We start from the raw sequence: 70,040 nt of genomic DNA on the forward strand, positions 1-70,040 counted from the left end.
GGAGAGAGTTCAGTCGCCTTCATCCTAGGAAAGTCGCTGGCCCTGACGGACTGAGCCCCAGAGTGCTGAAAGGATGTGCCTCTCGGCTGTGTGGGATCTTCACACATCTCTTCAACCTGAGCCTGAGCCAGATGGTTGTCCCTGACCGATGGAAAACCTCATGCCTGGTCCCAGTGCCCAAGAAGAAGAATCCCAGCACACACAGCGACTACATACCAGTGGCCCTGACATCACACGTCATGAGGTCGCTGGAGAGGCTCATCCTGAGGCAACTTCGTACTGTTGTCGGACCTTCGCTGGACCCCTTGCAGTTTGCATACCAACTCCTGTTTACACTCTACACCTCAGACTTCAGGTTCTCCTCGCAGTCCTGCCACCTGCAGAAATTCTCAGATGACACCGCCATCGTGGGCTGCATCAACAGAGGCCAGGAGGAGGAGTACAGGAGGGTGGTGGACAGGTTTGTGGAGTGGTGTGGACTGAACCACCTGCAGCTCAATGTGTCTAAGACAAAGGAGCTGATGGTGGATTTCAGGAAACAAAGGACCCACTAGAATCCGGTCACCATCATGGGTACAGAAGTGGACATTGTGGACACCTACAAATACCTGGGTGTCCACTTGGACAATAAACTGGACTAGACCTTGAGCACCGATGCCATCTTCAAGAAGGGTCAGATATGCCTGTTCTTCCTCAGGAGGCTCAGATCTTTCAACGTCTGCAGGACCATGCTGCAGATGTTTTACCACTCGGTGGTGTCCAGCGCCATCTTCTACGCTGTTGTGTGCTGGGGCAGCAGGCTTAAGACAGCTGACACCAACAGACTCAACAAGCTCATCAGGAGAGCTGGATCTGTCCTGGGAGTGGAGCTGGAGTCTGTTGTGCAGGTGTCAGAGAAGCTCCTCAGCATCATGGACAACGTCCATCAACCCCTGCATGCCACACTGACATCCTGTCAGAGCTCTTTCAGTCGTAGATTGATACCACCAAGGAGCTCCACTGAACACCACAGTAGGTCTTTCCTACCTGAGGCTATCAGACTTTTTAATTCCTCTTCCTTCAGCCGAAGGGAATCTTCAAATCTTTGTACTTTTTAAGACCTTCAAACACTTTATAGCCTTGACTTTGACACTTTATGGTTTTATTTGTATTTCTTATTCACCCTCCTTCCTACTATTATTTATTATTGTTATGTTTTTACTTGAAACTCTGGCACAACAATTTCCTTCAGGATAAATAAAGTTGTTTTTATCCTTATTCTTATACATAAACGTATACACACATACATACCTACATATATACAAACATTATATATATGTAGCGCTTCTCTAACCCTGTTATGAGGTCAGCGGCCTGGGTCGAGAATTATTCCCCTTTGTGTGGTAAAATGTATTCACCCCTTCAAAGATCGCTAAAAATACCACGTACAGAAACCAATCACCAAAGCACTTTACAAAAATAACTTGTAATTTATTAATGAGAAATGAGGATGCATCTGAGGAAAATAAAAATGAAACTATGAACCTTTGTATAACACTTTAAATTATGGGCCCAAACCTACACACCAGCTGGTGATCAGATAGAAAAATTAAAGCAAAATAAACCCCCAGTTGCAGGCCTGATAGACGCTGAAGAACGTGGGAGCCGAAAAACGTACAGGCCCGTTACTTTGGTTGGTAGGAGGAAAAATAAGAGGCGAATTCTCCCTCTTTGAGCAGAGTCCGTTAGTAAACTGAAGCGAAGTACTCACGCTTGGACGAGAATCAATGTCAGTGTTCTTTAGTCCAGCTCCTGACAGTATAAACTGGAGGGGTCGGCTGAGGCGGCGGGCGGGACGGGCTGGTCGCCGTTCCCCTCGTGGCCGGAGGAGCTACCGAGCTTTTCCTGGTCACCTGGAGCGCCATCGGGGCTGGCGTGAATTGTCGTCCGCGGGTAGAGAGCTAGTTAGCTTAGCTAGCTAACCAACACGACGGCCAAGTCTTCACAGTTCTTCTTTCCGTGTTGTACCGCAGTCCGGTCACTATAGCAGGTACACTGTTTGACCCTCGGCACTTTACATCAAGAAGAACCCGGACTTTTCCAATCCAGCAAGTCCTCCAGGTGCATCTGCCGCAGAGCCGCACCTGCAGCTCTCCTGCTGCTCCTCGTCTCTCCTCACACCCAAACCTGGTTGCACCTCACCCACCTTACTCCCGCCCCCCAGCCAACTGGAAACAGAAAAACTGACAAGACGATTCAACGCCCAATCAGAAGTAGTAAACGAAACACTAAATGTCCCAGCAGGTTACATATACATACACACACATATACATACATACATGCATAGATACATGCATGCGTGAAGGTAGGTATCCATACATGCGTGCAGGAATGCATGCAGGTGTGAATGTATGTATGTATGCATGTGTGTTTCAATGCTTGAATATGTGTGTGCATGCGTGCAGGAATGCATGCAGGTGTGAATGTATGTATGTATGCATGTGTGTTTCAATGCTTGAATATGTGTGTGCATGTGTGTATACATGCACATGATTGCGTGCATTCATGCACACAGGCACACACACACATGCGCATGCATGTATGCACACATGCAGCATGCATGCACGCACCCATTCACACAAACACATGCAAACGCATGTGCATGCACACAAGCATGCACACTTGCATGCACATGCATGTGCAGCTATGCACTTAAACTTGCATGCATAAGTGCATGCACTTTCGCACTCATGCATTGACGTATGCACACTTGGATCCAGGCATGCACACATTCATTCTGTATGTGTGTGCTTGTGTTTATACAGGCACATGCTTGTATGCGTGCGTGCATGCACGCAATCACGCATACACACATGCAATCACGCATACACACATGAACGCACACATGCATGCACACATGCGTGGACACAAATGTGCATGCATACACGCATGGATTTACCACTGCACTCACACTTGCTACATACACACATGCACACACATATGCATGCACTTTTGCACTCATGCATTGACACTTGCAAACTTTCATATAAGCATGCATTTAATCATGCATGCACACACGCACAAACCTATGCACATGCATGTGCATGCATACACGCATGAACACACAACCGCATGCACTTTGGCACCCATGCATTGTTGTATGCACACTTACATACAAGCATGGACACATTCATACATGGACACAGCACGCATAACCGCATGCATACACTTACACATTCAGAGACGCAGGCATGCATGCATGCATGCACACATGCATACACCCCTGAATGCACGTATGCATGCACGCACTCATTTATACATGCATGCATTCATGTATGCATGCATGTCTCTAAAAATTCCACATGTACAAACTGACATATATATATACACACAGACACACACATATATATACATATATACATATAAACATGTATGCACACATACCTACCTACAAATATACATAAATATATAGACACAAATACATATATACAGTCTTCACTTTGTCAACAATTTTCGCCATACTTTAATTATACTTTATCATACTTTAACTATAATTTTTACTTTTTTTCCAATTTGGTGACTTGATATTTTTTGTCAAAACTTTCATGAATATCTACATTGTCTATATTTTTCAATACTTTATGGTTTTAACTTTTTTTTTTCCAAATTGCTGACCTTTGACAATTTTGTCAAAATTTTTATGAATATATGTATATATATGGTGACATTTTGCCAATTTTCCCTTTCCTAATATTTTTCACTTTGTCAACAATTTTTTCAATACTTTATGATTTTCACATTTTTTCCAATGTTAGTGACCTGTCCCGGGTCACGGGTCGCGGACTTGGGCAGGGAACCACACCTTCGGGTCAGGAATCAGGGTTGAAGCGCTTTATTTGGATAGACAGGCAGGTAGTGTGTCGCTGGCAAGTCCCTGGCCCCGAGACAGAGTCGCACAGGGCTGGGTCTCACCAGGACGGCCCCCAGGCAGGGTGAAGGCAGGACGGGCCCAAGGCAGGGTCAAGGCGGGATCTCAGACAGGGTCAAGGCAGGGTAGGGGTCAAGGCAGGGTAGGGGTCCGGTCATGGCAGGGGTCCGGTTGTGACAGCGATCCGCAGTGGTCAGGGTCAATCCCCCGGCGCCAGGCAGAGCGTGCCACTGCCCTTTATAGGGCTCTTGATTAGCGGCCGCTGCTGCAGCTGGAGCCAATTACGAATTGAGCCCAGCCGTGTCTCCTAACGGCTGCCGAGAGGAGATCATGACAGTGCCCCACCCCTCAATGGGCGCCTCCTGGCGCCCCACGGAGCCGGCCTGGGTGGGTGTGGTACCCCGAGTCCATTGGGGCCAGGGGATTCTGTCATGGGTCGCAGGGGGCGGACTTGGGCAGGGAACCACACCTTCGGGTCAGGAATCAGGGTTGAAGCGCTTTATTTGGATAGACAGGCAGGTAGGGTGTCGCTGGCAAGTCCCTGGCCCCGAGACAGAGTCACAAAGGGCTGGGTCTCACCAGGATGGGCCCCAGGCAGGGTGAAAGCAGGACGGGCCCCAGGCAGGGTGAAGTTGATAGTAAAGTCAGGACCAAGCCTTTGTGCTTGCAGGGCTTTCTAGGGCCCATCTTAACATCTTCAGTGTTATGCTTTAGTTAAGCTACGCAGGATCTCGGACAGGGTGAAGGCAGGGTCTCAGACAGGGTGAAGGCAGGGTGAAGGCAGGGTCTCGGGCAGGGTCAAGGCAGGGTCTCGGGCAGGGTCAAGGCAGGGTCTCGGGCAGGGCAGGGCAGGGCAGGGCAGGGCAGGGCAGGGCTCCGGTCGTGACAGCGATCTGCAGTGGTCAGGGACAATCCCCTGGCCCCAGACAGAGCGTGCCGCTGCCCTTTATAGGGCTCTTGATTAGCAGCTGCTGCTGCAGCTGGCGCCGATTACGAATTGAGCCCAGCCGTGTCTCCTCTCGGCTGCCGAGAGGAGATCCTGACAGTGACCTTTGACATTTTTGGTCAAAATTATCATGATTACATATACTTTTCACATTCTGCCAATTTTTAAACTTTTCCCAATATTTTTCACTTTGTCTTCAATTTTCATCATACTTTAAAATGTTCACTTTTTTTCCAATTGGTTGACTTGACATTTTTCATCAAATTTTTCATGAATATATGTACTGTGACATTTTGGTAACTTTTCACTTTCCCAATATTTTTCACTTTGCCAACAATTTTTTCAATACTTTATGATTTTCACATTTTTTCCAACGTTAGTGACCTTTGACATTTTTGGTCAAAATTTTCATGAATACATATATCCCCAACCCATATATCTGCCAATTTTTAAACTTTTCCCCATATTTTTCACTTTGTCTTCAATTTTTGTCATACTTTAAAATTTTCATTTTTTTTTTCCAATTTGCTGACCTTTGACATTTTTTGACAAAATTTTCATGAATATATATTTTTCCCAATTTTTCGTTTTTCCCAATACTTTTCACTTTGTCAACAATTTTTTCAATACTTTATTGTTTTCACATTTTTCACATTTCACTGACCTTTGATATTTTTTGTCAAAATGTTGATGAATATATTTCTCACATTTTTGCAACTTTTCATTTTTCCCAATATTCATGAGAGAGGATATGAAGGTAGTTGGTGTGAGAGAGGAAGATACAGAGAATAGGGTTAGATGGAGAAAGTTCATTTGCTGTGGCGACACCTGAAGGGGAAAGCCAAAAGAAGAAAAAGACGGTAGGAGAAAAATAAGAGGCGAATTCTCCCTCTTTGAGCAGAGTCAGTAAACACAATGAAGCGGAGTACTCACTCTTTGAGGAGAATCAATGTCAGCGTTCTTTATTCCACCTCCTGACAGTGCAGACTGGAGGAGTCGGCTGAGGTGGCAGGCGGGAAGGGATGGTCGCCGTTTCCCTCGTCGCCAGAGGAGTTACCAGGCTTTTCCTGGTTGCCTGAAGCGCTATCTGGGCTGCCGTGGATTGTCGTCCGCTGTTAGCGATCCAGTTACCTTAGCTAGCTGATTAACACGACGGCAAATTCCTTCTTTGGTGTCGTCACAGTTCTTTTTTTCTTGTCTTATTTTTCGCGCCGCAGTCCAGTCACTGTAGCAGGTACAGTGTTTGACCGCTCTGCACTTTACATGAAGCAGAACCTGAACTTTTTCAGACCAGAAAGTCCAGCAGGTGCAGCTCTCCTGCCCCTTCTCGCCTCTCCCTCACACCTAAACCTGGATGCACCTGAACCTGGTTGCACCTCACCCTGCCTTACTCCCGCCCCCCAGCCAACTGGAAACAGAAAAACTGACGAGACGATTCAATGCCCAATCACAGGTTGCAAAAGAAACACCGCTAGTTGCATACTCCACCACAAGATGCTTTGATTGGTACAAAACAACAACAAAAAAATGTAATACAAATCTCTACAGCAAAATTGCTTTTAACATGAACAAAACAGTAGAGTCTAAAAATACTGAAATTCCTTGAAACCAAAGAGTGCGGTTCAGACCTGCTCTACATGGAAAGTATTACGAGACACTTTGACGCTTTCTAAATAAAATCTGACCTGACATGACAAAAAACTCTTTCTATTTATGTAGACAGCAAGTCAAACAAGGACCAGGAGTGTGGTCGTCCCACTGATTTGAATCTGTTTCTGTACATGAACATTTTAGTGTGATAGAATGTAAATCATCCCTCCAGCCTGATATCTTGTTAACATCGCCAAAAAGGAGCATTTGCGACAGGCTGGCTGAGCACCTGAATTTGATTCTTTTGAGATGAGATGAGAGATGAGAACAACTTTTTTTATCCCGAAGGAAATTGTTTTGTATGCATTATGGCTGAGAGAGGTGAACAAGATCAATGCCGTCACATAAAAAGATATGAAAGTGGTTTTATTTTGTTTTCAAAATGTTGATGTGGCTCGGTGTGTTATTACAGAGCCAAAGATTTCACAAAATAAAAAAGAAAGACTTGAACAGGGTTAAAGACAAGTTCATTTGTGTTTTTCTTAATATTTTAAACTTTTGAGAGCGTAAACCCTGTATGTCTCATCACAGAATGCACACAAGCTAATGAATGTTAAAGATGAAATTCAAAAAGAATGCTGCTTGTGACTTTCAGGGCTCGTTTACATAATTTAAAGGTGATCACGAGACACATTGCATGTTCTTCCCACCACCTTTAAAGTGTCCTTCTCTGTTTGAGTGACTGCACAAGATAAGTCAAGTGCACATTGTCAAAAGCCCAAGACAAAAAGTTTTATAGAAACCATTTAGATCCAAAATAACTAAGACCAGCCCCCAACTCCAGTGGTTCTATACAGAAAAGTCCCCAAGTTCCACCCAAACTGAACAAGCTTCCAAGGAGGTGAAATCTCTTCAAGGGAAGAAAATATGACCTGGATGACTGAGAATCACCATGGAAAAGAAAGAGTAGTGCCTTCACTCAAAAGCTATGAGTGTTCTCTTTCCCAGAACTACTCTTTTAAAAGATGTTTCAAGAAGAAGAAGAATGGTTTGCTGGGTGTTTAATTGTTCTATGCTCTAAGAGCAAAGGCGAAATCCGCAAACAGACGACTTAGAGATGGAAAACCCTGAGCGAACCCAGGATGGAGAACATCGGCACAGAGCACCTAGACAGGAGAACTTGGAGAGAACACTTGAACAGAAAACCGATTCCAGTTGTTACAAGAAGATTTTGACAAAAATTTCTAATTGACATATAGTCATCTACTTGATGGGGTATGTTTTGAATATTAAATGTATTTTGCTTTTTAATTTGGATTATTGCACCGGATGAACAGTCTTGAAAATGAAAGTGAAAATGCAGTTTGGATGACTTATTATTCGTTTTAGTTATGATCACATTGTGAAATGTGTTCATTGGACAGCTCGGACGCTAATATGGTTGTTGAATAGAATAATGTTGTCTTCCATTTAAATCAATGATCACACGTTATGTTCACCTTTACCTTGATACCCTGGATACTCTGGATACCCTGGATACTCTTTGCCATTCAGGAAACTTCTGCAATGTCCTCTGACGGCCAGCGGGGGGTGCAGGGGGCTGCTGCCATGTGGCAGCACCTCACTGCATTCCTTTGGTTGTGGATGGAAGATAACATCGCGCTACGTCTCCTTTTCCCGCAAGGAAGCCTCGTGCCCCCACCCCACCCCACCCCCACCCACATGCAATGATACTTATTTTGAAGGGTTAGTGTTAAGGTTAGTGATATTTCTCAAAACCCAATTCATAATTTAACAATAATAACAATAATTTATCCTTTATTAATGCCTCTTGGGGAAATTAGTTCTCTGCAATTAACCCATCATGGATGACACATGAACAGTAGGCTGCCGTCCAGCGGTAGTGGTCTTGCTCAACAACACTTGGACACACTAGGAGGAGCCAGGAATCAAACCAGGAATGTTCGGTTCCAAAGACAATTGCTCTACCTCCCGCACCACGCCGCCCCGAGATTGTGTGCGGTGAGTGACTCATGCACACGCCAGCCATTCAAAAGAATTGAGGTTCTCCTCGGGTGTGAGGATCGACAAGTGGCAGTGACAGCGCAACAATGCTATGGTCCTATGTAAGCTTAAACACCTTCTCCAAATGTCTGTGGAGGTTCTCAGTCCTCCAGGTCATGGTCAGTTCTTGTCCAAAATTATCTTGTTGTGGCAACTGGACTTGAGTTTCTTCACATGAAGACAAGCTCCTCAGTCTGCACGGATCCTTCCTATAACGAGAGTGGGTATGTGAATGACAGTTAATGGGGGGGAAGTCTGGTCTCGGTGGCATTGCATTTCAAAAGATAATTGCAGTCGGAAAACCAGAATAAAGCATCCATGGTGCAAAGTGGCTTTAACTGTGACTTTCCGTGGAGAGATGGGGCTCAGGAGGTTTGGCAGGAGCAGTTGACTCCATCCTATTGTTGACCCTGAGGTTTTTACGGGCTGCGTTCAAAAGTTCATCGCTTGTATTTTGACCCTCATTCCTCATTCTCTCTGTTCCTATAATGACCATTGAACAAGTTTGAGCTTGAGATCTGTGTGACATTAGAGGCCAACCAGGAACCTGCCTCTCCTCACACGAGTGAATCAGGAAAAGTTGTAATAAGCGGATCCTTGACCCCCACGCACCACTCTGGAATGAGATGTGTAAACACACCTGTTATAAAGGCTCTCACAGCTGAAGCTTGAGGGTTCACTAAGCAAAGCACGACGGTGTGACTTCACAAGCTTCAGGTTCAAAGAACCCAAACCTCGCCTCACAGACGAGAAGAGCCTTTAAAGATATACAATCATTAAGATCCATTCAACAATGGCCGATTCATTCATGCATTCGATTTGGCCTGTGCAGAGGGTCTGCAGGGAGGGGAAGAACCACAAATATTATAAAAGCCGACAAAGGACGGAGGAGCAAAACAAAATAAAAATGAAAAGTATGAAACAGGAGCACCAAGGGAACCAACGCATCGGCGTGCCTGGCAAATCATGCAGGATTACGGAGAACAGCACCAGTGGGGAGGCGGTCAAAAGACCGTCGATGGTCCAAAGGAGTCAAGGGTTGATGTCTTTATGTGGCCCTGCCAATGTCACCCAGCTTCCCAGACTGCTGAGTGGCTACCAATATCTGGATCAACCGTAATCCCTGGAGTCTTTTTTGTTATACAAGTGAGTCAAACCACAGGATGCTGCAACCTATACTGCTGGGCTGTTGGCCTTCACTTCATGTGTCCTCATTGCACTGAACACATGGGGGTTAGTAATCAGAGGATCCCATTTAGTTAAGTCACATATTTTTCTTCAGTAGAACAACTTGTTCTTTTTACCAAAAGGACAGAGCAGGGCTAAAATTCAAAGGAACTGTTTCCTGAGCATACGAGGCATACTCTCATGTAGTGAAATGTCTTGCACTTACAGGAATTCTTCACTTCTTTGTCGATCTTAAATTGGATCTGAAAAGAGAAACACACATAGATAAGGGACATGCAAGCAATGGAGCTGTGAAGCTAGAATCTCACATTACCTTCAAGTATCTTCTGCCTTTTGTTGCAGTAGCAGTAACAACAGACACCAAGAGCAACAATGAAAAGAACAGCTACTATTAGTAAAACCCATTTTGAGCAGGGAGTCCCTAAAACAATGGACAAGAAACAGAGTGGTCAGATGAACGAATACATCACCCATGGAGTAATTGTGACTGAGCTCAAACTCCATAGTTGTGTCCCCTATGACATCTTTAAATCTACCCAAACCCCTGCTCAAGATATTGACTCTTCGCAAAAGTGAGCAATTTTTGCCATTTATGACCTGCATCCACTCTTGTTTCTGAAGTGATGTTGATCACTACTCTTTTTCACCTTTTCTTTGGGTGAGTTCTTTGGGGTGGAAGAAAAAAATGAGCGAGAACAAGTAAGTTGGAAACTGTTCCTTTGTCAGGTTCTCTATGAATCTGTATTTGATAATGTGCTAAATACATCACATATCTTTTTCTCCTTTGGGCTTTTCCCTTCAGGAGTCGCCTAAGGGAATCAACCTTCTCCATCTATCCCTATTCTCTGTATCCTCCTCTCTCACACCAACTACCCTTATATCCTCTCTCACTACGTCCATCAATCTTCTCTTTGCTCTTCCTCCAGACCTCTTGCCTGGCAGCTCCAACTCCAGCATCCGTCTACCAATATATTCTCTCTCCCTCCTCTATACATGACCCAACCATCTCAGTCTTGCTTCTCTGACCTTCTCTCTAAAACATCTAACATGTGTTGTTCCCCTGATAGACTCGTTTGTGATCCTATCCATCCTGGTCACTTCCAAAGAGAACTTAAGCATCTTCATCTCTACGACCTCAAGCTCTGCCTCCTGTCTTTTGGTCATTGTAACAGTTTCTAGTCCATACATCATCGCTGGTCTCACCACTGTGTTGTACACCTTTGCTTTCAATCTGGCTGATAGTCTTCAATCGCATAGTAATCCTGACACTTTTCTCCACTCATTCCAACCTACTTGGGCCCGTCTCTTCACCTCTTTTCCATGCTCTCCGTTGCTCTGGATTGTTGACCCCAAATACCTGAAATCCTCCAACTTCTTGATCTCCACTCCCCTGTGGCCTCATCGTTCCACCCGGGTTCACACACATATACTCTGTCTTGCTGTGACTAACCTTCATTAACTACATCACAGATAAACATTTGAATATATCATGTTTGGAGAACATCTGGCCGGGGCTTTAAGAGGAGTTCTCCCTTACCCATCAGTGACTTGTCATGATCTACTGTCACAGAGAAGGCGGTTATGTACGTCTGCTCAGAGTTGTGTTGTTGACAGGTGTAAATGCCGCTCTGCTGCGGATGCAGGCCCTTCAGTGCCAGAGTCTCCGGCTTGGACACATCCCTCACCAGCGGCTTCCACCTCTCTGTAATGTTGAGCTGGGCCGAGTCCATAGAGACCTGGCTCAGGATGACCTCAGAGTGGTTGAATGTCCAAGTGTAGACTGTAGGAGGAGGGCTTCTGGACGGACACTGCATTTCAATTTCTCCACGCGAAACTGTCATTTTGTCTAAAAAGGTGAGAAACAAAAACAAATTTCCAGTTTCGTACGGGGTGTTGATCGGAGATTGTTCTTATCTGACAATAGTTTGGTTGGACCACAATGGATCAGAATGACCTCCTTTACGCACTGTAAGTATCACAGTCAACCGGTGAAAACACTGATCAGTGGACAACGGTTGTGACTGAGGGTCCTCCTGGTTCCATCAGCCACAGGAGGATCAAACACCTCTTACTGGTCAAAATCTTCCTGTCATGGTAACTGGACTTGAGTTTCTTCACTTTCACTTTCACAAGACGTTTCAGGCCTCATGCCAGAGGCTTTTTCAGGTCTAATGACGTGTGCGGAGTCTCCGAATATACCTGCCAGGGTTGTGGGGGGGTTTGTGGCAGATAGTTATGCTAATGGTGTTGATATGCTAATGGAGGTTGCTAGGCTAAAGGAGTTTATGTGCTAAGGGTATGGTTACGATAAGAGAGTTGTTCTGCAAAAAGGGTTGTCATGCTGAGGCAGTTGTTATGCTAAGGGGGTTGTACTGCTAAAAAGGTTGTTATGCTAATGGAGCTGTCGTTCGCTGGGACACAAGAGCAATTTTTGTGTGATTACCTGGGCTGGAATATGAAAAGGTGAAGCTGAACAAAGGAGTGAAACCTGTTGAATCCCATGGACTGAGGCTCAGTTGGAAGTTGCCAGGGGCCGGTTCTGGTGGTGGGTCTTTCCTGGTTGTTTGGAGGGTTGCTGAAGGCCCTGATCTGTCTTGGTATTGATCCCAGTATGGCCTTATTGCTCTGTGAAAGGTCGCGTCTCAGGCCTCCTCCTCTGTTCAGATATGGTTTTTCTGTTTTGACTCAGACGGCTTCTTTGACTCCTCTCTCCAACCATCTGTCTTCTCCAGCCAGAATACGGACATTGCTGTCTTCAGAGGAGTTGCCCTTGTCCTTCATGCGTAGGTGGACCATGGAGTCATGTCACGAAGCGGTGGCCCTCTTGTGTCACGCCATCTGTTTTTGTGGAGGTTGTTTGGTCTCTCCAATGTAGATGTCATCACACTCCTCAGTGCAGGTGACAGCAGACACCACGTTCTCCATTTTCTTCTTGAGTGCTTAGTCCTCGGGGTGCACCGGTCTTTGCCTCAAGGTGTTTGAAATGTACCGGTATCCGGTGTTTGTTGAACACTCTTCAGAGTTTCTCCAAAACACCAGCAACATGGGTATGAAAATTGATCTTCTGTTTGTTGTTAGAAGTGAAGAAGCCTCTCGGATGAGGGATGAAATATATTCAAGCGAAGAAATCCAAGTCCCGTTGCCACGACAAGAAGATTTGGACAAGAATTCATCTTAACCTGGAGGACTGAGGACCTCAACAGACAATTCTTACTGGCATTGCTCAGTGTGGCTTTCCAGCTGCTGTTCCCAGCTATGACGCTGCAGGAGAAGACCAGATGGCTTGCGTTGTCTGGAAGCTTCAGAGAGCTGATGATGTTGTAAAGGTGCTGCTTGGTGGGCTGGACGCTGGTGTTGCCCTGCAGGAGCTGAGCGGAGTGAGGGCTGGAGGACCAGGTGAGCACAGGTTTAGGGAAGATGCCCTTGGAGCTGCAGGTGATGTAGCTTTCTCGCTGCTGGATGTAGACTCTGTGGACTGATGCTGCATGCATAGTGAAAACATCCATTTCAAGTGGGGGAGACATTGCATGGACAATGCTGCCGACATGCTTTTCAGATTGACACATTTCCTGAAACCGCTCTGACAATACGTGTCAGCAGCACAAGCACTGTAAAATTCCTCATTGGAATAAAACATACTACCCTGGAAAAACGAAAATGTCAAACAGCGTCAAAAAGCGTTTTGTGTAAAGATATTACACGGTATTACACATATAAGGTCAGTGAAATTGCCGAAAATTAGTCATTAGAAACATATGGGAAAAAACACAGATGTAGAATTGAACATGAAGTAATTAAGAGGATTTGAATTAGAAATAAGAAGTAAAAAGACTTCTGTAATCACACAAGAAATTATTCCACAGTACCTAAAACCAGTTGATACACATTTATTCTCAGCGATTTTAAACACACCCTTACTCCTGTTTGACCACATACCTGCGCAGGAATGCTGGTGAACCAGATTCAGCTGAGCATACAATCTCTGCACATTCATCTCAAAGTGAAAGTGAGTCCAAAGGTCTTAATCCGACTACTAAGTGTTCTGCTTGAAGTAGATTATATATTAACAAAGTGCTTTTCATCAAAGTTCCAGAAATAAGTATGAGCAGGAACAGGGAAATACAAAATAATTCATTTATCTCGTCTTTTTTTCCTTCGGTCCGCTCCCCTCAGGAGTCACCATGACCAATCACCTGCTGCCATCTAACCCGACTGACCCTCTCCTCTGACACCAACTACCTTCCTGTCCCCTTGCCCTCCATCCATAAACCTCCATTCCGGTCTCCTTCCTACCTGGCAACTCCACCCTCAGCATCCTTCTACCCAGATCTTCACCGCCCCTCCCTTGGCCAAGCGATCTCAGTCTGTCTTTATCTCAAGAACATCTAACACATGCTGTCACTCTAATGGACTCCCTCCCAACCCTCTTCATCCTCCTCACTCCCACAGAGAGCCTCCACATCTTCATCTGTGCTGCCTCCTGTCTTCTAAGTGTCTCCATACCAGATGCTATGGATGCTGCCACCTTGGTCTCCTCCACTTTGCCCCCTTTCCCGGTGGCTGATGCTCATTCACCAGCCCTGACACTTTTCTCCACACATTCTGACCACTCATTCATTCATTTATGGTCTGTGAACCCGGAGGGACCCCACGCAGACACCGGGAGAACACGCAGACCCAGACTATGTAAATTGCTCATTTAATATGACTGCCACAGGGCGGCAGAAATAGCTGGCGTTATTTGCTTGAAGGATTTCTGCCAACCGTCATCGGTTTGATCAAACACATTGAAAGCTGTGTTTCCAGTGGACGACGGAATGCAGAGTAAGTGTCCTTACCTTCCACATTTAGGAAGATGAAGTTTTCCTCATGGGTCAGGTCGTTGCTATAATAGCACTGATAGCGACCCTGGTCGGATGGAGCCACCTTTTCCAGGAGGAGTGATGCATTTCCTTTGGAGATTTGGTCCTTGAACAGCGATGTCCGGCCCTTAAACTGTCCATCCTGATTTTTCAACTGGTCCTGTCTACGGTAGTAGGAATGGACATTAATATTGCCCTGTTCAGCCTTCTTGAGCCAGTGTATGACCACTTCATCTCCACCAGGAAACCTGGCTGGCACGATGCAGCTGCTCATGTAAGCACAGGTCACTGTGGCAACTGCAACACATGGGACAGAGCAGACTGAGGACATGTCCAAGTCACAGGGTCATAACAACAGCTATCCCTGAGGATCTGTCCATAAACACAAAAGCTAACCCCAGCATCGGCTCGGTGAAGCAGGTGCATGTGTCATGTGGCTAATGAATGGAGTTTAAATGTGTTTTTTGCGGCCTGCCCTCTGAAGTCGTCTGTGTCTGGACCTGTTTCTATGTTCATCCAAGGTGGTTGAGCACTGAGCTCAGCACTCACCAAAGGAACTCTGGACTCACAATCTCGGGGGCTCGAATCTGGAATCGAAAGGGAGTCGGTTGTGGACACACCCTGACAGCGTGAGCAGTGACAGCTCCGGTACGCTCCCATAAACCTCTGGTGTCAAAAACCGACAGAACATTCACGTCTGAGTCTCATGTGATCGCCATGCTCCTGCAGACTGGCTGATGGCTGTTCAGACCCGGAACTACCGGTTTCAGCTGCGTCACAAGAATTCCACCCGGCAAGATATCACAGGAGTTTCGTTCTGCCGGGAACAGACTTTGGCACGTGAACTCGCGTCCAGATCTCAAAGGTCCTCATAGAGTCCTCTTCTCTGTCTGCAACAGTTTTATTCCAGGGTTGTTTCTGGAGGGTTAATGTTGCCGTGCTCATGAGCGTACAATGAAAATCAGCCCCGGCCTTGCCCCTCAGTGTTGTGCCGCCTTATCGGCCAAAGTTCTCATATTCTGTTTCACTGTTGTTTTTTGCTGCAAGGATATATTTTCATTTGGCACCTCGGAAAACATCAATTACAAAAATGCGGGGTCAGAAAGGTGATTCGTGTCGGAGGAGAGCAAGTTTTAAAAATCATTTTCAGGCAAAAATTCATTTCCTTGTTTCTTCCAGCAGCAACAGAGTGGATTCAGTTTAAGGAAAATTGTGATGTCAGTGTTATTAGAAGAAAGTCTTAAAGGCCTCACCTCCACCACCTTGGGTCCACAGAAGGGCCTGGACCGTGAAGGCAAAGAGCTGATCCATGCCGCTGTTCTCCTGCCCTGCCCTATCCTAAGAAATAAAAGCAAAGTGCAGCATGGAGGTGTGTCGGTACTTTACTCCACCTCTCCACCTGCCCAAGGTCTGTGGGCGGATGAACTCACAAACTAACAACACTAACAATGGATAATCCAAATCTGCTACACCTGCTCCTGCCTCGTGCTTTCCAAATCACCTCTGGTCTCGGGCCTTGGTCCCGTCTGAGATGGGGATTGAGATGAGTTGGCCCTCAGAGGTGGACTGAGACCAGCGGCTTTCGGGTTGGGCCCCCTTAACCCGGGACGAGGGTTTCCACGGCGACGGTGGGGAAATGTGTCTCTGGTGTGATCAGATGTGAGTGAAAAGCTGATCTTGGCGGTGAGACAGTAGACGGGACACTGACATGTCAGCCTTTAGTCATTTTAATAACATTACATCTTGTTATGACACGTGAGTGAAGAAGTCAAGTGCAGCTGATGAGTAGAAGGTTCCTCGTCTCCTCGGCAGCAGGTGGAGCAGCTTCCTCTGTCCCCTTTGCTCGGCCTCTTCAAAGGTTCACATACATCGTAGAATTCATGGACGTTCACGTGCGGCAGGACGCGGAAGGTCGATCCTCGCCGTTTCCAGGAAGACAGATTAGTGAAAGGCCTTTGAGACGGAAGGTGGTCCCGCATGCTGTGCCCTGATCGTCGAGTCCTCGGGTCCGGCGGAGCAGCTGTTTGGGCGGCAGACGCTCGACAGGCGAAGGGTTACATTCAATTAGGAAGAGCTTCCATCTACTGAGTGTGGTGGTGGAATGTGACCCAAATACAGACAGCTTTCTATTGCATATGCAGAGGAACCTATTCTTTCATATTTGATTGGTGAAATGTTTGTTCGACAGCCTTACTTGGGTTTTCGAAAAAAAAAGAAAAAAAAGATTTTGTCGAGAAAAGTCTTGCGTGACCCCATAAATATAGTCTGTATTTCAGAAAGTGAGGTGTGCTCTGCGGGGAAGTGGACCTCTTGCTTGGAAGCCCGGGGGCTCCTTCGGTGTCTGAGACACATCCAGTTAATTTGACCGCAGAAACGAGGAAGCCCGTCTCTCAACGCTGGACTGCAGAATCCCGGGACTTCTCTGGGATCCTCAAAGAATCCGAGAAAAGTGTCGGGGTCGACCCGATGGTGACCGAAGCTCTCCCTGGAAAGGATGTATTGTTCGTAGCTGCACCCTCAGGGTCCTCAAACCCTTCATGAAGATGTTGAAAGCGCATATTCTAAATGTTAAAAGCTTGTTTGAAAGGCTCCTTAGTGCGTATCGCTGTGCGTGTTTCTCGTGTTAGTTCGTTGTTAGTCAGGGGGTTTCCCGCGCCGCCGCCCATCAGGTTCACGTGGAACCAGCCTGGGGGCCGGACTGTCCGTCGGTGCCACCGACGGTCAGAGGGCTTTCTTCGCTCAGCTGACTCCCTCGGACATCTGCAGGGGAGGACAGATGAGGCTTTTGCTTTCAAAATAGGAATCAGTCGAATCACTGTTAATCAGCTGATAAATGAATGAGCGAATGACTGGACGTGTTTGGCTGTTTAAGGAGGAAGCTGCCAAGTTGTGTGGAGCTGTTTGCCTCTCAGAGGAGGGTGGACGCGGCACTCTAGCTCCACCTACTGTCCTCTCTGAGTACTGCGCAAGAGGCCCTTCTTGATGACCCACCTCTGACAGGATGCAGCTCAGTCACGTCCTCGGGGTCGCTCCTAGGCTTCAAGGTGCTCCCTGTGGACAGAGATGCAATGTGCTGTAGATTTCTACTCCAGCAAAAGCTTCTGAGATTCAGAGGGTCCCAATCCCAAGTTCCAGTTCCATCGACCTGCCTCGGTCATTTTGCCCGGCGACGCTAACAAATTTACCTCTCATCTTCAGGCAACCCAGCATCCCCGCCAGGGCGACGACCAGCAGGGCAACCACAAGAGCCACGATCCACCAGTGCGACGCCCCCTCCGATGTTCTGCCTTCTCCTTCGAGCACAAACACACACGAACATTTGAACCTCCTCGGTTCAGGGCCGACTTGTTCTCAGCATCCCCGAGCTGACCCTGCTCTCCAGATGCAGTCTGGAGTTCATGTGCCCAGAAACAATCCCTACACCTCCGCCTCATCCCTCCTTCTCCCTCACATCTCTACGACCCCCTTCCCTCCTTTCGTGCCTAAACTAACAACTAACATCCATTTCCCTCTTCCCTCTCTTCCTCCGTCCGCAAGGGCTTGACCCAGACATTGTTGTTCACCCTCTGGTTTCTGGCTGTGTCCTCTGAGCCGAGGGACGTAGACAAAGCGAGGAAGTCTGCGGCAGCAGCGAAAAACCGACCCGACCATTGTTGGTTTTTGTGTTTTCTGGATATCTGTTGTAAACAAGAAAAGCACAGAGGCCCGTCAACTGGTGTCAACTTTGCCCTTTTCTCCGTAACCTCACCGATAGGGGTGTCGATGGAGACCTCGGTCCGCTCGGTGTGCGTGTTGTAGGGGACGGAGAACACGCAGGAGTAGCTGCCCGTGTGTTCCCGGTGTCCAGGATCCATTAGCCGCAGAGAGCCGTCGCCAAACGGGACCCTGAAGCCGTCCAGCTCCACGCGGTTGTCCCATGGTGGGCGGCAGACGCTGTGCCCCGACCGACTGTCGAAGGTGAGGATGTGCTCCGGGTCGTCCTCGCCATTGGAGAAACTCCAGTTGAGGGAGGGGCTGTTCAGGTAGGGTGGGGCGAAGCAAGGGATGGTCAGGTCTCGCCCCTCCCGGCCTCTTATTTCTAGCAGACAAGGTGGAGGCAGGTTTATTTTCCAAGCCATTGGTAACAATCCCCACAAATCTGATGTATTCAAAATGAAATCTGTCTTTCTGCGGATTCCCCCTCGGAGAATGAGGGTAATCGCATTTCTGACTGACCGCTAGAACTTGGTTTGACGCATCAACGCAGCTACCCGTCCCTGTCCCGCGCAATCGGTAAAGGTACAATTGGCATTGTACTGCGGTTTGTCATAAGTTGTCATAAGTTGTTTAGGACATTAGTGCGAACGCTGTGCCTCAGAAGCAGCTAAACAGGACGATGCAGGGGTTTTGTGTGGAGTTAAGATGAGCGATTCTTCCTTTGACAGATAAAAATGGATGCACTGAACAAGCTCTAGCTCAAAAGTTATGCCAATTTGCCGGGCCAGAGGACTCTGGGAGGTAAATCAAATGTTTCTGAAGTCAAACCAGCAACCCTCGGTTTCTCACTGGACCTGGCCGCTATTGAAGCTGCCATTTTCCCGGTGCAATTGCCAAAATACGTCGACCGAGAAGCCGCAGTCCGTCAGTGTTTACCTCTCTCCCGCAGTGAGGCGATCCAGCTCGGATCGCCGTAGGAGGTTGTGACTTTGCATATGTAGATGAGATCTGGCTGTCCGCTCAGAACCCTGAGCCGACTGTCCACGGCGTACAGCCCCTGCTTGTTGGCCAGCATGCGTGTGACCGGCCTCAGGTCCTCAAAGGTGGGCGGCTCGGTGGCCCAGGTGACCCGGGGGGCTGGGAACACGTTCTGGACGCTGCACTTCATTTCCTCATAGCCACTCAGCCGGGACAGCTGCAGGGAGACGTCTCTGATGGGAGCTGTGCAGACACACACACACACACACACACACACACACACACACACACACACACACACACACACACACACACGCACACACAACATAGAGAAAGCCTTCCATCACGGCAGCCGGAGATGGTCTGAATGCCAGCCCTCGAAATAGCCTGGCAGGGCGTCACATAACTCCGATAACATTCGGACTCTATTTTCACAAAGCGCAAAGTCCAATGCCGCTGATCTTAATTAGCTGCTATGAAGAGGATCCATAGATCACTGCACCAGAAGGCAGAGGTCACAGAGGTGGTCCTTCATCAAAACCATGACTCATGGTTTTGAACTATGCAAAAACGGCTACGATGGGAAGCTGCTTCCCCAAATAGCAGGAGGGGTGGACTCACCTTCTACTTTCAAGATGACCTTTGCGTCGTGCTCTCCCTTGGAGGTGTGCACGCGACACCTGTACGTGCCTCTGTCCTTCAGAGTGCCGTCCCTGAGGATCAGCGTGGCGTTCCCACGGGATATCAAGTGTGGGAAGATGGAGGCCCGTCCGTCGAGTCGTTGGTGCCGGTAACGCTCCTCGCTGCTGTCGCTGTCATCGCTGTCTTCGTGCTGCTCGAAGCTTAGCACCACGACATCCTGCCGGAGCCACTCCACCTTCTCCTGACTGGCTGGCGTGAAGCTGCATGGAAGCACACACTCCCCTGACACCCGACACTTCACCGTCACATCTGCAACATTAGAAGCATCGGATCGATGGTGAAATACGGTCCCTTCTCTAGACCCTCACGAACACCTGAGGCTCTTCTTATCCTGTCAGCGGGCCAAAGGCTACAGATGAACAGTCAACGGCAGCAGCCGCCCCCAAAACGGGCAAATAACCCCATGAGGTGTAGATGCTCCGCTCTCTCCTCTCTCCATGGAAGACTCTGACCTCCTCTCAGATCTTCTGAAAGCTACCCATTAAGTGTGTTGTCAGTTGGGATCTCCCCTCGACATCAGCATCCCCACTTTTCGGGGGCTTCACAAGTAGGTGATGCTTGACAGACGGGCTCGCACACACACACACGTACATACGTACATACGTACTGTCCTTCCGTCTGTCCATCCATCCATCCATCCATCCATCTATCCATCCCAAGCTGAGTTTATTTGGATCAGCATTTAGACGTGCCTGCCCAGTTTGGGATGATGAAGCTTCAAATACCTCCAGCCCTCTCAGCCAGAAGATACCTTGCGGGCCCAAGAGGCAGCGATGGGCCGGTCTGCAGGCCTCAGCACACTCGCAGGAGAAGATCTAAACCAAGACTGATGGATCAATCACTCTCACACCAGTTTCTAATCTCCACCCAGAACACACTAGATCAACTTCTGTTTGAGGACCACTCTTAGTGTGGTTTCAAACATATATACCTCTATATGTATGTATATATAGAGAGAGAGATACATGGCTAAAAAGCTAAAAGTGTACCATGTACTATGTGATTGAAGAAAAAGTGTCAGGGGTACTGTGTGATTGAAGACTGTCGGCCAGAATAAAAGGAGAGGTGTACAAGACAGTGGTGAGACCAGCAATGATGTATGGACTAGAAACTGTTACAATGATGAAAAGTCAGTCGGCAGAACTAGAGGTCGCAGAGATGAGGATGTTGAGGTCCTCTTTGGGAGTGACCAGGATGGAGAGGATCAGGAATGAGGCTATGAGCTGCCAGGCAGGAGGTCTCAAGGAAGACCAAAGAGAAGATTTACGGACGTAGTGAGAGAGGATATGAAGGTAGTTGGTGTGAGAGAGGAGGATACAGAGAATAGGGTTAGATGGAGAAAGTTGATTCGCTGTGGCGACCCCTGAAGGGAAAAGCCAAAAGAAGAGAAAGACTATGGCCAAAAAGCTATCTCATGATATCATGACCTACACACTCCCCAAATGACTAGCGTATGAAAACATTCCAGGAAATGCCATGTGCAACTGCACAGCATGAAGTCATTAGAACGTCTGTAATGAATTATTTTTAGAGAAATGATTTCCACACGTCTTCTGGGAAAAAAACAAACAGAAAAAGGAAGTAAAGTTTCTCAACATTCTCAGGAAATTTGATGCTGGTATAAAAGAGGGGATAAAGCTGGTTTCCAGGGGCCTATCAGAACCAAGGACCTGGTGTGATGACTGGGGTTTCTGCTCTCTGCTGACTCCTCGTGTCATTTTAAGGCCTAAAAAGAGAGCAATTACCTTCTCCTGTGTGATGTTGCCTCCCACCTCTGAGAGGCTGCCAGGCTGCTGCGCTGAAGGACATGTCCGTGCAGATGAAGACCGTCCGGTCAGAAACACAATCGTCTGTCAGCCTGGTTTTAACTCTTTTAACTGCTAGTGTGGCAGAAAGAGCGTTGAACCAACAACCTGCCGGGAAACAAGGTCTTCGCTTCTCCATGTACCACCATTTTGAAGGCTACAGAGGTTTGGTCGGGATTTCGGGTGTTCAGGATCCTAGCTGTGTTTCCTGTGTAACCTTTGATAGATTTCAAGCCCTGCTTTGTCTCCCCGGGTGTTTCCCATAAAATCCAAAGCGCCACTTAAGAAGATCCTTGCAGGGAAGGAGGTCACATGTTCTAGCCTACAGCTAGAACCTACAGCTTTGTGCCTCCTCACATCCAGGCAGAATCATAGAAACCTGCCCTTTTCAGGTCCAGGGTTGAACTCCATGACTTCTCCCCCAGAGCATGAGGCGACACTTGGGTCTCACAGCTGAAAACCCAGAGACATAACACTGGAGAAGAAGGGAAGCCAAAGGAGGAGTGGAGCAGCCACACATGGCACAACGGCAGCAGGGAGCCTCCGCCCTCCTCTTTGGGACGCAGGAAGGCAAAGTTCTTGTCTGACCTGTCCACCAGGTGTGCAGGAGCATGCAAATGACTGCGGGATGAATTCCAACACCTGCACCCCCCCTTTTTTCTTCTTCTACTTCCTTTAGTCCTCTCTGCTTCCATCTAACCCTCGGACAATCATCTGCCTCCATCTTCTCCTCTGCATCCCCTTCTCTCACACCAACTAACTTCCTGTCTTCTACCCCACCCCTGTTTGATTCAGCAGGAGAACTCTCCAGAGTTGGTCCAGTTGGTCCTTCAGAGTTCCCGTCCAGAAGGCCCGTACTTTCAGGCCAAACTGGAATCGTTCGCTTCTCCAACCTCCTGACTCTGGGTTTGACTCCTTCCCCAGTGTGTTTGCTCAAGGGTGTGCCTGCTGCTGGCGCTTCAGCGGAGGAAGATCTGGAGGGGTTGAAGGTGAAGCATGAGCTCTGCTCTTCTGCATTCTTCTCATAGACACTCCACTCCACTCCACTGTGGTGTGAAACCACACCAGTGGTGTATGATGTGCACGTGCATGTGCTTGTCTGCCTGGAAGCCCGTGGCTCCCGTCACTCCTGAACACGACACGTCCTGCCCTTGGAGAAAAGCCCTTCACCAGTCTCACAATCAAAGTAGGACTGGGCATGAGTGGAGAGAGCAAACATCTCCTCTGATCTGCTGACGCACTCTAACCTGCAAACACGGCAAACAAGATGTTCAGCTAAGGGTTATCTCAACCTGTTGTGAAGGAACAAAGACCGCTTTCAGGGAAAACAAACAGTGAAAATCCCTTTGTGGAGCTGCAGCATGTCATTCGGATGGTCTGCCAGAGAATAGATGCTTAAACGGTCCCGTTTGTGGCTCTCACAGCCGTGGAAGTCCATGACATGATCAGTATTATTTTCATCACCACCGATCAGGCACAACATAGTCGGCAAATGCCTGAGAAGGTGGGGGTCCACCTTTGGCCACGAAACAGTGGTGTGTCATTGAGGCACAGCCTTCATCAGAACTCTGAAGGTCTTCTGTAATTTCAAGCACCACAACATGAGCAGCCAATCCCTTGTGATGGTACCTATTGATTGGGAGCTCTATGGACCAGATGGATGGAGGCTTCATGAAGGTAGACTTGGTCTGTGTTGAAGAAGCACAGAAATGGACTCTGGGTTCCAAGCAGAACATGGTCCACAGCACCATCAAAGTGAGGAACCCGCCAGTGGTCCTCTTGTAATGGCAGAAAGTACTTATTCTTCAGGGATGGGACCTGAGGGTGGCAAGCTGTGAAAATGAGTCCCACATGGAGGAGTTTCAGGGGCCATAGTTGTTGTCCCTGATGGCCAGGAGGACATACGCCAGTCGGAGAATGTCCACCTGTCAGCGGGAAAACAGGAATGACCCTCACCTCCTACAACTCGACAGAGGGGTTTGCTTCTTCATTCCTTCACGATAAACCATCCCATTTCAGACGTTCCAGCAGCTCCTCACCCGCAGATCATTTGAACTGAGCATGGAAACACAACCTCATGTTCTGATGGGTTTGTTGTGATAGTTGAAGACATCCGCCGAGGTTTGAACTTTGTGTTAGGGTTAGCCGCAGCCGCTAGCCCGCAGCACCCCTGACACACCGTGTTTTAGCCTGAGGTCACCGGCCGAACACTCTGGTTGTGAGAATCCAAAGCATGTGGGCGTGGACACCTGATAGGACCTCAGGTGGAGGTGTAAGGAGCTCAGGCGGAGGGACTGGGGTCAGCAAGAACCTCCGGGCTGATTGCGGCACCTTCACAAGCCAGAGCAGGTCAGTGGACACAGCTTGCTCAGATGTAGCGCATGCCTTCAAGCCGTGCGAGCCGGGTCAGGAGAAACACATGGTGGATCCAGATGTTCCAGATGTCACCGTCTGGATTTGCACACGACCTGCGTATGCACTGTTGAAATGCCAGGTGCTCCATTGGACTATGAGCTTCTGTGGAGGGCAGCCGGGGGGGGGGGTAATGACTGTTCCCGTTGTGGTGGAGAATGTTTCCATCCTGAGTTGGAGACATGACATCACCATTTCATTTCATTTCAAAGTTCTAATGGTGACTCACGGAGGAGAGCAGGAGGAATGAGCAGCAACGCTTCCCTTCATAACGATCAGCTGCTAGGAAAGGCCTTCCTCGCAGGGTCGCGTCAGACGGTCTGAATGAGATCCAGTGGGTGCGTAGGAACACAATCACAGTTATCGGCACTTGATTTACTCCAAAGACAGTAAGAAAATAATCAACTGAAATCGTCTTTGGTTGTTTCCTTCTGAAGCAAACCCTTTATAAGCTCCTCTGAGCCATGAGCACTCAAAGCAGAGTACAGGTGATTGTTCATCGTCCCGCTGAAGTCCAAGAGGTAACGGGCAGCTTCAAAAGGAGCTTGGCTGAGATGGCCTACAGTCTCAGAGGTCGTCAGGTGATCAGAACCATCAACGGCAGTGAACTAAAGCTACGCCTGAGATTATTCAAGAGACCGGAAAGAGACCGGTAAGAATTGTGTCAATCAACATTTGCTCTGCGAAGACAGTCAGCAAGGTCTGCTAGAACAACAGTAAATGTTTGAAATCAGCTGATCATTCATGGACTGCAGTTTCATGAAAACACATCCCCATCAATAATTTGAGATTATTTGAAATACAACAAAACATCGGAGGTTATGAAGGAAAATCTGTTTAAAAAAAGCCAAACATCTCTGCAGATCCAGCAGCCAGTCAGCACCTGCGTCTGCGATTCCTCATTTACACGTTCTTACAGTTCATGTGAAAGACATACTTTACTTCTTATGAATGAACGTCTGTTTGAAGGAAGCCTGCAGAGAGGTGCTGCTCCAAACCCTTGCAGCTCCCTGTGGCCCAGTTTTGGCGGTTTCTCAATGAGTCACTTGTGCGTCCTGCCCTTGGAGACCCAGCTTCAGGTTCAGGCTCAGACCGAGACGGACAACAAGGTATTTGTGCCTCACCTGGGGTTTTGTCCTGCATGCCGGAGGCGATCCAGAGGAGGGAGCAGGCCAAGGTGTGTATCACTGACATGGTTTCCTTTTAGCTTCCCACGTTCAACTGACACACACACACACACACACACACACACACACACACACACACACACACTATGATGACACAGTCGGCAGGCTCTTCAGTCCGTTCCGAAATGTATACGATGGTTCCTCTTTTCCCTCCAGGTTCTCTCTGTGTGGGACGGCCTTACACACACACACACACACACACACACACACACACACACACACACACCCACAAAAAGAAAGCGCAGAGCATAATTAGAGACACATTCTTGCCGATGTGGACGCAGAGGATATCCAGTAATAAGCGTGTCAGAACGTGTGCAGCTCTGAGGAGAATCCAGTTTTGATCCTTGGATGAGCGACAAGGATCTGGCTGGTGTCCCACTTCTTCACCAACCACATACACACACACACACACACACAAACACCCACCCACACATACACAAAGGCAAACATGAGCACACACAGAACCACACTCACACTTACTTGAAAAAAAACAGACTCACCGTCACCCGAAAAAAACACAGACTGACACATTCACTATCACTGAAAAAAAAAACACTCACACCACAAAACACATCACACACACAGACACTCACCCACACATACACGCACATACACAGACACGCACTCACTCACACACACTCAGAGTGGTGATTAGTCTCCACCACAGACACACACACACACACACACACACACACACACACACACACACCACATGCAAAGACTCACTGACTGGTGCTCAGGCCCTCTTGTTTGTTCTGAACCAGTTCCCCAATATTGAAGTCAGAGTCAGAGAATCCAGAATGAATGAAGAAACTGAAGTTGGGCTGAAGACTGTGAAGCTTCTGACCTCCTTGCTTCTCCTCGGTCTTGATGACCCGCTGTCCAATCAAGAGCCGGCCCGGACAGTGGAGTTATTGGTTCGCCATCCTGTCCCTTTTCTGTCTGGGTTCCCCCCCACCTTCATGCTCGGGGTCCTGCTCCTCACACATTATTAACCTCTCTTTCATCTTTCAAGTGGGTTTTTGATGAAGAGCCCGGGGGAACAAGATGTGCCTATTGTGGAAGTTATCTTCACACCATCCTGACATTCCTCAGCCGGCCCGAGTGAACTCGGCCCCGCTTCAAAGAGCCTGATGAAATCGGGCCTCCCATCACGGATGAAGAGCATCGCCGATGGAGCTGGAGGAGGTTCTTCTGTGCGGAAGCGTTTTGAAGCAGAAGCTCTGTCGTGCTAGGATGGCGAGGACATGCTGACAGCTGTTGGTCGAGGGAAAGCCAGTGTTCGGCGCCGCTGCTGTCCCGCTCTGGGTTCCGGGTGCGAGACAGCCCTCGGCACATCATCACACACTCGATGCCCCCAATGGACCAGGGGGTGGTATTGTCAGGGGTCTTTGCCCCGCAAGAGCTTTGGAGCAAAGAGCAGCAATGCTTCAGAAAGTCGGCAGCCCTTTGGAGCCTTTGGGAACTGAACCAATGCAAGGCCTCCTTGGAGCCTTAGGGAACTGAAACAACGATACAAGGCCTCCTTGAAGCCTTTGAGAACTAAACCAATACAAGGCCTCCTTGGAGCCTTTGAGAACTGAAGCAATACAAGGCCTCCTTGGAGCCTTAGGGAACTGAAGCAATACAAGGCCTCCTTGGAGCCTTTGAGAACTAAACCAATACAAGGCCTCCTTGGAGCCTTAGGGGACTACACCAATATTTCAAGGCCTCCTTTCCAGAATCAAGAATCAAGATTTTTAATTGTCATCGTGCAGGTACAGTGAAATTTGCAATGAGAGGGCCTGGCTCAGACCATGTACAGGTTTTTTTTCATAGAAATAAAAATAAATTGATGCACAAGTTATTTACATAGTGCACAGTTATGGTGTGGATGGCATGATGCGTGATATGAATATGATGGAGTTTTAAGAGCAGGTTAGTGCAAACTATAGTCTCTGTGGGGGGAGGACAGAGTGGTCGTCAGTGGGTAGCGTTTTGTTGGTGTGTGGCTGAACAGGTAGGGGTCCAGGTGTGAGTGTGACTGCTCTGCCTTTGGAGCCTTAATAATAATTAATAATTAATCTTTTATTAATCCCTCATGGGGATATTCGTTGTCTGCAATTACCCCACCATGGATGAACCATGAGCAGTAGGCTGCCGTTGACCAGCGCCTGAGGAGTAGTTAGGGGTTCAGTGTCTTGCTTCAACACTTCAACACCCCAGCAGGAGCCAGAAATCGAACCAGGAATGTTCGGTTCCAAAGACCATTGCTCTACCTCCTGGGCCCTAACCCTGATCCTGGGCCACGCCGTCTTGGGGGAACTGAACCAACCACATACAATGAAACAAATCCAGTTAGACTCTATGGTTATTCAAACTCTCTCGTCTTGGTTGTAACCAGGTCATTAACGATACAAACGATGATGAACAATTGTCTGTAAATCATCTCTGTGACTCACCAATTAGTTAATTGTAAAGAAAAAGCTATTCATTATTGATATTTTTAATAATAAGAAGAATATAGGGATGTTCTTCATCTGAAAATCTGTTTATATAAGTTACATATGGTAATTTTAGTGTTCCTTCAGGTTTTTAAAAAATAAGATAGGAATAATGGCTGCCAAAAAGGGTTTAATATTATTTAATTTGTTGTCGTTTTAGCATCAAAAAAAAATCCTGTTAAGGGTTTTTGCCTCCATAGAATAATATAATATTCTTATGACAAACATCAGCAAACATGAAAAGAAAACAGCTTGACGTCCCGAAGGGGAAGTTTCACAACATCTTCACACCTATCTTCTCATTTCACACATAAAGATGATAAGAAATAAGTCAATAAAATCTCCTCTCTGATTCTCACTGCCTCTTGGTGCGCTGACTCAGACTTTGGATCACACTTTCAAACAGAGACGGTTTGTTCATCGATGTGATCTGGGCTGCTCAACACCAAAGCATGGAAAGAGAGGGAATTTTTAAAAATGGCATTCCACCGCTGTTACAGCAGCTCTGACCATCCTAGCTGCCTCTGAGTGGAACATCCAATTAGCATGCAGTGCCACTCGATGAGGAACCGCCCCTTTCTGAGGCGAATTTCAGTCAGGTTGAAATCCCCCCGAGTTCTCTCATAGCCTCTCATGTGAAATCCTTTTCAAAAAACAGGCACTTCAGTGCGCTCCCTGTGGGTTGCACGTGGGCTGGCACACACGTGCTTTCGTCATTACGTAACCTTGTCAAGCCGAGGAAGGTCATCACTTCCATCTCCAGGCGTCCCTCACCCTATCGCAGTTCACCTTGAGGGGTGGTTTTATATCGTGGATAATACCATGGAAATGCGGATACTATCCCAGATAGAATCTTTTCTCATATATTTATTATTTCAATAATTTTGTACTTTCTCAGGTGTTGACCAACCAGGGCATGGTGTTCTGTATCCTGGGCTCTGATTGGCTCGGTGATGATAGCATCCTACCCTGCATCTTCTCGGCATAGCATGCATTCAGCATCTCGCCTGTTTCATTTTTGCATGGCCTTCACCTCTGCTCGTAGTGTTACTCAGCAGCGCTGTTTGTGTAAACTATATGTTTGTGAGCATATGAACGATAAATACTAGCGTAGGGAGGGTCCTTAAGCTTTAAAATATATATAAATAAGAAAAATACATATATATTTACAATCGATCAAGTATATATATCTACTTGATGGATATTCATCTATCTCAGCAGGTTCTGCAACGTAACACCCGTGATAACCGAGGAACTTCTAGTGATGCACTTCGGCACACCTTCCCTGTAGCTTGTGGAGGTGAGGGACCATCTTCCTGTTCATCTCACCACCCATTGGTTACAAGCTGTTTACTATGTACTACTACTTTTTATAAGCTACTTACCTTAGTCATCATTGCAAAAGCTGCCCCCCTGATAATTTGCCAAACCACTGTACACAAACACACACACGCACACACACGCACACACACACACACACACACACACACACACACACACACACACACACACACACACACACACACACACACACACACACACACACACACACACACACACACGCACACACACACACACACACAGTATATGTTGAATCTGAAGACACAATCCATTTTAAAAATGCTGCTGACCTTTGTACAGCGACCCTGTCTGGATTCAGGAGTTTGTGTGGGTTTGAAATATATTTATGAGAAGCTCTGAAACACGGCTGGATGCTCTCAGTCCACTGCAGTGGTCAGGAATGACACGCTTTCCACTGCAGACTGTCAGGTGAAGGTGAGAACAAAAACAAAACAAACTAAAATTAACCCGCCAAAAAAGCGTTCCCTCAACCCACTCTTACACGGCTGCCTCAGGATCCAAGTACTCAGTAAGTACTCGAGTACTGGGATCAGGAAAGAGTGGTTTCCCATTGAGAAGCATAGAAAAGTGGCTCTGGCTGCGTCCTCAGGCACTCCCTGCCGTGACACCTCCTTATCGGGCCGTAAACTCATCTGTGTTCGAGCCGCTGATTACAGCTGTGGATGACCACTGGCCTTTCAAAGCCTCCGGCCGCCTTTGCCCGCCGGCCCACTATCACCTCTGCTTTATGAGCCGACCCCTCCCCGACTCACAAGAGGCCGCTTCCCATGAAAACCCCAGAGCCACGCCGTTGGCAACAGGACCGGCTCCTCACCGCAGACCTGTGATATCTCGCACAGCCGCCACGGAGAAGTGGATCGCCAGCTGCTGAAGTCCCAGGAAATTGTGTGTGTGAGACGGAGAAGACGGAGGAGACTCACAGTGACTCAGCTGCAGATGAAAGCAGGAGGACGTCTGAGAGGAGAGGCAGAGACTCTACACCCTGTCGACTGGATCAACAGGTTATTTAGAGAATAGGCTGCACACACACACACACACACACACACCACTGAGCACTGAGGCTGCACACACACACACCCTCCGATGGGTGGAGTTTACTGTGATTGCCTCCACCGGGTTTCTTCTAAAGAGCCCCCAAATGTCAGCAGGGTATGTTTTCAAAGTGCAAAGCTGTTTGGGAGTCCGTTGTGTGTGAGAGATTTGAGTTCCAATATATGTCAAACAGCCATGGCACGCACACACACACACACACACACACACACACACACACACACACGTGCGCACAAACACACACACACACACACACTGAGGACATGGCCTTCACATCCATGGACCTCATCAGCCAACAACGACTGAGAAGAAACCGTGTGGGGCTCATTAAAAGTGGACTTCATCAGAAGAACATCTCATCTTCATGGCGCTGCTCTGACGATGATCGGTTGAAGAAGATTTCCTAATCCTTCTAATCTTCCAGACCTGCGTGTAAAACCAGGTCGACAAGGCTTGCTTTCTTTATTACTGCATGCATGCAGAAGCCCCAGGGCGTCTCCTGCTCCTGTGAGTCACCATTAACTCGGAAATTTTGGAATTCCTGGTGCGGTCTCTCGGTTTGCGCGAGCTGAGCATAGATGGTCTTCACCACTGACACAGCGGTGAAGTCCTGATAAGGTTTGTTAAGATTTAACCGGACTGTCATCTCCACTTAAACATCTGGCTCCAGCAGCTCCTCCAGCTGTCACCTCTCAGCACAGCAGCAAAACAGAGCCTCCACACTGCCCTGGGGTATTTGCCCGATCAGAGAGCAACGAAGGTCCCTTCACAAAGAACGACAACAAGCTCACCATGCCTTTGGAGGGAGATCGGCATCACATGGCAAACATCTGGGTTGTGAAGTCATGAATGTGACCGGCAGTGGTGGCTTCACTGGTGGTGGTGGTTGAGAGCTCAGAAAAGACGTCATAGGAGAATGGTCCTGTTCCTGAAGATGCAAATCTCAGTGTCCAGACCCCTGCTCTTCTCCAGGCACTGCCTGTGATCTCCTTCTCCGGCCAGGGTCGGACGAGGTCATCCCGGGTCCCTTCCTGAAATCACAGGGTATGTCGGGAGGGTTTTGGAGAAGGCCAGGAACCTGCCTGAGGGTCAGCTCGGACGGCGGTGGAGGCGGAGGGTGACAGCGCCACAGGTCCTGGTGAAGACCAATCAGACAGCGGCGTTCCGGAGAGCGCAGCGGATGCCTCCGAGGCTCTGTGCTCCACCGGGGGAAGTCCTGGTCATCTACAGGAGCTCCTAATCTGAACTGAGCAAATAGTCAACATCAGTTATTATTAACCCATCATCATCAATCACCTGTCACTTGTCAATCACCTCTCAGCTATCAATCAACAGTTTATCATGAATCACCTGTCAGTTATCAATCACGCATCATCATCAACCACTTGTCAGTTATCAATGATCATGAATTAAATTGGCCCGTGAGTAAATAACTTTACATGAATGGGTAGCAGGTCAGTGTGGGTCAGTGTGTCTGCTGTGTGTTTTGTTGAATCATTATGGGATGTGAGCGGAGGCTGCAGGCGAGGCAGCACTCACAGACGACCTTTTACTGTTTGACTGCTTTCAACAGCCACAATTCATTTTGCCACCAGAAAGCCCTACTGCACACACACGCACACACACACACACACGCACAAACACACACACAAACAGGGTAGGTGTGTAGCCACCTCATAGAATCACACCAGGTGCCTGAGTTTTTCATTGTGTTGAGAAAATCCTGATTACTGATGAGCGATTCTCCGTGTGTGTGTGTGTGTGTGTGTGTGTGGGTTTGTAGGTTAGTGAAAGATTGCTGGGGCTCTGGATAAGAGGATTAGTGTGGAATTAGTGTCATTCCTCTATTGCCGGGAGGAATAGATTCATATCGATTTTAATCAGAGATAGAAAAATCCATCAAACTGCAGATGAAACAGACTGTGACAGTGGATGAGTGATTGGGGGAGTGAGTGTGTGTATGAGTGTGTGTATGTGTGTGTGTGTGTTTTTTTTGGGGGGGGGTCCATCAGCAGAACTGCAGCTGTGACGGCAGAGTGTTTGCGAGCAGAGGCGCAGAGGGGAAGGTTCCTGAGATGTGCTTGGAGAGCTGAAGTTTCCACCCGGCGCAGGATGTCTGAGTTGTGCGGCTAGCGTTAGCAGGCCGGGCTACCTGCACGGACCTGGGGGGCCAGGGAGGGGGGGATGCTGATGTCCACCGTGGCGGGGAAGACAGAGAAACATGAAGGTGGACGTGCTGACCTGTCTGGCCCTCGCTGTGGCAAGCCTTGTCTCCATAGCAACTGGCGGTCGCAACTCTGGACGCAGGAAGCACAAAGAGGTCTTTCTCGGGGAAAACAGCAAGTTCAAGTTCGGAGGGTGAGAGACTTCGATGCGCTTTACCAACAGCTTACAGCCTGGAGAACCACTAGGCTTCTCTGTGTGGGTGTGAGTAACTTCTGCTTGTGTGTCGTTCACTCGTCTTCATCCAGGGGAGGACAGACCTTCATTTTCATGTAAGGATCTCATTAGGAACATTCAGGAGAAAACTATTAACCATGGAATTGGTAGTTCTAGGTCCCCATATACATACACACACACCTATATGTATAAGTATGTGTGTGTGCATATATATATTTATATGTGTGTGTGTATATACATGATATATATATATATAAACTGTATATACACACAGCATCGTCAGTGGAAAGTGTGTGTGAATGAATGCTCTCCATCTCCCGGCTCTGTCAGGGGGGACCTTGTGATTGTCCAGACTTTTGCTGGCTAGGATTTTTGTACATCATTAGCCAGTGACACTGGTTTATTGCGTGAAGCTGATTCTTGCTTCTCTTGCTTCTCTCCGTTGTTTCATTTGAACTCCTCGATCATCGGAATGGGTTAGTTTCATTTCAAGCGAACTGTCTGCAGACCAGACAGGGCTGGTGTTTGCCGCCAAGTTTCGGCCCAAAATCGGAGGTTATCGGGCAGATACTGTCAGAAAAAAGCTACGGTGTTCCCACGGTCTGTGTGTGCTCCTTTTGGTCATTGCCCCCTGACGCTGTCTCCAACAGTGTGACAGTGGAACTCAAGGAACTCAGGAGTGAATGCATGGAAAACCCACTCTCTGAGATTGATTGAGCTTTTCATCAGCTGTGTGTCAGTGAAGGAGGCCAGAGGAGCCGGAAGGGGGTCAGTGAGTGAAGCTTCTCCAGAGGCCATCTTTAGACAAGCAACCTGCATGCTTACAAATGATTGCGTCATGCGGGCAATCAGAAGTTAAGTGTTTTAGCTTTTATGTATACATATATATATATATACTGCTCAAAAAACAAAGCGAACACTTAAACAACACAATTTAACTTCAATTATGTTGGTGAAATCAAACTGTCAACTTAGGAAGCAACACTGATTCATTTTGACTTGTTTTAAGAACATTACATCAAAGTTGGATCAGCATGTAGTGTTTTTGCACTTTCATTTGGAGTTTAACTCCAAATCCAGACCTCCCTGGCTTCGTGATTTTGATTTCCATTGATAATTTTTGTGTGATTGGGTTTTCAGCACATTCAACTTTGTAAAGCCCAAAGTTTTTGAGAGTATTTCATTCATTCACATCTTGGATGTGTTATTTTATTTTTTTAAGCAGCATATATATATATATATATATATATATATATATATATATATATATATACAGGACTGTCTCGGAAAATTAGAATATTGTGATAAAGTTCTTTATCTTCTGTAATGCAATTACAAAAACAAAAATGTCATACATTCTGGATTCATTACAAATCAACTGAAATATTGCAAGCCTTTTATTATTTTAATATTGCTGATTATGGCTTACATCTTAAGAAAACTCAAAAATCCTATTTCAAAATATTAGAATATCATGAAAAAGTATTTTTTTGTTTTTTTAATTGCATTACAGAAGATAAAGAACTTTATCACAATATTCTAATTTTCTGAGACAGTCCTGCACACATACACACACACACACACACACACACACACACACACACACAAACACGATTGTGTGTATGTATGTGTGTGTGTGTGTGTGTGTGTGTGTGTGTGTGTGTGTGTGTGTGTGTGTGTGTGTGTGTGTGTCTGTACAATACAACACTTGCCCCTGAATGAAGGTGTTTAGGGGGCTGGAGGTCACCCCGCTGGTCGTCAGCAGATCCTAAAGGTCAGATTATCCTTCTTTCCCCTCGTGTGGATAAATAGACAGGATTCATTCAGATTCATGACGTCCGATCGCCAGGAGACTCAAGATGTCTGGCAGGAGGACGAGCAGTCGCCTGCTATTGTTTGGAGCGGAATTCCTGTTCTCTATTGAGAAATCAACACGAACGGGATGGACGAGACCTGCACCCAAGTTTTGGAGGGACTTAATATGATTTACTCCCATTCCTGATCCTGACGGGATCTAGTGTGATCGATGAAGATACGTCTCATGCTCCTCAGCAGAGCGAGGCCGGTCTTCTGTTGAGGGATCTGTTTATGGGATCGGGCTGCTTGCTGTTTGTCTGCCTCCACAATGACGTGTGTGTCCTTGTTTGTTTGAGTCAAGGTGTGTGACTTTGACACAGCCCTTTAATCTGTTAGCACACAACATCTCTCACAAGCTTTTATCACACTACGCCGCTGTGTGTTGACCTGCAAACTCCACGTGTGTGTGTTTGAACACACACGCATATATTGGTCTGCACAGCTAGCCTTGTTGGAATACTGAGGCCTGAAAGATTCAGAACATCAACCCCACCTTAGTCCAAACTCTTTAGACCCTTTCATGGCAATCTCATTCTCTCTCTCTCTCTCATTCACACACACACACACACACACACACACACACACACACAGTAACTAAAGCCTTCTACATTCTGGAGGTGTCCTTGAGGTCTCCGTGACATTTACAGAATGTCATAGTGTTTTAAGCCCAAGTCTTACTCAGTTTCATTGTTGGAGGAAAACAAACAAATGCCGGAGACTTTCCTTTTTTTTCCCTGTGAGCAGTGACTCAGGTTTGTGCGTTCCTGCTGGCTGAGAGCGTTTTCAGGCACTGTGGCTGCAGCCTCGGGGCGCCACCTCTCTGCCTTCCTGTGTGTGAGTAGGTGCTGAAAGGGGGGCGCTGCCCTCCTGCGATGGCGATCAATTGACGGAGAGTTGACAGACTGATGTTCTTCTCTGTCAGAAAAGTCCCTGCACTCGCAGAGTGACGAAGATTGACGGGCAGAAAAACAACAGTAATCCAATCCTCTTATTCAGATTTGACGTGTCGTTCTGCAAAGATCCCCGTGTGATTCTGGTGTTGTAGAAGTTTAGTGGACCGGCTGCTCGTGAAACCTTTCCACTTGGACAGCGCGAACGAGCCGTGGCCTGCGGTCGGCTGAGAGCCCTCGGGCTGAAGACCAGTGTCCACGGGATGAAGATAAAGGTGTGCTTTCTCCACAGCGGCTCCACAAAGGCTCCAGATCCTCGAGAGGCCTTCTCTCATTCCATGTGTCTCATGTTAACTCTTCTGGTTGCCGAGACAACAGTAACCACGTTGATCTGGAAGTTATCCTGACAACTAATGGAGGGTTTACGCCTTACGATTTTTCCAGTCGCAGACTTACAATCGGCAGTCGCAGGGAAATGGTAAGGAAATGTTCAGAATTTTAGTGGAGCGAAGGATGTCCCGATCAGCGTGGAGCGTCCAGAAACAGGAGCGGACGATGGAGCTGTGGGCTCGGACCATGATCACGACAGAGTGGAGTTCTTTCACTATTAATATTTATTTGTTAGATTTGTTTTAGTATTGTTGGTTAAAAGTGAAGAAATAAGGACAATCCAGAATGGATGAATGAATGTCCCACAGCTGTCAGAATATTGTGCATTCAGTCCATAAATCCTGAATGACAGTGGAGGCAGACCTGACCAGTGCCAGAGGAGCCTCCTGTCAAGCCAGTCTTAAAGTGACAGCTGATGAAAGAGGTTCTCCGTTAGCTCCTGGGCGGCTCCATCAGCAGAGGACTGTGGGAATACGATCAAATGCCTCGCGTGTGCTGCAGAGAGGGTGTGAGCATCCGTGTGCAAGTGTTTATTTGTCAACGGAGACAGGCCTCACCTGCAGCCGGTGGCGGGAAGGATGAACGAGGGAGCATGAAGGAACGGGGAGGAAAAAGAAAGACGAACAACTAACAAAGGCAAGTGTGTTTAGTCCCCTCAGACTCTCTGACTGCTGAGAGGCCAAAACAGCGCAGCTCAACCGCCGTGGTCCGTTTCTATGACGACAGGCCAGCAGCACACAGGCAAACACATAGTGAACACCACAGACACACACCGCTCAGGTGTGAAGATGATTCAAAAGCTCATACATGTTGTTTGTAAGGACATTTGCCATGGCACGTCTGGGGCAACTGCTGAGTCTAGCTTCCTGCCTGAATGTCGCTTCTTTGTCTCTGACCTTGACTGGGAGGCGTCTCTGCCCCTGATTCCACCCTCCTGTGCGCAGTTACCTTTTGCTCAGGACTGACAAGAGTATATGTACGCTGGGACCGGGCATATCTCTTCTCCAGCCCTTCAGTCCAAGTCAGTCTCCGCTCCCGGACCCGCTCGATGTCGGCAGGCTAAACGAGTTCTGGACCCTCCAATAAACCTACCGCATCGTAGCAAACTTTGAAATAGACTCTGCCTTTGCGTGAACAGGTATCAAAGGTTCAGGGTTTCAGGTGTCAGAGCGTTAAAACCAAGCTCAGCAAGACAAAAAGGGAAGCGGTTGTCGTAGATGTTCATAACTCTACAGCCAAGAGGCTCCTCCTTCTCCTGCCAGTCAATCAATCAAAACAAATCAATCAATCAGTTCGATTGCCCACCGCTATGACAGGTTTCAGGTGCACTGTATTTTGCCGCGAACCGGCTGATTAGCATTGATGTTCAGCACGTTTTGGTCGGATCCTATCGTCTGCAAAGACATCTCAGTGTCTCCCCTCTAAATATACCAATCAGCCACTTTCTGTCTCTGTTTTCATTTTGCAGACGAATCGACTATAAGCTGAAGAAGCAGGACAGCACCAAAACACTGCTCATCAAAAGTGAGCAGCTGCTGAGAATCGAGGAGCACGACTTTGCAATGAGACCTGGCTTTGGAGGTCTGTCTGTCTCTCTCATACACAAAAACACACACACACACACACACACACACACACACACTCCCCAGCCTTGAGGTCCCTGATGATATAATCTATCCCTCGCCCTCCACTGATCACAGTTTAGCTGTTGATGATGACGATGACGATGACGATGATGATGATGATGATGATGGCTCAGCTGGTCTGATGATGTGACAATGGGCACTGGGTCACACAGACAACGGATGTGTCAATCCAAAAATCACCAAAGGCTGACCCAGATACATTGTGTGGCAGCACGAGGCTGTGTGTGTGTGTGTGTGTGTGTGTGTGTGTGTGTGTGTGTGTGTGTGTCTTAACGTGTTTGAAGCGCAGTGAGACTGTGTGCTGTGTGAAATGGGATTGTTAGTGCTCGCATGTGGTTTTGCAACTGGATGAGTGTGAGCATGCGTGCTGCCATTGTGTGGGTCGGGGGATTCGCATGCATTAATCTGGATTATATTCCAGGTCTGGAGCAGATGGAGGGGGTGGCAAACACACTGATATTTGAAATAAAGATCATGACTGGGCCACTTGTCACAATGCATGCAGGAAGGAGATGATTGGAGGGGAGGAGAGCAGGCTGGGAGCTGCATGTTACAGTGGGTCGATGGGTGGAGCGACACCAGAAACCATTTGTAATATTATGATATTTCAAATCATCCCAAACCACGTGCAGCTGTCAGGAAAGAAGGAAAGAATGTAAACTTTTCTCGGAAGGATATGAGACTCCCTCTGAGGTTTTATTTGATGTCCCCTTAATGACTGGCCTGAATCTTCTGAGGTGACGTCTTTGAAAATACAGAGCTGGAAAACCTCTGGCAGCAAAGATCAGGTTCGGACAAGATGTCTGGACAAATATGGCTGTATGGCTGTAGATGCAGGGCTGACGAGGAACATCGGTTCAAAGCGAAGACAGAGGATCACCTGCGCTGGGACGAGTGACTGCATGACTGACACTGGTCGGCGTCTCCAGTGTGGGAAACGTTCATTTTTGACTCCACGGAGAGGCGAAAACAAAGCTTTCTCACCAATAATTTGCCCTCACAACAACCCTAACCCTAACCCTAACCCTAACCCCCCAGAGGATCCCGATGACGACAGGAGGCAGCCTGTCACAGAAAGATAAACCAAGCGGTGAATGGTTAAACGAAGGACAATGCTGTCATCTCTCCTCCAGCTACAGGCTCTTCCTTTCATTCTTTGCACGTTTAGCTGGATTGTCGTTGGGATGTCGCTAATGGCTCTTGTGTTACTTTGAGGTTTGCTGCCCCCCCCCCCCCCCCCCTTTGTCTTCTGCAGGACGTTGCCATGTCCCTGCTCCACACCATGGCTCCTGAGCCTCTGGCCTGAGGTGTGGCCCGGCACCCGGGGCGCGGGGACAGCGTGAGCGCCTCTGGCTGGCCCGCGGCCCCGCGGCATTTCTCCGCACTGTAATTTGCCGACTCGGACTGAGATCCCGGCTCTCTCCGCGTCTGGGTCAAGCCCATAGGATTCTCTGCCTCACAGTCAATGTGAAAGTCTAAAAACACCCTCACCACACGTCACCGGCAGAGTCCAACGTCCTGAGAGACCCCGCTGGGTGGAGGAGGCAGCGGATCCTCTGAGAATATGCATGTATCTGGACAGCAATGGGTGTGAGCTCCACACCGGACACCCCGGCCATATAGGTATAGGAAGCAAAAGACTATAATCAGCTTAATCCTGGAAATTCTTTTGGCATCGCAGAGGGGGCGTGGCCTCGGCTAATTGGACGGTTCAGTCCCGGCATCGCAAACTTGGAATGTTTCTTTAAAAAAAGGTCAATTTCACGCACATTCAAGCCACGGAAATAACACTAAGAGAACGTCTGCAGAACTCACAGGGACGTTAACACCTCTTTCCAGAATGCAAGCATTCACATCACAACCATGTGAAAAAAAACCCTGCGTGCGGGAGTGAGTGAATGAGTGAATGAGTGAGAGAGTGAGAGAGAGAGAGTGAGATTTTTGTGCAAGTAACATTTTGTTTGGAGGATTTTACTTTTTCCTGCCAGACATCATTTACCTGAAGGCCTGACTCCCCGACAGTTCCCGACAACAGAAGCCGCATCCATGAGCCGGAGTTCGTGATGAGGAATACTATTTTTAGGAAACACGAACACGCATCCCAAAGCTGTGGCCCAGCAGGCTCCCGTCCCTGCCACAGGACTCTGGCTTCACCTTAAGCTTCTGGCTTTACTTTGCATTAAGGACAATAGCCATGGCCTCCTTTCTCCTGCCAACAGGGCGCTGCCGGCGGAGGCGAAAAGTGAGCGACCTGTGTGGGGTTTTCCCAACGAGCTGCAGTCGTTGTCGGGGCGACCCGATGTTGAGTCTGAACCGCCAGAGGTTTCCTGAGTCAGCCGGGGACAAAGCCGACCTGCGGCTGAGCTTTATGGCAGCGGCTACAACATGGACTTCATTAAATTAAGTGTGTATTGTGCAGGCTGGCAGCCTGCAAACATTCAAGTGGAATTAACATGTTTTACATCCAACATCAGCACACACAAACACACACACACCTTAAAGGGCAGTTTTTATTTGTTTTGCCTTTCGAGACACAAAGGGAAGGTGACCTGGTAAAGAGCGCTCAAATGGAGGTCACAGACAAAGCGGAGCGGCGAGTACCAGACATGCAGCGAGAAGGATTTGATGATTTTTGGGTCACAAGTCATTTTCATTTTTTGATTGCTTTTTTCTCTACTTTAAGTGTAATAACATAAAACCAACAAAAAAAAATCAAAGAGGAGGGTTATGTGTCTGCTGCTCATCTTAGTCTCTTCAAAATGAAACCCGGAGATGAGCCGGACGTAGCCGTCGGTCTTTTGGGTTGAGTTTGACATTATTGTCGGGTGTAGGGCAGAGATGCAGCGAACCTCCGAGGGGCCGCAGAGGAAATCAGAGGATTCAGGCCTTCAGTTTACATCCAATCCCTCACAGACATCACCTTCCACCGTCATCAATCTTGGAAGATGTCCTCAGCGCCGCCCTCGTGCACAACAATAACTCCGGCTATTGTTCCAGCTGTAATTCATCCCATAACTGCTTTATGTTCCCCATCAAGAGACAAAGTCCTCTGCGCTGTGTAAACCCACGGGAATGATAAGCCCGTGTTTATACAGCTGCAATGGACTTTCCCCTCTTTCGGGACGCTCGTCTCAGAGACACTTTGAAGACTTGTGACCGAAGGGTCTGAGCCGACCCGAAGTCTTGAGCCGACCGGAGGGTCTCAGCAGACCAGAGGACTAAGCTTATCAGAGGGTCTGAGCCCAGACGAATCTCTGCGAGGGGTTCTGCCCGACAGCTCTGGTGCTGAGCAGATCCTGGCAGCTCAATGCATCTTCAAACTCGACTTTAAACCCTCCAAGAATGCGGAGACACGCCTTGGATCTAGTCCTCTTCTGCAGGATTTCTCTTTTTCTTTCTGTCTTTTTCTTTTTCTTGTCATTTTCATTTCTTCTCCTTCTTTTTGGAGGCCGGGGTGGAGCACTGGTTAGCTTGTCCTCCTCACAGCGAGAAGATCTCTGGCTGAATTCCCAGAGGGAGCCTGTCTGTTCGGTCTCTCCATGTTCTCCCTCTGTCTTTGTGGGGTTCCTCACGGTCCTCCAGGTTCCCCCAACAGACAAAAACATGCAGGTGGTTTCCGAGAAGCTTCTAATCCCTTGGCATGTTGTCATTCATTTGTCCTGCTCTTGTCCACGGCACCTTGATGGAAAGGGCTCCGGAAATATATCATTGTTAGGATTTGAAAGTCTACGCAAATATCTCAATCCGGCAGCGCAATCTCACTAATCTCCCACTGTAAGTGGATCGTGAGATATTGTGTGTCCGGTGTGCATCGTGTGACAAGGTGTGTGCACATCATGTGTAGCCGCAGCGTTTGGCGGTTCTGCCGAATTCTATCCCGGTCGACGTACGGTGCTTGCTCTGGACGTCTCATTATGCAGCTCACCGTGTGACGGAGCTGCCGGCCAATAGGTCACTTGAGCTCTGAGCACCTGAGCCACGTGGGAATGTTCATTTAAATGCTGTCAAAACCTAACGAGCAGCAGATGCGCAGCCTTGAATATTGGACGCGCAGTTAGCAGAAGGGGCCGATGCTGCAGTTTGAAGTGATTGCGCTTTGCTTTCCGGGCCTGGGGTGAGTTCAAGGGGCGCAGCTATAAGTGCAGGATTGACTTGTGTTTGCTCTGCTTGTTTGGTTCGAGTGGTTGGCCAGGCTTTCGCTTCTCATGAGGCAGATGCTGCAGAGGGAGACGGATGTGGACGGCTGATGTGGTCACAGGAGCAAATCATTTTTAACGATGTCACGCCACAACATGTTCAATACATTTCTGAGAGCACTACAACCCTGAAAGCCACAGTGCATTCATGTAGCTCTTATAATCACATGTTCCTGCATGTGTGATGATGACTTAAAGATTCTTCTCCTTGCAGACCAAAGCCGTGGCGGGCTTTTTAAAAAACGATTCTCTAACTCAGGGGTGTCAAACTCAATTGCACAGGGGGCCAAAATTCCAAACACACTTTAGGTCGCGGGCCGAACACAATAAACATGTTTTGAAAACACAAAAACTTCATGTTTTTGGAATATAAATATGGATTAAAAAAAGACAGAAATGTTATTCTGGAATAAACTTAAACTTAAATAACTTGCATTTAATATCCTCTTCTCCATAAAAATGTATCTTGTTAAATTATACAAGTTAGATATATGAACTACGAAACATCAAAATAACATTCAAAACTCCTTTGCGTCTATGTCAATGTATATAAAAAACAAACTTTTAAATATCCCAAAAGATTTTGCTCTGGATAAAAATATCTCATGTCAAAATTAGTTAGAAATACAAGTTAGAAATATGAACATGCTACAAAACCTGGAAATGTACATCAAATGTGTGCTTTTCAGCAATAACAAATCAAATCATTCCATTTTTCTTTGCTCTCATGTCATCTGATCGCAGCCATACACCTGGCATCTCTTTTTGGAAACAAGTTGGCTCACGTTTGGTGTGAGGTCCCATCTAGTGGAGATTCTTGGGATGGACTGCAGGCTCTAATCAGTGAGACGATTCCTGTGTGCTGTTTTGTTAATTTTTATCACTGAGAAGAGCTTCTCACACAGATATGTGCTACCGAACGTGCACAAGGCTCGAGCCGCATGTAGAAGGAGCTGGGGCATTAGTGTGGGGATGGAGTGAGTGAAGTGAGCCGGCCCCGCAGTGTTGTACTTTGCCTTTGGTGTCCCATTACACTGCAGCTCCAACGGTTCCATCTGAATCTGCACAGGTGCAGTTTCCACATCGATGCAAATGGGTTGCGAAGCAAATCAAAACTCTTTTTTTGTGCCTCAAAGTCATCAAAGTGCCGTGCGAACTCAGCGCAAAGTGCGCTCAGTTTACTGCGGTTTACCACACTGCAAAGCGTGGTTTTGGGAACACCTTTGTGCCGACTTGGTTCAACTGATTCGACTTGGTTCCCTGGGCAACGGGGAAAGTGAGGTGAGTCGCACTGTCGCTTTTGTCTCCCACAAAAGCAGCTTCACTTGAAATGCCTTCACTGCGTCATACGTGTCAGCGGTCATGCGCTCACGTCCCCGGAGCTGCAGATTTAAGGCGTTTAGATGAGCTGTTATGTCAGCCAGAAATGCCAACTCGCACTTCCACTTTTCATTCCTCAAAACGGTTGAGTCTTTTCCTTTACTTTCCACGAACTGGCAGATTTTGTTTCTGAGCTCAAAAACTCAGTTGAGAAATTTTCCCCGACTTAGCCGACGCACCGCTGTATGATAAGGAATGCAGGGAAACTCTGAATCTATCTCCTGCATAAAAGACTGAAACTGCCAGTGATTTAACCCTCTGGCTCAGAAGAAGTATACAGTTTGTGTTACAGTGCTCATTACATGATCCGTCTTCAGGACTTTGCCACTGTCACGATTCCTCGGGTCCTCGGGTCCCCGGGCCAGATGCACAGTGATCACTGCGGTTATCCTCTGCACCTGGAGGCCCCGCCGCACCAGAGGGGAATCAGCTAATCAGCCTGAGAGTATTGAAGGCCGACCCATGGTTTCAGTCAGCGTCGGCTCTCGTTCGAAAAGGCTTGAATAAACCCACCCGCAATTCCATGTACCTGTGTTTGTCCTCCTGGGGGGGAAACTGTAACAGCCACGTAGCGCTTCCTGGTGTATGATGCGGTGCTATGCTGTTAACTCACCAGTACAGTTCTCCTCCTGCATCTTAACTCGCATCCTTCCCACTCGTTCACTTTTTGCACTGCACATAGCTGGTGCTCCATCAGTTGTAAGTCCAATAAGTTTGTTCCAGGGTAGTTTCATGTCGGTTACACTCTGACATTTCAAAAATGTCTTTTCCAGTCATTGTCCCTTGTATCGATTTAATGTCCATAATTTCCTCTGCTTTCAGAATCAACTTTTCTCTTCGGCATCGTGAGGGGCTATCTTCGCAATAACGCACAGCAACAGAAGCTAGACTTGATTGACGGGGAAAAAACGTGGCAAGGCTGCTGAAGCATTGCATTATGGGATCTGTAGTATTGTGTTATCAGCGCTTCATATTGACGGGCCATTAATAACAATAATGTAAAATGATCTTGCGGGCCAGATATGATTACATGTCAGGCCTGATGTGGCCCGCAGGCCTTGAGTTTGACACACATGCTCTAACTGGTTCCAGGGGCAGCCATCCCCGTGGGCATTGACGTCCAGGTGGAGAGCATCGACAGCATCTCCGAGGTCAACATGGTGAGCCCTCCTTTAAAATAAAATCAATCCGAGCCTGTTCTCCACACCTGTAATCCCGGGTCGTGCTCGATAAGGTTTAAGCGTTTCAAATGTGAAGATCTCACAGAATCCCAGCTCGCGTCCCCTCAAGGCCGTCGCTGGTGTGTAACTTTGACCCGTGACTGATCAACATGTTCACGCTCACCCCTAGACCGTTCCACATCAGACACCACCGCCATGATCTCGGTCTACAAAACACTGATATTACATTATCAAAGACCCTCCCAGAGACGTCCGTTCATTATCTATCCCACCGATCTGTGCTCAGGGCGGCGGGGGGACCGGAGACTATCTGCGCTTCCATTGGGCCAGAGATAGGGTCCCCCACTCACAGTCCTCCAAACATTCACCCTCTCATTCACACACCACATAGACAACATTCACACTCACACTTCATATAGACAACATTTACCCTGTCATTCACATGTCATATGGAGACATTCATCCTCTCACTCAAAAGTCTGGATAACTTCTGAATTTGCTGCATGTGTTTTGACTATGGGAGGAATAAATCTATACCTATATCTCTATTTACACGTCGCTTACGACAGGTAGGCGTTCCGGTCCCTCCGACATACACCTGTTCACAAAGTTCTGCTGATTTCAACACTGGGAAGCTTCTGTTAAGTTGCTGTATGATTCAACTAGCATGAAACACGAAGACGGTGAAAAACAATAATGTCCGCGAAGCTTCAGAGAATCGGAGCAACAGATAAACCACTTCAACTCGGTCATGTACAGAGGAGGGATAGAGAATATATTGGTAGACGGATGCTGGAATTGGAGCTGCCAGGCAAGAGGTCTCGAGGAAGACCTCGGTCCTACTTTACAGCTCCATTTGCCAAGCGGGCCTTTGCCTCTGGTGGGCCGGCCCTGTCACATGTCCGGGCCCTGTCGCTTCTGTCTGGGAACTCCTGCGGTCCATCTGACCTCGACAGGTCTCTGGACAACAGCGAGGCGCCTTCGAGGGGAGAAAATCAAGCCCTGTTGCTTCAAGAGGATTTTGTAGCAGCGGCCAAAAGTCATTTAAATTATGTTAAGTGTATGATTTGACGGCGCACTATTGTCTAACTGCTAGACACTAATTCAGACAATTTTCCTCTCGGGAACCCGTTTCGAAGCGCAGTTGACTTTTCCGAACAAGCAGACACTCCGCCATCCCCCGACCGCCTGCAACGGCCCCGCATCCCCCGACCCACCGTTATCTGCGTTTTTATTGCTTGTGTCAAGAACAACGATCACTTACAGGAGCAGCATTCACAGACCCGCCGTCGTGCATCACCACCACGTCCCTTCAAGGCCACCGCGTAGCATTGGACGGGTCCAGGCATGAACAGAGGTCACAGCTCACCCTCCTGGAGAGGAGCGGCAGGTGTGTCTGCTCCACGTCCATGTCCACGTCCACGTCCCCAGGGCAGCCGCTCCGTTTCCCCCCCGTGGGTTCCTGGTCCAGAAATAATGTTCCTTCGTGTGATTAAAAAAAAGATAATCATCCAAAACACTGGATAGCTGAAGAGCTGCCCAGCGGCAGTAGTAGAATTTGGGAGATATTTCAGTCCGTCCTCCGTGAGCCCCTCCATTTCCATGAAAAAGAAATGTTTAACCACTTGAAAGTGTCCCTTCCGCCGGTGAAACACTTTCGTCTCGGAGACCCGGAGACCCGCCGGGCCGGGGGTTCGGTGGGGAGATTACATGCTAGCCGCTAACCGCTAGCGTTAGCTCCCGCTGAAAGCATGCTTGTGTTCGCTCTCAGCCAATCACATGACGGGACTGTCCCTCCTTCGCCGATTGGCTGACACGCACCGAGACACGTTCATGGTCGTGACTGAACTTCCGGCTTTGGCTCCAAAAGCAGCAGAGCAGACCGTGACACCTTCATGCTTACTGGGAAAAAGGCTGGTTTGGTCAGTGATTTCAGATCCATTTAATTTCATCCCAAGGGTTTCTGGTGAGAGGGCCGTCGACGGTGTCAACCCAAAATATTGACACTTATGTTTTTAAATTGAATTAAATTCATGAGGAGAAGATCATTAATTCACCGCGTTTCTTATCGTTTCACACACTTGGGGGTCAGAGGTCGCAGCTAACAGCTTCATTGGGGAAAAATAATTCTCAACACGGCTCAAATCAGATTCCCTTTTCAGGATTCAATTTAAAGACCTCTCCCTCTCATGATCTAGACCATATAGATATATATGAGATGAGATGAGATGAGAACAACTTTATTAATCCCGAAGGAAATTGTTGTGCCAGAGTTTCAAGTAAAAAACATAACAGTAATAGATAATAGTAGAAAGGAGGAAGAATAAGAAATACAATGAAATATGAATTGTCTCAACTGTTAGCTGTAACTACAAAGATATTCCTCCCATTGTCTTAAAACATGCAGGAAAGTACCGGTAATCGATTGCCCACAATTTTGAATGAGGGGCTGAATGCCTGTGTGAATCTTTGAGGTCATTTGATGATATCTTTTCACGATTCATGAATTCTTTTTTTTCGGTGTTTCTGAGAGCACGATGGCAGTGGTGTCTTATCTGGAATTGTCAAGACGCCGCTCTAGAGGGTTCTCCGGGTTGGTTGAGAAATGACAAGAAACGTCTGTCTCACGAGTGGGTATGTGCAGCTAAGGGACCCGGCTGACGCATTGGAAGTGACAGGTTTGCGGCTAGTGGTTAACCATGTCCTGATCGAGCGACCTTCGCAGAACTGTGTTAATGTTCCGGTCCGGCTCCACCCTGTATTCCCAACACACCGAGGTGCCGATGTCCAAGCGAGAAATACTCAGGACTCGCCGTTCGCCCTGCAGGACTTCACCATGACCCTGTACCTGCGTCACTACTGGAAAGACGAGCGCCTGTCCTTTCCGTCTCGCAACAACCAGAGCAGGACTTTTGATTCCCGGCTGGTGAAGAAGATCTGGGTTCCCGATGTGTTCTTCGTCCACTCCAAACGTTCCTTCATCCACGACACCACCATGGAGAACATCATGCTGCGTGTTTACCCAGATGGGAACATCCTCTACAGCGTCAGGTAAGCGGGACACGGCTCATCGCAGCCCCGTTGACGACCCGATCTTTTCCGTTGCTCCTCAAAGATTTGGTGGTCCATATCCACGCTGCAGCGCACACAGCCGCCAGGACCTTGTGCTTCCTTAAGCCTGCTCCAGCCAGCCTCATCCAGGCTCTTTGGTCTGGCTTCATAAACACAGGACTTTCTCCCTCCCATCTGCAAACCTCCAGCCCACCAAACACCAAAACATCTTCAGTTAATACCCAGACCTTTTCCAACATTTATTCCACATCGCTGTTACCTTCGGGGGTATTCGCAAACTCTCATCAATTAAAGATCGTTAGTTTTCCGACACTTATCCTCAAAACGGAAACTTTAAATTCAAACCGTACACAATGGTGATCTTAAGTCCACTCCCACCTGTTGTGTCTTCTAGTGTTCAGGCAAAGACACTGGGATTGGTTTAAAAACCACATACATTTAGTTTACTTTGGATGATATTTGTCTTCAAGATCCAAGAAATAAATACTAGATAAAAACGATGGGCTGGCAGCTGGCAGCTGGCAGCGCTTCCAACTGTTGGTAACGCGACACTCCTTTCGACTCCATGGTCCGATGACTCTTTTGGCCTTAACCCTTAACTGACCAATGCATACGTTTATTGGAAAATGTCTGTTCATTTTTGCAACAGTAACCAGTAGAGTCCAAAGGAGCCGAGGGAACAACTAGTTTCCCAGGAATTGCTGCGATTCATCACCCGAGTCTGACTGCGGAGCTGCTGATGCTCCAGTCAGAAGACAGCTGATGGTCGTGTGACGTAAGGGGTGGCCCGATCCCAGCCGCTCCCGGATTGGAAAACACAGCCGTGGTCTGGTCCTGAGATTCTCCAGATGGTTGTTCATGATGATTCCACCTTTGGTTTTTGTTTTTTTTTTTCACTTGTTTTGGCTTTTGACAAAAAGAAATCTTGGCAGACAAACGGGACAGATTCTGTGTCGTCACCCTCCCTGCCGCCGCAGGTTAAGGGTTTGCTGATTGAGACACTGCGTCTTCTGGATGTGGCCCTGCGGGTGGGCTAGGTTGTGGGGCATGGGATGGCGCTGCGAGCCGCGCAGGAAACGGTACGGGATGCGGGCGTGGCAAGCGGCGGCCCTGCAGCGGGGCTGAGGCATGGGTGGCAGCAGCGTCCACCGCCTCTGCTTGGAGCAGTAGCGGAAGGCTTCCCGCCGGTACTGCTTGTCTACATCATCGCTATTCATCCAGCCTCCCATAATGAAGACGTCCTCACCGAGGGGGCAGATCGCGGCGCCCTCGATGCCGGTAACCTCAGGCGGAAGGCTGTCGAGAATCTCTTGCGACGTGAGCGCGGCGGTTTTGTCCCGCGCCTCGTCGTCCCATGCTGCGTAGTTCTTTGGGCAGCAGGACGCCGTGTGGTAGAAGTTAGTGGAGGCAACAGCCACTTGGAAGATGCAGTAGTTGTCAAGCAGAGGCAAGGAGACAACGTCCCGCCACTGGCGGCTCTCAGTGTCAAAGCAAGCGGTTACCGTTCTTACTCCATCCTCATTGTTGGTCTCCATAGGGGCGCGTGCCGTCACATACACGTAGCGGTCCTCCACGCTCACCGTCTTCACGTCACGTAGGATTCGGGGGGCTGATTCCGCCTTGTGCCACTTGTCCTGCTCGGGTTCGTACACGCCGACATCTCTGAAGCCCGGACTAAAGTTCCCGCGGCCGCCGATGCTGTACAAGGTGTCCTTGATGCGGGCCAGGCCAAAAGAGTGCTTGCACATGTCCAGGCTGCTCACCTGCTCCCAGGTGTTCAGGCTCGGGCTGTAACGTTCCACTGTCTTGGCAAAGTCTGGCTCCATCGAACCGGCCACGTAGATGTGGGACTCTGTGGCAGCAATGGCGTGGCTGTCCAGGTGGTTATGGAGATGCGGCAGGTTGACCCAACGGTCCTCATCGATGAAGTAGCCCACGCATTCGCTCAGGTAGTCCCCTCCATCTGACACTCCACCGACCACCATGATCACATCCATTTTCTGGCCCGAGCGAGGGCCGGAGGCCATGTGAGAAGATGAGTCGGGATTGCCCGATCGGAAGTTTTCAAACCGGAAAGCATGTCCCTCTAATGTCTCAGAGACCAGTCCAAGGCAGGACTCTTTCACGGCTACCAGGTGCTCATTTTTCACCACCCCGACAAGGTAGGAGGGCCTGATTTGGGAGAGGTTCAGGAGGCGGAAGAGCTCCTCGAAGCAGTGGCTTCGCTCCTCCGGGTTCCTCCGAACCCACTTCACCACAGCTTCGAACAGCTCCTCCTCAGAGTCCACCGTGATCTCGGTGTCAGACAGCCACTTACGGACCAGCGAGAAGGGGAGCGCGTAAAACCCCTCGTCCTGGATCACCTTGGAGAAGTTGCAGCGGATCATGCTGGCTGCGCACAGGGCCAGTGGGTCGAGGGTGTACATGTGAGCGAGGCTGTGGACCACCACGCAGTTGGGTATGGACAGCTTCTTCCTCAGAAACTGACCGCAGAAGTCCTTCAGTCGCTGCAGGAGGAACCTGACGGAGATGCAGAATGAGGTATTTCCTTGCGGATCAGCTTTTCATGACATGCCTTTGTCTCCCACAAATGGATATGTGACCGTGAACACACCATACCTATCAGCTAGTTCCAATACTTGCTGCACGTTGCAGGTGCTAACTCGTATTTGGCCGGTGTACATGTACTGGATGACGCTCTCCACCGTCTCCGGGGTCGGACCCGTCTCAGAGTTCCATTCCTTCATCTCCACGCGGCGGGACAGAGACTCGGAGAACTGCCCTCCCAGCAGCGGGCCGAAATAGTCCGTGGCGGCGGCCAGGACGGACCCGTGGGCCGAGAGCTCAAAAGCATCAGCGCCGCCGGCCGTCACGCCCCTGTTGAAGACCAGTGTCACGTCGCAGAACATTCCCCGCTGCCTTTGCTCGTTCTGCCGCCGGGACAGCTCGGAGCAGAACGAAGACCAGACAAAGTCCTCCGTCTCCTCGGCACGTCCCGATGCCGTCAGAGCGCCGGGCCTGGCGGACTCCTCCGGGGGAGGGACCAACGCTGCCATCCTACTGCCAGGGAGCACAGGGAGGACAAGGAGGGAGACATGAGGAAGCATGAAAAGAAGTGTTTCCCTTCAGAACACGGCGCCCGGACGGCCTCGGAAGACCGGGCTGCGTGGACTCCATAGGCTCACAGGACTCCTTGAACACGCAACACTACTTTTGAGTTTCATGTGAGCTCCACTGATCAACAGGTCCATCAATGGGTCCATCAGCATAACCTCTGCTCTCACTTTGTATGAACACTTTCATCCCTTCACATCTGCTTGTCGATCTTCAGAAAGCCCCTGAACAAGTTGTCTGCGTGTCCGTGGAGGTTCTCAGTCATCCAGGTCACTGTGAATCGCTGTCAAAAACTTCTTGTCTTGGCTACCGGAATTGACTGGAATTTCTTCCGTTGAAGACGTTTCAGCCCTCATCCGAGAAGCTTCTTCAGGTCAGTGGCAGACCTGAGAACGGAAGAAGCCTCTCGGATGAGGGCTGAAATGTCTTCAACTAAAGGAATTCCTTTCAAGCCCAGTTGCTGAAACCAGAAGATTTCCACAAGCTGTCTGAGGTTGTTGGCCTTTTTTGAAGGTGCTTCTGAGTCCAATGTCGCTCGGGCGCCGTACCACCGCCACTGCCAGCACTCACTGGTGACTTGCAGTGGCCGAAAGGAATGACAGTGTTGAAGCCAGACTTCACAGAGGCTTCTCTTTTCTCAGATGGACTTCACAGTGTTTACAGGGAGCGGGTGACGCCTTGCTGACTGAGCCCATGACCATTAGGGGACGTTTGGCAAGCAGAGCCAAACCCTCTAGGGAAACGTCTCCAAACTACACCTGAGCTGAATAGTGAGCTGCGGGTCGAGATTGGCTGTTTGGACGAGCGGCTCCTTGGCCACCAGAGGCCAGAAATGTGAAGAAGGTTCAGGAAATAGAAGGACTGCCGGAAAGGAGGTCTGGTTACCTGCACCGTTCTTCTCGAGGACGGGGGAGTGTCAGCACGTCCGTGTGTGTCCTGCGAGGGGAGGCCGGCAACGTCAGCCCAGACCTGCCGTACGGAGTCCCTTTAACAACGACATGCCAGCGATGTCACCGTGAGGTCAGCGCCTACCTGCAGCGAGCACGTTCACGTTACCACAACCCATGGGAGGAACCCAAGCATTGGCGGCAATCACAGGTTTATGGAATCCAGCATCGACGGCTGCTTTACAGGACTCACAGCGAGGAGAACCATCACAGCTGTGCGCTCATCTCCACTCCTCTGAGAACCTGCTGTGACGTCACACAGGTGGGACACCTGTGAAGGCACCGCAGGCATGACCTCCTCCAGCCACTGTACACACACACACACACACGCACGCACACACACACACACACACACACACGCACACACACACACACACACACACACACACTTGCATTGCCTTGTGGCAGTGCACACTGCCCAGGCTGGGTGTGCATGTGTACTGTAGGTTTAGGTGAGATCACAGGTCTGGTCCTCAGCAGTTAGTGGTGAGCATCACAGACACACCCTCCTGAGTGTGTGGACACACGATGATTCATGAATATACACGTGTAGAGTGCACCGTGTAGGTCGATGCACCGCAGCCTTCACGCTCGCCCCCAGAACTTCGGCGACGGGACGTCTGGAGGTTCGAATCTTTCTGAAGGAAATCGGGGTGTGTGTCAATAACTGGCCGACCACCTCCGGTTGTGTCCTGCTGGAGCGTTGGGATGGTTTGCAAGAAGGTGTCTGCTACGTCTGTGGAGATGCTTTGTCTACTTGTGGAAAGTCTTCTCCCCTTTCACAGAGAGCCTTTCAGAAGTTTCAGATGTACCACTAGTCGTTCTCCTGTACGTTTCAGTCCTGATCTCAGCTTATTGAGTGAGACCCCTACAAGTTTCACGCCCACAAAGGTTCCTGCCAAACCAAGAGTTAAACCTAACTTCATATGAGAACCACAGTTCCTCTGTGTGCCAACCTTTGGCAGCTTCACCATGAAAACTTGGAGCGTTCTTTCCTGTCACAATCAAACCCTACATCTGGCTGGTGCTGAAGTCCCAGGGGTTGGCAGGAAACATTCACTCCACATACAAGTCCCCTCGTGACCTGAATCGGGGAGGACATGACTCAGACACGTTCTGCGGAGGTCTACTCGATAAAAACCATGACATGTTAGACTGATGTTGGTCACAGACACAGGACAAGGTAGAGCTTCCTCCCTCTCCAGCTGCTCCCAGAGAAGTCCAACAAGGACACAGTGACCGCAGTGCAATAACTGTGTGTGTGTGTGTGTGTGTGTGTGTGTGTGTGTGTTTGCATGTGTTTGCATGTGTTTGCATGTGTCTTCATGTGTCTTCCAGGGTCACAGTGACAGCACTCTGCTCGATGGACTTCAGCAGCTTCCCCCTGGACACCCAGAACTGCTCACTGGAGTTGGAGAGCTGTGAGGCACACACACACACACACACACACACACACACACACACACACACACACACACACACACACACACATCTTTCTCCTTATTGAGTTGAGATTAACCTCTACAGATGCCTACAATGAAAACGACCTGATGCTCTACTGGAAAAATGGAAACGACTCTCTGCGCACGGATGAGATCGTCCTCTCCCAGTTCTTCATTGAGAATTTCCAACCTTCCAGTGGCCTGGCATTCTACAGCAGCACAGGTAGGGCTGTGTGTGTGTGTGTGTGTGTGTGTGGGGGGGGGGGGGGGGGGGGGGCGTTGAGCATCAGTGGTGCCTGATGTCTCCACTCACTGTAAAGTGTAAAAGGGTGGCGACTCATAGGTCCATTTCCACCCAGAGGCTGGCTCTGCTGCTCTGTCTCTGCACGGAGACCAATACCACTCCATCATCAACACTGTGGCCAAGGCGTCCTCCTCACACAAACACACACACACACACACACACACACAGAGGCACCGAGCAGGGGCATAAACACGGGGTCAGCTGTTGGAGCTTTCAGCTGCTTTGGAGATGTTTGAGAAAAGACATGACACTGAGCATCTTGAGCACCTTTAGGACGTATCCGAGCAGCGGCTTCCTACTTCCTGCTCGAGACTCCGCCCCCACGCCTGTCCTCTGTGTCTCCTTCAGGATGGTACAACCGGCTCTTCATCACCTTCATCCTGCGGCGGCACATCCTCTTCTTCATGCTGCAGACCTACTTCCCCACCATGCTGATGGTGGTCCTGTCCTGGGTCTCCTTCTGGATTGACCGGAGGGCGGTACCGGCGCGCGTCTCACTCGGTGAGACACACAAAGATATATACACACACACAGATATACACACACACACACACACACACACACAAACACACAGCTGCCAAATTGTACCACAAATTGCAAATGACTGCCAATAGAGCGATTTGGGTGCAAAGTAAAATCAGAATTAATATCCAGAGCCATACATGTTGTTCACGATTATGAAGGTTGAGGAGATGCTGAAGACTCCGCTTCAGTGTTCATCATGTTTAGAACCCAGACTTTTACCGACTGCTTCAGTTCCCGTGAGTATCAGATGTTTTCCGACCCTCGAAGAAGCCGGAGCCATGATTCTTCATTTTCCATGCCCATGGCTTTTAGAACACACAGATGTGTTTGCAGAAGATCACGTCCCAGAAACAGGGGGGCATTTGGTTGATTTGGGCTGAAGAACCTCAACACAAACTGATCACAATTTCATTTTTATCAATTTTTGGACCGTTTGGATCCTGACCTGCACTAAGTTCTCGCTGAATGGGTGCTTTGCAGTTCATTTTGAACGTTAAATCCTGTCTAAGTAAAGGGTGGCTGCGGCTCCGTCCCATTGAGGTCACAGAGCAGCGGCGAATGCAGAAAGTCCACCGGTAGTTGTCGTTGAGACGTCAGAAAGTCATCACAGCTTTGAAACACGGTGTTGTCATGTGGCATTGTTTACTGGGCTAGAACATTTGTCCTAATTTCCCAGGAGCAACCCGGGTTTGTCCATCCGAGCGTATCCAACCCAAGCCGTTTAGACTTGTCGTGTGAGAAGACGCCCTGCGTGTCGGAGGTCAGCTTTTGCGTACAAACAAGCCTGCCGTGAGAAACGCCTCTCATTGCTCCCCTGCAGGTATCACCACCGTCCTCACCATGTCCACCATCATCACAGGGGTGTCCTCCTCCATGCCTCAGGTGAGCACAGACGGTCGGCGGGTAGAGCCCTCGGGCCAAAGGGTAGGAAGGGCAGAGCCCAGACGTTCTTCAGAACCGCTGGAAAAACATTTCGGCGTTCTTTTCGGGACGAGCCCGTCTGCAAAGCGGCTTCGGATCGTCCGAGGAGGGCGGGGGAGAGTCCTCCGCACGGGCCGCCGACAGGAAACTCCTCGGATCTTCATTTCTTTCTTCATGAACTTTGGTTGCGGGCTGGAAAACAGCTCATGATTGATCGAGCGGCATCTCTGGGCTCTTCAAATGGAGCCCCTGGAAAGTTGTGACACATTTTTAATTAGAGTGGACAAATTCTGCCTTTCTAGAAAATGGGCGGTGCTCTCCTGTACGCCTTCAAACAGTGGTTTTAGCTTGATTCAAGATATCGCGGGTTCACCCGCGGAGGTCAGAGCGCTGAATTTTCTATTTGAGTTTGTTTTCGATTTCGTCCCGTCGGCCACGCTCCTGTCCGTTTAAAAAAGGCAGACGCTCACCGGCTGTGTCTTTGCTCTCCAGGTGTCGTACGTGAAAGCGGTGGACATCTACCTGTGGACCAGCTTCCTGTTTGTCTTCCTGTCTGTCATCGAGTACGCAGCCGTGAACTACTGCACCACACTGGAGGAGATGAGGAAGATGAAGAGGGGCAAGGTGAGCCTGCTGGGGCCGACGGCGCCCTCTAGTGAACAACTTGTGCCATTACGCCCAGCCGCCCCGGTCGCGGTCGTGGAAACGCACAACTCCAGGAGGGCAGTTGAAGACAAACTTTGGTCAAACCTGGTCCCGCGCTAAGGAATGGAACTACTCGTAAAACGGGATTCTGGCCTTTGGCATGTTCTCCGCAAAGGTTTAGAAAAGCAGAATGTTCATCAAACGTGCAATACATGTGTGTGAATGAGAGGGATCCGAGTGGAACGGTGAGGCTTCAGCAACTGCAGATAAAGGAGGTGAAGAGATGGACGGCTGGAGAAAAGGGTCTGGGGTTATCAAGGAGAATCCTCAGAAGGAATGGAAACGTGGAGGAGACTGTGGTGAGACCAAAGATGCGGTATGGTTTGGAGACCCTGGCATCGAGGAGAAGACTGGAGGTCGCAGAGATGAAGATGTCGGAGATGTTGAGTTTTTTTTTGGGAGCGAGGAAGATGGAGAGGATCAGAATCAGAAAACTTTATTTGTCCCTGAGGGGCAACTGGGGGAAGTAACTCTCTCCAAGGGCCAGGAATAGGACCGGGAACGAGCCCATCGGAGAGACGGTACACGGTAGATGTTCTGGAGAGAAGGTCAGAGAGGCCAGACTGAGACGGCTGGGCCGTGGACGGGGGAGGGAGAACGATTACATTGATAGAAGGATGCTGGGGTCGGAGCCGGCCGGCAGGAGGTCTAGAGGAAGACCAAGGTGTGAGAGAAGAAGATACAGAGGATAGGGTTGGATGGAGGAGGTGGATTCCCTGTGGAGACCCCTGGAGGGGCAGCCTGGAGGAAGACAAGAAGCAGAAGATGACAGGAATTGCAAGAACGTATCACTAATATCTCATAAGTTCAACAACACGTGCAGAAGTTCTCAAAGTTTGCACGTCGTTTGACCAAGTTTCCTGACAATGATCGGGAAATCGCCTGAAGGTTTTGTGAAGAATGAACCTGAGAGCAGCAATGGTGGTGAGTGTCCTCCAAGCAAGGCCGGGTCGCTTGTTGATGCACACACACATCTGGGTTAGTATAAACCAGTGGCAGCCTGTGTATTTTACACCTAGGCCTTCAGTGGTGCTCCGAATCAGTCCACCCCCCAATAATTAGTTTATGGCTATAAAAAAATGTCTTATTATGCCGAAATTTAGTATAAAGAGAGGTGCGTTATCCGTGCGCTTTGTCTCCAAGCACTCCCGGTAATTTGCAGTGCACCTCGGAGCCTGTGAGCCAGGGGTTAGGGTTAGTTCGTGTTCATAGTTCATAGTTCGTGGCTTGAAAATGTCGGACAAATCCTTTTCCTTTCTTTACTATGCCGAGCTTTTCTTCAAAAAGAAAATCGCTTTAACAATATATTAGTAACTAAATCTGTTTCTTCTCCTCCTGAAGCCATTTTGGGTTGAAAAAAATGATATTAAACTAACACAAGTATAGTTCTGTTCGCAGCTCGCTAGTACGCTTCTCCTCACTAATACACTTGTCCGCTCTCCGACTATCCAATCAAAGGGTGCGAATACGCTGACGTTGCTGTCGCCTGCTAGAAGGCTTTGATGTCGCCAACTCAAAATCTGATTGGTTGAAGCAACAGCGTCATCAACACTTATTTTTTGCGTAAAGGGGTTGCAGAACCCATTGTGCAGGCCCCCCCAGGCAGACTCCTTTGACTTTGACCCTGCCTGGCAACAGATTATGGCTGATATGTGATTGGTTAAATGCTTTAGTATGAAAATGCATGTCTGAAAGCAGCACAAGCAGGAGAAAAGCTGTGAAAGGAAGTGAACAGACCGTTTGGAATTATTTAATAAGTATCCATGGACATAATATAATTAAGGTTTGTGATTCGGATATTTATTTAGGACAGCAGAGAAGGCCTTGCAGGCCCTGACGGCCCACCACTGGTATGAACTATAAGAGCATGTGGATTTTGAAGCCGCACTGCGCATGTCTTTACTTGCGGCGGCCACAATCGTCCGGGTTGGCAGTGTGTGCCGCTGATTCTGGGGTCAGATGATGCACACGCATGACTCCAGCAAAGTATAAGGTGCACGTCTGTAGCTTTTTACCACCGCTGTCTTTCTGTTTGACCACTTCGTTCCAGGATTTGTTTTTGCAGAGCCATTTTTTCTCCGGCTTCTCAACATCGTTCGGTGTTCGACGCTGTATCTGCTGCCGTCACATTTAACTTTTATCTCCGCAACTTTTCTGTCTTCTCCCTCCGGCTGCCAATATTCCTTCCAAAATGAAAAAGTCGGCGTCTAACTTTCCACCGACTCAATGCTGTCTTTTCAGCTCCCGTCCACATTCAACGCCAGCCAGGCCATGGCCTTTGACGGATGTTTCCATGACAACGACATGGAGCTGACCCCGTTCCCCCGCATGTCAGCGACTCTGACCTCCGACCCCCTCACGACGCCTACGCAGACGCGGGACCCGCGTCCCTCCGAGGGAACCCGCCTCCGCCGGCAGCGATCTGTGCGAGAAAACGTCGACCTGCTGGTCAACAACAGCTACATGATTGACTCGTACTCCAGGCTGGCGTTCCCGCTGTCCTACCTGCTGTTCAACACCATCTACTGGAGCCTCTACTCCTGATCCCGGTCGGAAACCTGACGCACGCAATGGAATTGCAACCATTTTTGAATTCACACGAACATTTGAGTTTCGTTCACTTTTTGCCGGGACCGTCAGCTCTTTGATTTCTGAACGCCGTTGTTTTTACCTGATCCTTTTCCTATAAAAGGGAAATTGTGCATTTGGATTATGTGCAATAAAAGTGTGTGTTTTTTGAGACCTGTTTGTTTTCATGGGGAAGCAAAGGGACTTTGCTTTCTAACGTGACAGATTCTACCGGCGTTTGTTCCTGCGTCTGGCGAGCCTCATCACATAGTCCTGGCGTGCAGGGGATCAGCTGCTGCTTTTCCAACACGTTCCGACAAATATTGCATTTGTGCTGGTCCGGCGATCCATTCTGAGGCAGTGATTCCTCGTCATTTTTCGTACTCGTCGATACGTTTCAGAGACGTTGCGGTCCGTTGCGGGAGCGGCCGTCCGCCACCCCGACATATTGTAGCGCGTCACGAATGTCGGGGTTCATGTTGACGCTTATTTTCTGTGTGATTTTGGGGTTACTTGGAATTAGGTGGATGTAGTTTGGGGTGCACTGAATTCCGGGGGTTTTGACCTGGAATAGAGGGGAACAGTGAGTTATATGAGGGCCGCACGACGCAGGAGGTCTAGCCGTCGTCTCTGGAAACCAACATTCCCGGTTGGATCCCGGCTCCTCCTGGTGAGTCCAAGTGTTGCTGAGCGACAGGCCAAAGCCCTGGACGCTCTGCTCCTGGTTCATCCACCATCCAAGGCTTCATCACAGAGATCCAGTTTCCCCACGGAGATTAATAAAGGATAAATGATAATTATTATTGCAGGCCGGTGTGGTGTGGCTATTGTTCATCAGACGTTGTACTCTGGTCCCCCGGGTGATTCCCTGACTAAAACGCTGCAATACGCGACGCCAGGTTGCCATGGTAACCGCGCCAAGCAATATCTGGGCTTGATCGACAGGCGGTAACTCTGGGCCGGATTAGGGTTCTATCACACAGAATCTAAGTTCTATCTACGACTGGAGTCACTCAGCCGGCGCTTGTTCGGGCTCGGTGACAAGACCATGCCCTCTCGGCGGACCGTGACCGTGACCGGAGCTCCGTGACCGTTGGAACCGTTAGCGTGTCCGCTCTCCCGCTGCTGTTTCCGGCCGCCGACGAGTGCTAGCTAACCGGAACGGCCAGCCGGTTTGGCCGCCGTGAGCCGGGACCTTCCAGACCGACTGTCCCGGGAGGTAAGACCGGATCCGACACAGTCGCTTCCCTTTTTTAATTTTACTTTTTAAAGCCCGTGTTCTGCCCTGGTTCGTGAGGCGCATGGCGAGGCTAATGCTAGGCTAGCATCCGGGACACCGCGGAAACAGCTGCTCGCTGATAGCGGAGGCATCGCGCCGGCTAGTGTCTGCTACGAAGGCGCTGCTACAGGCGTCTTTTGCGGCGATAAGTGTTTTTCTTTTGAACCGATAAAAAAAGTAATACAACCGTATTACTGCATCTGCCACTCGCCAACAACACCAGGACAAAAATAATTAAAGATAGGATGCCATAAATCAGGGGTGTCAAACTCATTTCTCATCGCGGGCCACATGCGGCCTAATGAGATGTCAAGTAATAATAGCATACTCAGCAATAAATAACCAAAATATCATGTCTTTCCTCTGCTTTGGTGTAAAGAAGCACAAAGACATTAGGAAAATCGTGGAATTTAGTGAACAATCCTTTTATAAAACATTTCATGAAACACCCCATATTTCCATAGACAAATGTGTCATTTACTTTTATCATTCACATGTATGCATTGCAACTGATCCCACTGATCGAACTTTAACATTGCTAATTGGTATTAAAAAAATATTGTAATACACTTTACTCATAAAGAACTTATAAAGAAGGGATTTTTAAACCATTTACACATGTGCATATAAAATCTAAATTGAATCCCTGCCTACCTACCCTTACAAACTAAAAACAGTGCTATTAAATGTGTAAGGAAGAAAGTATTCACCTGTCCTGTAAATGTTTAAACTTCATACATGAAATATGCATACGCATACAAGACATACTGAAAATGTATGGAGTTGCATGAACAGTAGAATTCCACCATACTCATTTGTTGTGAAGCTGGTGACTAACATTAAATAGCACATTTTCGCTAGCAATTAGTTAGCTGGCTTTTACCGCTGCTTCACTGATTTCTCGGCTCAGGCTGAAAGTGGGCCGCTGTTTCCTCAGACCCGCCAGCAATTCGCTGAATTTATCTCTTCTCAGTTGTCCTTGCAAGCTGTCATATTTTACGCTGTGATGAGTCTCGTAGTGGCGCCGTATATTATATTCCATAAATACCGAAACTTGTTGCAAACACATCAAGCACAAAGGTTTCCCGTGTGTCTCCGTAAATAAATAGGACATAGTCCATTTTTCTTTGAAAATTCTACACTCTTTATCTACTTTTCTCTGTTTTAATAACAACATTTTAGCTAATGAGGGTGTAGCAGGGAGGTAGAGAGCAAGATAGAAACAACATCATAACAAGCAGCAGAAAGTGCGTTGATAACGTCGGCTGATTGGTTCGTCTCAGTGATGCGGATTGTCTTCTATTCTGAACAAAATAGTGCGCCCTTAGCGGGAAATTCTCGAATTGCATTTAATTTAAAAAAAAATCCTTGTCTTTTATGCATTTTTTCACTTTCAAATTATCCTGCGGGCCTGATCGAACTTCCCTGCGGGACGGCTCCGGCCCGCGGGCCATATGTTTGACGCCCCTGCTTTAAAGGTCTTCAGTAACCTCCTCGCGGTCCTATCAATACAGACACTGGCTTTCCACAGGTCATTAAAAGGCATCAGAGGTCAGTATAGAAATTTGGCCTTAAATAGCATTACAAAGAATTAATTCCAATGTGAAGAGGCATTCAAAATTTCAAAACACTTGATGGGGGAAATATTAGTCACGATTTTATTTTAATTAGGCTGTATAAACATTTAATCAAGAATTTGGAGGATTTCAAGATCAAGAAGTCGGAGGATTTCAGGTACTTCGGGTCAACAGTCCAGAGCAGCAGAGAGTGTGGAAAAGTGGTGAAGAGACGGGTCCAAGCAGGTTGGAATGGGTGGAGAAAAGTGTCAGGGGTATAAAGAGATAGAAGACTATCAGCCAGAAGGAAAGAAAAGGTGTACAAGACAGTGGTGAGACCAGTGATGATGTTTGGACAAGAAACTGTTACAATGACCAAAAGACAGCAGGCAGAGCTAGAGGTTGCAGAGATAAAGATGTTGAGGTTCTCTTTGGGAGTGACCAGGATGGAGAGGATCAGGAATGAGGGTATCAGAAGAACGGCACGTTAGATGTTTTGGAGAGAAGGTCAGAGAAGCCAGACTGAGATGGTTGGGTCATGGACAGAGGAGGGATGGAGAATATATTGGTAGACGGATGCTGGAATTGGAGCTGCCAGGCAGGAGGTCCAGAGGAAGACCAAAGAGAAGATTGATGGATGTCGTGCGAGAGGATATGAAGGTAGTTGGTGTGAGAGAGGAGGATCCAGAGAATAGGGTTAGATGGAGAAGGTGGATTCGCTGTGGCGACACCTGAAGGGAAAAGTCGAAAGGAGAAATAGAAGGAGAAGAAGGCTGTATAAACATTTAATTATTTAAAACATTATCGGGTGATGATCGATGATGACGTTATCGGCCTCTGTGCTCAAAGCTGCAATTTTGTATCGGTAAAATGGGAAGGTGTTCATTTTCAGCAAATATGGACGAATAAAAGACTGTTCCGAGGCTGGTTAAAGGCTGTTGGCGGAAAACCGGGTGAGTCTTTTTGTGTTTTAAACGTTGCACACATGCAATCAGAAGGTCATAAGTCGGCGAAAAGCAGGCAGCGGTTGACTGTGGCAGACACAACAGCCGCCGCCGCTGGTCTGACCACCGCCGCTGCTCTGACCACCGCCGCCGCTACAGTGACCGCCTGCTACAGGGCCACGACAGGCGGAGGACCGGCGCCCTGCAGGGAGGCGCCCTGGGGTCTGAACGCTTCAGGGCAGCGCCACTCGTACCCGTCAAACCATCGTGTCTCCGAGTTGTTGCTGGCAATGTTTCCCAACCCTGGGAAGGACAAAACAAGTTTAATTATAACCTTTGGACTTGGCCTACATGTTAGAGAAGAACTGGGGTTCACGGAGACGTCGACATCTCCAACACAACTGAACATACTGTAGAGGCCCAGACACTCGTCTGTGACCATTTCAGAGCTTGTAGAGGTCTTCTCAAAGTGCCCCTCACAGAAGAACCACTGGCTTCTATAGCCTCAGCCAGGACAAAACACAGGATGTTCCTCGATGGAGAGAAGGAGCCATGCGTGGACTTCAAAAACGAGCATTGGAGGTTGAGCTGGAAGCACGATGAAAGAAAAAGGCCGTGTTGCCGGAGGTGTGCGCCAGCCGTCAGGAGGACGCTGATGAACTTTCTGAGGAAGTTGAAAACAACGCAGACAGTGCACTCACGGCTCAAATGATCGCCAGCTCAAATCCTCTGAGGCGGGGATACCAGGACAAATGGGCCTTGAACTGAAAAACGTTGTGACAGAGTGAGAGCCAAAAGGAAACAAGCTAAGATATACGCACTAATATTCATACCTAAAGTTAAATCCATGTGCTTCTTTACTTCCAGGGTCCCTCAGAAGGTCATATGTACCTATCTGCAACTATGTGGAATCTATTGCAGGTGTAAATGATTGGCATTATAAATCAACATCTGCAGTTGGACATGGAAATGAAATGTGTATAAAGTGACATAGAATAGGGTATTGAAAAGCATGAATTTTGATTAGCTGAAACCTGCAAAAAACCTGAGATAGTTACAAGGTTAAAACTACCTTTCAGTGTTGCTGTCAGACTGCATCGTCTACAACCCCCAGTTGTGTTTCGCTTAAACAAATGTGGAATTATTGCTTTGCTTTACGTTTCAGTTTGTGTCTGGAGGAATTCGTCAGTCCCTGCAGTATTTCCAACTTTGCCAGCTGCCACTGTGTATGCCAGCTCTGTGGAGAGCGACAGCCTTAACCCGTCCAGCTGCCTCTTATGATGTCACACCCAGGTCAGCCCTTTGCAGCTGAGCCACTCGGAGGGTCGTGCACTGGATACGCCTGGGTCTACCAGGTACCTTCATCTTCATCAGCCCTAAGAACCGCCTTTCCACGGCACTCAGGAAGAACTGGAAGAACCTGTAGGAATTATCTTCACTCAATATTCAATCTTTGAAATTATAGTTTATATATGTATATATATATTTTATTTATTCATTTTTAACATAATTGAGTTAGAGAATTACTATTGAGTCTGAAATGACCTGCACATGCCCAGTCTTTATCCTATTAGCCATTGTTATTGAACTCAATAGGGGGGCTGTCCAGCCCGGGACGTGGCTCATCGCCGTCTGGCGAGTTTGTAGAAAAGGAGGAGGCTCGATCAGTGACGGGGTCGCTGATGCGAGGCGATAGCGAGGGAACGGCAGCCCCACTGCTTTGTGATTGGCTGTTGCTGGAGCATTTGGGGACCTCTCTCCGACTCAGGCCTAACTAGGACTGTGGCATAGGGTCTCACACACACACACACACACACACACACACACACACACACACACACACACACGCTGAGTGGCAGCGACATGTGAGCGCTCTCACATTTACTATTCTGGGTGAGGGAGAGTAGGAGGGGATGTAAGGGGAGGGGGGCCTGAGCCTTTTCTTTCTGCATGTGGCCAAGTAACCGGGAAGAGCTCTCCATGACTTTGACTTGTGTTTTTTAGGGTCTCAGTTTGTGTGGCCATAGCAGTCTTGTGTTTTCTCCCCACTGTAGGCTGGAGAAGATGGGGTGCTGCTTTAGTAAGGAACTCAACACCAGCCCGCAGAATGAGAGGAGCAGATTATTACAACCCCCTTTTCACGATGGGCCGAGCGAGGAGACTGAGCGGGTCAGGCAAGAGGCTACAGCTCTGGCTAAACATGTGAGTTTTGAAGAAGAGGAGACACGTGGACAGGCGACTGTGAAAGATGAGCAACGATGTCCCGGAACAGACAACAATATGTTGACAGAGGCAGTTCTATTTGTCACCGCAAGTGAGAAGGACTTCATATCACAGAGCATTCAAGAGGAGGAGCGGGCTATTATTGTCGCAAACTATCAAACAGAGTCGGACACAGCGGCAGGCGATCCGGTCCGGCCCGGCTGTGAGCCGGTTCCCTATATGGAGGCACCCGTGCCGAGTCCCGTCAGACACAAGATTCTGGAGAACGCCAGTCTAAGGGCTGCATGGTTCAGTCAGAGGCATCCACCGCAGGAGAAGTGCCGGTTGACGCCCGCCAGGGTTCCCGCCGCTGATCACCAGGATAGCGACAGCAAAGTGTCGGGTGGCCAGTGTCTGAAGTCCAGCACCATCCAGCAGATACAGCAACATTCTCCTCGTGCCAAGCCCAAGGAGGACACTGAAGAGTTTGCTTGTGTTATTAAGACAACACTCAGTCAGGGGTATGAAACGTGGACACAACAATTCTACAGCATATGTTCCATCGACACCAGTGACCTTGACCATGATCCTGGCCCCGGGCAGTGCCAAAAAGTTGGAGTCACGGCAGCCGCCGCTCCCGGCACAGAGGGCACTCCGCTTCCCTGCCGAATAGAGACGGCCCTGGACCCAGCGAATGGCACGGGATCTGAAAGTACCCGCCGGTCACGTCATAAGGAGAAAGCCGTCTTGGCTCACACTGACTTGCACCAGCGGACCATTTTGCCTCGTCCTGATGCTTCTCCTCAGCTGATCGACAAGTCTTCTGACCTGTTGCCGCACAGCAGAAGTGCAGTGATCAGCCGGGACCGTGTTGGAATGACACATAACAAATCGGATGCCTCTGGTGGACCCAATGTCCAAACAATAGAGGATGCAGATAAAGCCGTCAGGTGTGCAAATACCAAAACTATGTGTGTTCAGGGGGCAGAGGAGTGCATGTTTTCAGAGAGTGTGTGTTCAGAGGAGATGAACAGCTACGGACCAGCGGATGGAGTTCCTACTACCTCCAAGGAAGCTGCAATCGGCCAGAAAGAGAGCGAACTGGATCGTAGCGCGGATTCATACTTCAATTGTCAACAGTTCGAGGCCGAAGTCACAGCAGCCTGTCAGACGGAGCTCGATCCTGTCTGTCAGAGCTCCTGCTGTTCAGGGCCTCCGAATGAGACACTTAGCAGGACCGTGTCTGTCAAAACCTTAAGCCTTGAAGATGACAGTCTTGATGTTGGTGCAGCAGATCCGCGTCAGACCCGAGTGTCCTCAGTGTCCCCGGTCTCTGCCTTGTCTTCACTGCCGGCTGCCATCTCTTGTAACACAAACCTCTCAGATATGAGAGATAAAACGTCTGAGGAAGTGCACTTTGATTCAGACCGTTCAGCGTTGAAGAGTGCTGAGCCTTCCGTTGTGGACAATGAAGAGAAATCTGACCCTGGGATGGTTGACAAAGTGACTGATCGTATCAGTGTAGTTTCCCCCCAAATAAGTGCAAACCATCCTTTAGAGAATTCCATTGTGAAAATGATATCAGAAATCTGGCAGAGCATTGCAGCTGATGAGAGCAGTTATATTCCACCTGTAACGGCTCAAACATCCTCTCAGCCAACACGGAGAAATGGAAATAGTGGCCTGTCGATGTGTGAGGGTGTGAACAACCTAGCTCTGGATTTGAATGTTGCTCCTCAGGAACTCCAGAATAGCAGTGAGGACTCAAGTCAAATTTCCTTATCTCTGCCGCCCACTCCTGGAAGTGAGGCTTCTGTTCCTGCCTCCTGCCCTTCACCCCCCTTCTCTGTGAGCAGCTCTTTCGAGGAACTTGGACGGAGTCTTTGTTCGGACATATACAGCGACGCTGAAGACACGCGGGGGCTTAGTCATGAAGCTGCAGATACAGAGGCTCCTCCTGCTGCTTCTGATCCCTCTGAAATATTCCCCGACAGTGTGTCAGAGTCTCTCCAGCCGGATGAGCCCCACCCATCGAGTGGAGCTCTCGAAGAAATAAGTAGGGAGCAACCAGAGGTCCGCTTCACTGTCGGCGGGGCTGGTACCATAGAATCTCCCATATGCACCGGGATATTATCCGAAAATGTGAATGGCATCAACTTCTGTGACTCTTTCATGATTCCTGAAGTCAACAGTTGTCAGGGCGAGAGACGCGTTGCTCTGCAGAACAAGGACAACCCCAATATCACGGTGGACCCTGATCAGGTTGACTTGCATGCCTCAACGCCGTCTTATGAAATCCACCTCTCATCGGCCGGTGCGGAGGAGAACAAGCAAGAGGGAGGTATGAGGGAAATGGTGTCAGAGCTGCTGGGAGAGGACGCAGACTCTATCCGGCACCTCTGTCCTAGCGCATGGCTCCGTCTCGGTGTGGAGGACAGCGGGTGGGGCCGGGGGTTGCCGCCGGCCGAGCCCGGCCAGGACACGAGCGAGGCGATCCCGGCCTCGGTGTCAGAGCTCCAGCCGGCCATGGCTCTGCTGGGGGCGTACCCCTACAGCACGGCCATGCCTCAGGGAGGCTGTGTGTGGGACTGGCACACTGACTGCCCTCAGTCTGTAAGTCTTCATCCTGCATGTGGGCGCACTCTCAATTTGCTGAGGACTGGCAGATTTCACCAGAAAGCCTTCAAATGTTTCTAACTGAGATAACCTGCTCCGCCCATACGTGTTACAATGACAACAAAGTCAAAATGGAGAAAATACCTAAAAATTTAAGGTCCCAGTATCTGTTCTTTTTTCAATCGTTTCAATAAGCGGTTAGTAGCCAGAAATTATTTCAGTTGTCGTTTCGAATGCCTTTTTCCTCAACAGAATCACTAAATTTATTAAAGGAACATACACAGCATTTTTACAAATGACCCAAAACAGCACAAAATCACCCCAAATCTGTGGGAAATGACACAATGCCACTTCACTTTGTGGAAAGTGAATTAAGAGGTCAGCACTGATATTTCTGGATACAATAGGTTTCTTCTATATCTTAAGTAAAAGAGACAACGTGCCTGGCTGTAATTGAAACTGACACCTCTCAGTCTAGTAACACTGAGGCCTGTAATGACAACAATCTTGCCAAATTAAAACGCCCTGGTCAGAATAACTCAAGCGCATTAATACAAATCTTCTTCTTCTTCTTCTTCTTCTTTCGGCTTTTCCCGTTAGGGGTCGCCACAGCGAGTCAACTTTCTCCATCTAACCCTATTCTCTGTATCTTCCTCTCTCACACCAGCTACTTTCATATCCTCTCTCACTACGTCCATAAATCTTCTCTTTGGTCTTCCTCGAGACCTCTTGCCTGGCAGCTCCAATTCCAGCATCCGTCTACCAATATATTCACTATCTCTTCTCTGTACATGACCGAACCATCTCAGTCTGGCTTCTCTGACCTTCTCTCCAAAACATCGAACATGTGCCGTCCCTCTGATAGATTCATTCCTGATCCTATCCATCCTGGTCACTCCCAAAGAGAACCTCAACATCTTCATCTCTGCAACCTCTAGTTCTGCCTGCTGTCTTTTGGTCATTGTAACAGTTTCTAGTCCATACATCATCGCTGGTCTCACCACTGTCTTGTACACCTTTCCTTTTATTCTGGCCGATAGTCTTCTATCACATAGTACCCCTGACACTTTTCTCCACCCATTCCAACCTGCTTGGACCTGTCTCTTCACCTCTTTTCCGCACTCTCCGTTGCTCTGGACTGTTGACCCTAAGTACCTGAAATCCTCCAGCTTCTTGATCTCCATTCCCTGTAGCCTCACCGCTCCACCCGAGTTCCTCTCATTCACACACATATATTCTGTCTTGCTGCGACTAACTTTCATTCCTCTCCTTTCCAGAGCATACCTCCACCTCTCTAGATTTTCCTCTACCTGTTGTCTGCTCTCACTACAGATCACAATGTCATCCGCAAACATCATGGTCCATGGGGATTCCTGTCTAACCTCATCTGTCAGCCTATCCATCACCATTGCAAACAAGAAGGGGCTCAGTGCTGATCCCTGATGGAGTCCCACCTCCACCTTGAACTTCTCTGTTACCCCTACAGCACACCGTACCAGTGTCTCACAGCTAGCATACATGTCCTGCACCAGTCCAACATACTTCTCTGCCACTCCAGACTTCCTCATACAATACCAGAGCTCCTCTCTTGGCACCCTGTCATATGCTTTTTCTAGGTCTACAAAAACGCAGTGCAACTCCCTCTGGCCTTCTCTGTACTTTTCTATTAGCATTCTCAACGCAAATACTGCATCTGTAGTACTCTTCCTAGGCATGAAGCCATACTGCTGTTCACAAATGCTGACTTCTGCTCTCAGTCTAGTTTCCACTACTCTTTCCCATAACTTCATTGTATGGCTCATCAACTTTATCCCTCTGTAGTTGCCACAATTCTGCACATCCCCTTTATTCTTAAAAATAGGCACCATCACACTTTGTCTCCATTCTTCAGGCATCTTCTCACTCTCTAAGATCCTGTTGAATAATCTAGTCAGAAAATCTACCGCTGCCTCTCCTAGACACTTCCACACCTCCACAGGTATATCATCAGGACCAACTGCTTTTCCACTCTTCATCCTCTTCAATGCCTTCCTCACTTCACTTTTACTAATTTTTGCTACTTTGTGGTCTACAATAGTCACCTCTTCTACCCTTGCCTCTCTTTCATTTTCCACATTCATCAGTTCTTCAAAGTACTCTTTCCATCTTCCCATCACTCTTCTAGCATCTGTCAATACATTTCCCTCTCTGTCCTTTATCACCCGGACCTGTTGTACATCCTTTGCATCTTTATCTCTCTGTTTCGCCAACCTGTATAGATCATTCTCACCCTCCTTACTATCCAACCGAGCATACAAGTCATCATAAGCCCTTTGTTTTGCCTTTGCTACCTCTATCTTTACCTTTCGCCGCACCTCCCTGAACTCCTGTCTGTTCTCTTCAGTCCTCTCAGTATCCCACTTCTTCTTCGCTAACCGCTTTCTCTGTATACACTCCTGCACTTCCTCATTCCACCACCAAGTCTCCTTATCTACTTTCCTTCCAGATGACACACCAAGTACTCTTTTACCTGTCTCCCTGATAACACTAGCTGTAGTTGTCCAATCATCTGGAAGCTCACCCTGACCACCCAGACCCTTTCTCAACTCCTCCCTGAAAACCATGCAACACTCCTCCCTTTTCAGCTTCCACCATTTTGTCCTCTGCTCTGCCTTTGTCCTCTTCATCTTCCTTGTCACCAGAGTCATCCTACAAACCACCATCCTATGCTGTCTGGCTACACTCTCACCTACAACTACTTTGCAGTCACTAATCTCTTTCAGGTTACCTCGTCTATACAAGATGTAGTCTACCTGCGTGCTCCTACCTCCGCTCTTATAAGTTACCCTATGTTCCTGTTTTTTCTGGAAAAAGGTGTTCACTACAGCCATTTCCATCCTTTTTGCAAAATCTACCACCATCTGTCCCTCTGCATTCCTATCCTGGATACCAAATCTGCCCATCACTTCTTCATCCCCTCTATTGCCTTCACCGACATGTCCATTGAAGTCTGCACCAATGACCACTCTCTCATTTCTGGGAATATTCTGCATCACTTCATCTAACTCATTCCAGAACTTCTCCTTCTCTTCAGATTCACATCCCACCTGCGGGGCATAGCCACTAACAACATTGAGCATCACACCTTCGATTTCCAGTTTCAGACTCATAAGTCTATCTGACATTCTTTTCACCTCTAGGACGTTCCTAACAAACTCCTCCTTCAAGATAACTCCTACTCCATTTCTCTTCTTGTCAGTACCATAATAGTACAACTTAAAGCCTGCTCCTAAGCTTCTAGCCTTACTACCTTTCCACCTGGTCTCCTGGACACACAGTATATCCACCTTCCTTCTCTGCATCATGTCGACCAGCTCTCTACCTTTTCCTGTCATAGTCCCAACATTCAAAGTCCCTACTCTCAGTCCCAGACTCTTTCCCTTCCTCCTCTCTCTCTGCTTCCGAACACGCACTCCACCTCTTCTTCTTGTTCTTGTTCTTCGACCCACAGTAGCCCAATTTCCATTAGTACCCTGTAGGTCATCAGTACCAATGGCGGTCGTTGTTAACCCGGTCCGCGACCGATCCGGTATGGTATAGTTTTGGTTGTCTCGCATATTTGGTTTTGGCAAAAGTTTTACGCCGGATGCCCTTCCTGACGCAACCCTCTGCATTTATCCGGGCTTGGGAC

General features: G+C 48.5%; 5 protein-coding genes across 6 annotated transcripts in view; 2 read left to right on the forward strand and 3 right to left on the reverse strand.

Annotated features, from left to right (window-relative positions):
* Positions 1 to 8,250: 8,250 nt before the first annotated feature.
* LOC147231550 (V-set domain containing T-cell activation inhibitor 1-like) lies at positions 8,251 to 15,893 on the reverse strand. The gene is made up of 8 exons (XM_086150432.1): positions 15,811 to 15,893; positions 14,534 to 14,854; positions 12,910 to 13,176; positions 11,233 to 11,541; positions 10,009 to 10,025; positions 9,901 to 9,937; positions 9,148 to 9,264; positions 8,251 to 8,716 (listed from the first exon to the last, which is right to left on the reverse strand). The coding sequence occupies exons 1-7, from the start codon at positions 15,866 to 15,868 to the stop codon at positions 9,248 to 9,250; spliced, it is 1,026 nt and encodes a 341-aa protein (XP_086006558.1). The 5' UTR covers positions 15,869 to 15,893; the 3' UTR covers positions 8,251 to 8,716; positions 9,148 to 9,247.
* A 382-nt stretch (positions 15,894 to 16,275) lies between these two features.
* On the reverse strand, positions 16,276 to 30,207 carry LOC147231551 (CD276 antigen-like). Of its 2 annotated transcripts, none has more exons than XM_086150293.1 (8): positions 30,106 to 30,207; positions 25,275 to 25,514; positions 19,853 to 20,182; positions 19,190 to 19,474; positions 18,306 to 18,635; positions 17,743 to 17,850; positions 17,549 to 17,608; positions 16,276 to 17,317 (listed from the first exon to the last, which is right to left on the reverse strand). In XM_086150293.1, the coding sequence occupies exons 2-8, from the start codon at positions 25,342 to 25,344 to the stop codon at positions 17,229 to 17,231; spliced, it is 1,272 nt and encodes a 423-aa protein (XP_086006419.1). In that variant the 5' UTR covers positions 25,345 to 25,514; positions 30,106 to 30,207; the 3' UTR covers positions 16,276 to 17,228. The 2 variants fall into 2 exon arrangements, with proteins under 2 accessions (XP_086006419.1, XP_086006420.1); XM_086150294.1 differs by having other exon boundaries at positions 29,938 to 30,164.
* A 2,094-nt stretch (positions 30,208 to 32,301) lies between these two features.
* On the forward strand, positions 32,302 to 57,942 carry LOC147231552 (gamma-aminobutyric acid receptor subunit rho-3-like). The gene is made up of 10 exons (XM_086150434.1): positions 32,302 to 32,593; positions 37,241 to 37,353; positions 44,087 to 44,154; positions 47,003 to 47,226; positions 52,647 to 52,729; positions 52,836 to 52,973; positions 53,403 to 53,555; positions 54,400 to 54,461; positions 54,993 to 55,124; positions 57,447 to 57,942. The coding sequence occupies exons 1-10, from the start codon at positions 32,457 to 32,459 to the stop codon at positions 57,747 to 57,749; spliced, it is 1,413 nt and encodes a 470-aa protein (XP_086006560.1). The 5' UTR covers positions 32,302 to 32,456; the 3' UTR covers positions 57,750 to 57,942.
* On the reverse strand, positions 48,187 to 50,608 carry LOC147231553 (kelch-like protein 11). Its single transcript, XM_086150433.1, has 2 exons — positions 49,867 to 50,608; positions 48,187 to 49,767 (listed from the first exon to the last, which is right to left on the reverse strand). The coding sequence occupies exons 1-2, from the start codon at positions 50,352 to 50,354 to the stop codon at positions 48,204 to 48,206; spliced, it is 2,052 nt and encodes a 683-aa protein (XP_086006559.1). The 5' UTR covers positions 50,355 to 50,608; the 3' UTR covers positions 48,187 to 48,203.
* Positions 57,943 to 63,518: 5,576 nt separating the features above from the next.
* Positions 63,519 to 70,040, forward strand: part of LOC147231554 (uncharacterized) — a 13,478-nt gene continuing 6,956 nt past the window's right edge. The window contains exon 1 of the mRNA XM_086150435.1: positions 63,519 to 66,367. Within this exon, the coding sequence (XP_086006561.1) occupies positions 63,617 to 66,367 (2,751 nt within the window). The 5' untranslated portion in view covers positions 63,519 to 63,616. The remainder of the gene's footprint in view (positions 66,368 to 70,040) is intronic.

Source organism: Fistularia commersonii, chromosome 8 (assembly GCF_037954325.1).
Source record: "Fistularia commersonii isolate RoL2024-O1a breed Wild chromosome 8, RoL_Fcom_v1.0, whole genome shotgun sequence".
NCBI lineage: Eukaryota > Metazoa > Chordata > Actinopteri > Syngnathiformes > Fistulariidae > Fistularia > Fistularia commersonii.

Bases quoted from the DNA above. Each gene is read 5' to 3' on its own strand.
- LOC147231550 (XM_086150432.1), bottom strand. From the start codon at position 15,868: ATGGATCAGCTCTTTGCCTTCACGGTCCAGGCCCTTCTGTGGACCCAA. The intron at 13,177-14,533 runs GTAAGGACACTT...CTATGCATGCAG, and splicing joins CATCTTCCTAAATGTGGAAG to CATCAGTCCACAGAGTCTAC. The intron at 11,542-12,909 runs GTAAGAATTGTC...TCACCTTTTTAG, and splicing joins AGCCACACTGAGCAATGCCA to ACAAAATGACAGTTTCGCGT.
- LOC147231551 (XM_086150293.1), bottom strand. From the start codon at position 25,344: ATGTCAGTGATACACACCTTGGCCTGCTCCCTCCTCTGGATCGCCTCC. The intron at 19,475-19,852 runs GTGAGTCCACCC...GTGTCTGCACAG, and splicing joins GGTCATCTTGAAAGTAGAAG to CTCCCATCAGAGACGTCTCC. The intron at 17,318-17,548 runs GTGGGTCATCAA...CCTCCCCTGCAG, and splicing joins TGAGCTGCATCCTGTCAGAG to ATGTCCGAGGGAGTCAGCTG.
- LOC147231552 (XM_086150434.1), top strand. From the start codon at position 32,457: ATGAAGGTGGACGTGCTGACCTGTCTGGCCCTCGCTGTGGCAAGCCTT. The intron at 47,227-52,646 runs GTAAGCGGGACA...TGTGTCTTCCAG, and splicing joins AACATCCTCTACAGCGTCAG to GGTCACAGTGACAGCACTCT. The intron at 52,974-53,402 runs GTAGGGCTGTGT...TGTCTCCTTCAG, and splicing joins GGCATTCTACAGCAGCACAG to GATGGTACAACCGGCTCTTC.
- LOC147231553 (XM_086150433.1), bottom strand. From the start codon at position 50,354: ATGCTTCCTCATGTCTCCCTCCTTGTCCTCCCTGTGCTCCCTGGCAGT. The intron at 49,768-49,866 runs GTATGGTGTGTT...CATCTCCGTCAG, and splicing joins GTATTGGAACTAGCTGATAG to GTTCCTCCTGCAGCGACTGA.